The sequence below is a fragment of the Lactuca saligna genome, chromosome 8 (assembly GCF_052625555.1).
Source record: "Lactuca saligna cultivar CGN05327 chromosome 8, ASM5262555v1, whole genome shotgun sequence".
In the NCBI taxonomy this organism is placed as follows: domain Eukaryota; kingdom Viridiplantae; phylum Streptophyta; class Magnoliopsida; order Asterales; family Asteraceae; genus Lactuca; species Lactuca saligna.
In genome coordinates, this window is record NC_136424.1 from 746,584 (window position 1) to 818,672 (window position 72,089).

Here is a 72,089-nt window from a genome sequence, read left to right on the forward strand (position 1 = left end):
GAAGTAATCAACCCACCAGTCGCTCAACCTCCCGCAGTTAGGAGAAATTTAAGGGACCAACTCCCATCTCGGGAAGTCACCTTTACTATTGGAGCCAACAACAAGGGTTATGTCCTCCCTACAGTATGTGTCGGGACTTCTACGACGTCAGGGATGCAGGTTCAGCCGACCGAGCACTCCCCGTCATGGTGGGAAAACTAGCCAATAAGTCGTATCAATCTGGGGTTCAAGCTGACCAGATTTGTGAAGTCAACGTGGAGGTACAAGTTCACACTTCCGACATCCATCGACTGGACAGGGCACATGATAATTCCCAACTCCGAACCGACACATTTCAAGCACAACTGATTGCAGCCCTCTCTGAGATAAGGGAACAGCAAGCCGCCTTCAATAGGCGCCTTATGGAACCAAAGCAATCAGACACGGAGTCGAGCTCCAAGCGCAACCTACGTCGCAAGTAGTACTTGCCAAATCCCAAAAATTTTGTTATAGAATAGGAACTCGGCTAAAAGTCTTACTTTTCTTTAACTTCTGTATCGGAGATCCTTAGAATGGTCGAAATTTTCCTAACTTCAAATGTAACTCGGTATGTGTTTAATATATATGAAGAAATTCCTTTGTGTGTAAATTCTTTGACTACCACTCAGATTCATAAGTTTATCTATCACTATGCAAAATTTTATTATGAGTCAAGCTCTAAACCTTGGGTAGGTCAGTCGAATTTATATATTGATAAAAATAACAAATTTATTAACACACAACTTCAAATCATTAAAAAAAAACTTTTGTTCTTCATTCAATTTCCTTAGCAGCACGATGTTGCTCCGTAGATCTACATGCCATGTCAACAACACAACACCTCCACCACCACCACCTCCATCACGGATAATGTCGCCTTGATAGTTGCTGTAACAGCTGCAGTGACAGCAGCCAAGGAACAGATGAGTAATAATGGGTCCGGAAGTGGAGTAAATAGCTCTACGAATGGCCAACACCAGGGTCATTCAGGGGATTGCACTTTCAAGGACTTCACCAATAGCAAGCCCATAACTTTTAACGGATCCGAAGGGATAACGGCTCTATCACAATGGATAGAGAAAACAGAAGCGCTTTTCGAGATCTGTGCATGTCTGGAAGTGAGCAAGGTAAAATTTGCCGCTTGTACATGCTCTGAGAGAGCTTTGACATGGTGGAATGGCCACATCAAGTCACTAACTCTAGTAGTGGCAAATTCTATGGACAGGGAGAATCTAAAGCAAATGTTAATACAAGAGTACTGTCCAAGGGGCGAAGCACAAAAGTTAGAGCAGGAACTTTGGGGCCTTACTATGGTAGGCTCATACATCACAACCTATACCAATAGGTTTAGTGATTTGGCAATCCTTTGCCCAGGCATGGTTACTCTAGAGAGCAAGAAGATCGAAAGATACATCTAGGGACTGTCACCCCAGATTCGAGGAAGTGTACTAGCTTCCAAAGCAGTCACTTTCGATAGCGCCAAACAGTTGGCACAAGCTCTCGTTAACCATGGAATCTATCAAGGCTTCGCAACTGTTGTCCCGGAGCAAACCATAGGAAAAAACAACAACAACAACAACAACATCCGTACCAACAAGAACAAGAAGAAGAAGTTTTGGAACAAGAGGAAGAGTCAGTTTTCACAAGAACCTTCCAAAAAGAAACAAATAGTGGCAGTCCATGCCGCTACTACCCCCACTGCTGCTCCTGTTACCTCTACACCAGCAAGGCAATACGTTGGGAACCTACCGAAGTGCAGCAAATGCAATTTCCATCACAACGGAACTTATCGGGAGATGCACTGCAACAACTGCAACAAGAAAGGGCACACTGCCCGTTTCTGTAAGGCACCGGCATGACCAATCACCCAAGTCCCTGGAGTCGGTGTGGTTCAGGCGTGTTATGGTTTTGCGGAGGCTAGACACTACAAGCGGGGCTTCCCTAAGGAAGGAATGTTGGCGACATGAGAAGAGTGTTGGCAATAGGGCAGAACGAAGCAATAGTTGATCCCACAGTGGTTACAGATACGTTTCTCCTCAATAACGCTTATGCATGCATACTCTTTGATTGTGGTGCGGAGAGGAGTTTCGTGAGTCATAAATTCAAGCACATACTAAAACAGAATCCGTAAACACTCAATAACCCTAAACCCTAAACCTAAATCCTGAACCCTAAACCCTAAACCTAAACCCTAAACCCTATTGTGTCGATCTTGAATTTACATTTTGAAGTATTAATGGTGAATCCATTAACCATAATCTTTATATAGTAAAACAACGTATTTTCAAGAGGTTTAGTATCTAAGCTTAGGTGAGGCTGTAATGTGTATTCCCTTCATATATATATATATATATATATATATATATATATATATATATATATATATATATATATATATATATATATATATATATATATATAACAATAACTTATCTAAAAAAATAATCTGGGAACAACTCACTAACCCATCCTAGTTTGTCTCAATTTATTTTTTATTGGCAGATTGCAATTTTTCGGAAGCATTTTTAGATTGTTGTAAGAAGAAAGGGATCATAAGAATTCATGGGCGTAGATCAACCCTTTTTACTAGCAATTCATTAGCATCTGGAAATAAGTCTTGGGTGATAAGACCCTACCCTAGAAAAGGAACGGATGCAATGAAATCTGTTCGGGAATGGACCATAAAACCAAGTCACGGGCCTGAGTGCAAAAAAAACTCACACCGATCCAACCATCCTTTTCTGTATTGCTGGTTTTTCTAGGAACCATTTCCATGCTTTTTATGATATCATAATTGTAACACCCGATTTCTAGGACGCATTTAATTCAAGAAATTCATATATGTTTCTTTGGGACTCGACGAGTTGGGAGCCCAACTCGTCGAGTAGACTCGTCATCCGCAGATTGGATTATCTAAGCTTTGTTGCATGAAATTTTACTCAAGAAGTAGCTAGCTGACATTAGTAGGGGATCTTCAGAAGTTGATGGAAGGGTGGGTGAGGAACCTAGGAGATCCTAGCAAGTGTTTAGTGGGTTTGGATGTGTTTTTTAGCGACTATTTGGAGTACCAGTTTGAGAAGGTGTCTTAGAGGATTCAGGGCGATTATTGTCGAAATTATGGATAGGTGTGGAAGGAAGTATTGGGACCGTACTACTGAAAGCACATGATCCATACTCGACTATAGGAGAGTCACGTAGAATCTAGGAAGCATGTGGGATGAGGATACTTTAGGTATGTTTTGATCATGCGTATGATTTCTTTGCAGAATGGTGGGAGCACGTGTGGAGGATGTCACAAGAAGGCCTACTATCCAGAATTGATGAGGGGAGCAGTCACGGAACCTGCTCCAGCCACTCTGAGGATTTCTGATGGTCACGAGGGCATATTGGAGGTTCTTTTGGTAAGGAGTCGAGCATTGTAGTCACAGGTCGAGGGGATCCGAGTTCCATGAGTTGATATTGCAGGTATATGTTGTATTCACTTTTTTCATGCTCTTATTACTATGTGTGCTTATGATTATGTGATTATGTATGAGACGCTATGTGTGGTTTATTTAAGTCTCCATCTAGAAATCATAATTTTTCTTCATGATGGTCTAGACATTTTATTTTGAGAATCTTCATATGCCATTTTGCATACCAAGAGTCATGCTTAGTGGAAAATTGTGTATTATGCATGGGATACCGGCAGTCGGTCTGATTTGTAATGGTTTACGCAAGGATTCTAAGGAATCTTCATCATGAGTGTGATGCAATCAAATGCAAGGTTTGTAGGAATCTTTCATGGTTGTGATGCAATGAAGCATTAGTGTGATCGTGGGTGTAAGATTGGTAGTTGTTAAGCTCATACCTTTAAGTGTTGTTAGTTGTAGGTTCTGATGGGAATTACTCTAGAGCAAGTAGGTCGTTGAAATGGTTGGATACCCATTTCGATAGTTGACATTTTAGTCTTCTTCATCCCATAAAGTCGCCGAGATTTTGAAGTGGAGTCAGTTATGACAACCCGATATTTCGAATCAATGTAATGACCTAAAAAGCTAAGAATTGTAACCCCTTTTAATATAATGAAATTATTGTCGAAAATAAAATGTTCAAAAGTCGTATACTGGATTTCATAAATGATAGTTATCATGTCAAGGTTTTCAGAAATATAATGAACACTAAAATCCGAGTTATAACGAAAAAGTTATGACCAACCTAAGACTCACAACAAAACCATCAATACGATTAAACGTAAAATGCGAAGTTTTAATAAAATACTTTTTTAACCTTAAGTATCTAAATGAAAATCGTAGATATCATTAAACCGTGAACATACGTAAAAAGAAACGTCCAAATCTAACTTCGTATTGAAAAGTTATGATTTTTCGAAGTTTTGGATGTAGTAGTAGGCAGCTAAAAACTCGAAATAGAGATCGAGGGATTTTTAACCGAAACAATCTAAAAGACAATCTAATACCTCAACAATGGTAGTACAACGGTAAAGAGTCTGTCGAAAACAGACATCGGATTAAGAAGTTACGGATTTTTAACTAACCTTTCGTGTCCCAGCTTGTTAAAAATAATATAATTAAAATAAAGTCAAAATTTGCCAACGGAGTCTAAATGAAAGTTGTAGATTACATTCTCACCTACACGTGGATATAAAGAACGCGAAAAACGGAGCTCACACACAAAAGTTATGCAAATTAGAAGTTGGAAAAATCCATTTACGCCCCGCGTAAAGGTTTACACCCCGGGTACCAGAGGATAGGAGCCTCGTCCCATCGGCCAACAGGCTCTCCCATCGGACAGAATCCCTCCCATCCGAAGTACGTAAGTAATGACGTCCACTATGCCTCACCTAACCCCGTACGCCCTATAAAAGGGATGCGAGGGTTCCGTGAATAATTGCTCATTTTCTCTCCGTCTCTTGCGTTTTTACTACGTTTTTCATGCAAGAAATATCCCGAAGCCCCAGTTTTCATACCCAAGTCCCGAAGGAAGTTTTACGCTCCCGAGATTTTCAAGAATCCCGATAAATCAACATTCTCCTGTCGAAGTTCTGCTCCGTTTTCATCTCACCATCTTCACTCGATCAAGTGAGTTCATACCCCTATAACTACGTTTTCAAATGCTTTTATATACTTTTAAGGGGGGGGGAGGGGGGAATACAAGTAAACACACGATTATCCTCGTGTGAATAACATAAATCTTTTGCTATACTTGTTGTTATAATCAATCATATGTGTTTCATAACTATTATACGGAAACATTCTCATGCAACATATCATGATAACACTTTGTCCATTTTGAAATGAAACATGTTGTTATATAAATATCAAACAATTTATTTGTATTTTGAGTATAAATGTTCAATGATGTTATTACAAATGTTATACTTTACATACAAAGTTGACACTATACTAGGGTTTACCATACCAACGAAATACACTTTTGGAAAAACTATAATAGGTATAGTTTACGGGGAAATCCTGAGATTTTACATACTATAGGTACTAAATCAAGAAAATACTTTCATATACAAGAACAAATGGACTTTTCATACATAAATCTATTTGATACTAAGTTTTGTAAGACATTCCACTTCACGTACTTTCAAGTATGCCGTTAAAGTCCAGTATCATATACCATAATCTCTTGTATGGAGAGTGTGATACTTGTGTATAGATCTATACGGGATTGACAATCCCGCACCTAAATTGTTAGCTACAGTTAGACCGGCAGGTCTAGGGTGACAAACGTCATAACATTCCAACGCCTGAAGAACGTTGTTACAGGCAGCCTAAGTCAATAGCATGGGTATAAAACTCACATGGAGTATTAAAAACACAATGATTTACGGGGTTATCAAATGTCTTAGTGATTTTATACATACATAACTCTATTATTCTAGGCATGACAACTACTAATGCATTACAGTTTTGGAACTCTTAAGCTACCACACACTCATGGAAAAATATTGGATTTTTTAGAAGTAAACTCAGTGATTTATACCAAACTTAAAAATTTCATACATAAACGCTTATGAACTCACCAACTTTATTGCTGACACTCTTTCAAAACTACTTGTATTTCTCAGGGATTCAGTAATACAGGTAGACTTCAGCTTTTGGTAAAGTGACGCTAAGTCGTCAGTTAAAAACTCATTTTTGTCATCATATTGTAATTTGTTTTGAACAAGTATGATTCAACAATGTAACTTTTAAATTATATATATGATGGTTGTTTTACTTTCTTTACTATGTATTCAATTGTTACGATACTACATGAAGTCATCCGCCCTCGAACGATTCTGCCGTTCTGGTTTCGGGGTGTGACAGATTGGTATCAGAGCATTGTTTATAGTGACCTAAGTATATCGAACCACATAAGATATACAAACTATAAATGCATAGGGACTAAAACTCTCTGACCAAAATTTTTTTACACCTAAACCGCATTTCATTTAGCTTAAGTTATTTGGGTCGTAAAAGCACAAATACATGCATATAACAAGTCATTTTCATAGTTAGAACTATACAAGAAGTATTAAGACAGGTTGGACACTACGACTAGGCCTCGGAATATGTAATCGGATTTGGGAAGAATATAGCCTAATCAACTATATTTATCCGATATCGGACTAATGTATGTCGAGGGATGGTCGTAGTGAGCAACAAGTCAAAACTAACCAAAATAACACTAGTATCAAACATGCAAACTTAAATACTATAGGAGTATTTAGTGAATACAATAGTTTAACTTACGTGTCTAGATTTACATGTATAAAAATTCTAGACAATTCTCATATCTCTATTCTCGCACGGACGCAATGGTTGGATTCCACCCACCAGGGGATCCATACTACCCAAATCAGGGCAATGGAGGATGGGTAGAGGAGGACCCCGAAGAGGATGAAGAACCTATAGAGTTGGAGGAAGGGGATGACTCTGGGACAGACTTAGAACCAGAAGTAATCAACCCACCAGTCGCTCAACCTCCCGCAGTTAGGAGAAATTTAAGGGACCAACTCCCATCTCGGGAAGTCACCTTTACTATTGGAGCCAACAACAAGGGTTATGTCCTCCCTACAGTATGTGTCGGGACTTCTACGACGTCAGGGATGCAGGTTCAGCCGACCGAGCACTCCCCGTCATGGTGGGAAAACTAGCCAATAAGTCGTATCAATCTGGGGTTCAAGCTGACCGGATTTGTGAAGTCAACGTGGAGGTACAAGTTCACACTTCCGACATCCATCGACTGGACAGGGCACATGATAATTCCCAACTCCGAACCGACACATTTCAAGCACAACTGATTGCAGCCCTCTCTGAGATAAGGGAACAGCAAGCCGCCTTCAATAGGCGCCTTATGGAACCAAAGCAATCAGACACGGAGTCGAGCTCCAAGCGCAACCTACGTCGCAAGTAGTACTTGCCAAATCCCAAAAATTTTGTTATAGAATAGGAACTCGGCTAAAAGTCTTACTTTTCTTTAACTTCTGTATCTGAGATCCTTAGAATGGTCGAAATTTTCCTAACTTCAAATGTAACTCGGTATGTGTTTAATATATATGAAGAAATTCCTTTGTGTGTAAATTCTTTGACTACCACTCAGATTCATAAGTTTATCTATCACTATGCAAAATTTTATTATGAGTCAAGCTCTAAACCTTGGGTAGGTCAGTCGAATTTATATATTGATAAAAATAACAAATTTATTAACACACAACTTCAAATCATTAAAAAAAACTTATGTTCTTCATTCAATTTCCTTAGCAGCACGATGTTGCTCCGTAGATCTACATGCCATGTCAAAAACACAACACCTCCACCACCACCACCTCCATCACGGATAATGTCACCTTGATAGTTGCTGTAACAGCTGCAGTGACAGCAGCCAAGGAACAGATGAGTAATAATGGGTCCGGAAGTGGAGTAAATAGCTCTACGAATGGCCAACACCAGGGTCATTCAGGGGATTGCACTTTCAAGGACTTCACCAATAGCAAGCCCATAACTTTTAACGGATCCGAAGGGATAATGGCTCTATCACAATGGATAGAGAAAACAGAAGCGGTTTTCGAGATCTGTGCATGTCTAGAAGTGATCAAGGTAAAATTTGCCGCTTGTACATTCTCCGAGAGAGCTTTGACATGGTGGAATGGCCACATCAAGTCACTAACTCTAGTAGTGGCAAATTCTATGGACAGGGAGAATCTAAAGCAAATGTTAATGCAAGAGTACTGTCCAAGGGGCGAAGCACAAAAGTTATAGCAGGAACTTTGGGGCCTTACTATGGTAGGCTTAGACATCATAACCTATACCATTAGGTTTAGTGATTTGGCAATCCTTTTCCCAGGCATGGTTGATCTAGAGAGCAAGAAGATCGAAAGATACATCTAGGAACTGTCACCCCAGATTCGAGGAAGTGTACTAGCTTCCAAAGCAGTCACTTTTGATAGCGCCAAACAGTTGGCACAAGCTCTCGTTGACCATGGAATCTGTCAAGGCTTCGCAACTGTTGTCCCGGAGCAAACCATAGGAAAAAACAACAACAACAACATCCGTACCAACAAGAACAAGAAGAAGAAGTTTTGGAACAAGAGGAAGAGTCAGTTTTCACAAGAACCTTCCAAAAAGAAACAAATAGTGGCAGTCCATGCCGCTACTACCCCCACTGCTGCTCCTGTTACCTCTACACCAGCAAGGCAATACGTTGGGAACCTACCGAAGTGCAGCAAATGCAATTTCCATCACAACGGAACTTATCGGGAGATGCACTGCAACAACTGCAACAAGAAAGGGCACACTGCCCGTTTCTGTAAGGCACCGGCATGACCAATCACCCAAGTCCCTGGAGTCGGTGTGGTTCAGGCGTGTTATGGTTTTGCGGAGGCTAGACACTACAAGCGGGGCTTCCCTAAGGAAGGAATGTTGGCGACATGAGAAGAGTGTTGGCAATAGGGCAGAACGAAGCAATAGTTGATCCCACAGTGGTTACAGATACGTTTCTCCTCAATAACGCTTATGCATGCATACTCTTTGATTGTGGTGCGGAGAGGAGTTTCGTGAGTCATAAATTCAAGCACATACTAAAACAGAATCCGTAAACACTCAATAACCCTAAACCCTAAACCTAAATCCTGAACCCTAAACCCTAAACCTAAACCCTAAACCCTAAACCCTAAACCCTATTGTGTCGATCTTGAATTTACATTTTGAAGTATTAATTGTGAATCCATTAACCGTAATCTTTATATAGTAAAACAATGTATTTTCAAGAGGTTTAGTATCTAAGCTTAGGTGAGGCTGTAATGTGTATTCCCTTTATATATATATATATATATATATATATATATATATATATATATATATATATATATATATATATATATATATATATATATATATATATGTGTGTGTGTGTGTGTGTGTGTGTGTGTATATATATAATAATAACTTATCTAAAAAAATAATCTGGGAATAACTCACTAAACCATCTTAGTTTGTCTCAATTTATTTTTTATTGGCAGATTGCAATTTTTCGGAAGCATTTTCAGATTGTTGTAAGAAGAAAGGGATCATAAGAATTCATGGGCATAGATCAACCCTTTTTACTAGCAATTCATTAGCATCTGGAAATAAGTCTTGGGTGATAAGACCCTACCCTAGAAAAGGAACGGATGCAATGAAATCCGTTCGGGAATGGACCATAAAACTAAGTCACGGGCCTGAGTGCAAAAAAAACTCACACTGATCCAACCATCCTTTTCTCTATTGCTGGTTTTTCTAGGAACCATTTCCATGCTTTTTCTGATATCATAATTGTAACACCTGATTCCTGGTACGCATTTAATTCAAGAAATTCATATATGTTTCTTTGGGACTCAACGAGTTGGGAGCCCAACTCGTCGAGTAGACTCGTCATCCGCAGAAAGTTTAAGTGATCTACTCGACGAGCCGGGAGACCGACTCGGCGAGTAGATGTTATTTGAGTGAAACCCTAAATTTGAGGGTTTTCACCCTACTTAAACAATTTATCTCTCCCCATTTCAGCCTCTATCGTCCCTTATACTTCTAGAAGGCCTTAACCTGAAACCCTAGCCTTGTTGGAGTGTTCTAAAGCTATTTTGTACATTTTGGTGGATTGTGAAGCTTGAGAAGAGGAAAGGAGCTTGGGAATTCAAGTTGAAGCTAGAAGATACAGAGATTGTGTTCCATTTCCAGCTCATTTAAGGTAAAAAGATTCTATCTTGACCTCCCATGTGCTTAATCATCTTTAGGGTTTAGATTTTGGTATATTTGGGGCATTCTAAGCCATTTTTGGGTGGTCGGGTGTAAAGTGGAGTTATGGCTTCAGATCTTGGACTTTGGAGGGGTCTCATGGCATAAAGGTGCCAACTTTATGGTCATGAGAGCCCCATGCATCTTGTAGACATCATTTGTGGTCCTTTAAAGCTTAAAGACCCATGCATGGACGTAAAGTTCGTGACTTTACGTGCTATATCGACCCTAGGAGGTCAGCTCCATCCTTTGGATGAGATAAGCTTAAAAGAAATCGAGTTTATGGATATGGACTTTAGTGGACTCTGCGGGTTGTTCTTGAGACTCGGCGAGTCAGGTAGTGGTTCCCGACCTTAGTTGTTTGGGGGGATATGGTTGAGTCTAGAGAAGGACTCAACAAAGATGGACGAGACTATAGACCAAGAAATCACGGGGCTCCACGAGTCTATGAGCAAACTCGGCGAGTCCAAGGCAATCTCCCAACCCATGAAGATGGACTCGACGAGTTGCCCATACAACTTGGTGGGTCATAGACTGGACACATTCATATGAGGGAGATGAACTCAACGTGTTCAAGGATGAACTCTGCGAGTCAGTTGAAGATGGTCCTGATATTATGGTTGAAGGAGAACCTGTCGAGTTCTTGATAGACTCGACGAGTAGAGTTGGGGGTTGTATTATGAGGGAGGAGTGTGGACTCGAAGATTTGGTAGGCCAACTCAGGGAGTCAAGTCAACTGGAGGTTGACTTTGACCAAAGTTGACTTTGATCGGATTTGACTTGACCCTAGTAAGGGTTATAAGTGCAAATTGATAACTTAGAAGATTCATCGTGTAGGGATTGAAGAGTCGAGGAGAGTCAATTTTCACACCGAGGACAGCTCAGACACTACGCGACATTGAGGTGAGTTACCTTCCGATAGAAGTGGGTCTAAGGCCCAAGGTCGGCCCACTAGTAGTTGGTTAGTGAGATGATTGTCTTTGTGATAATTTTCAGGTTTGCTATTGTCTGATATGTTTATATGCTAGCTTGATGTCCTATAATTGATAGTATGACAGTATTGTTAGGAGGGGACTATATGACAACCCGAAATTTTCATTCCAACGAACTCTATGGTCAAACACTTCAAATAAAAGTCAAATACATTTCTAATAACTTTTAGCCATTTTAAAGTCTGTTTGAGTGTTTTTAGTATTTATTCTTCAAACGAACAAATGAAAGGAAGTATTTTCTCGGGTCTCGGAGTAGCAAACCCACAATTAACACCCTAATAAAGAGTTCATGGCCAAACTTTTGGAGTTTGGGCTGTGAACTCTCAAGTGGTCATGAACTCATGCCTTAGGCATGAGTTTACTCCCCATTTCCTTCATTTCTCACTTCCACCCTCAAGAATACTCCCCATGCTCTCTCAAGTAGCATCCCGTTCTTCACCTAATCTTCCGAAAACGTAAGTGTTTCTCGACTTGATTTGTTGTTATAACCTAACATCTAGTTTTTATACATCATTTCATCCATTCATTATTGATTTTCACTTAGATCTTCAAGTGTTCTTCAAAACACCAAGAACACACACTAGTGTTCTTGGACCTTAAACACCCAATCAAGCTTCTATCTTGTAAGTACACTTGCCCTAGCTTCTTGTGTGCTTAATATGAACTTGTTTACACTTTACAACCACCAAGAAACATAATATCAAAGGATTTTATGGCCAAGGGATGTTGTTGGGCCGTAAACCCTTCTTGGGGTTAAATGGACCCTAGTCCCTTCCTAAGCCTTGGATGTTATTCCTAGAAGTGTTTAAGACCTTAAACAACAATCAAAACATGTCCCCATAAGATTTTACAGCCATAAACACATAAGGATATGGTCCTTAGGCCGTAAAATCTACAAAGTAGTGATATTGTGCCCCTAATGCTTTCCTAAGGCTTGGACTTGATCATTGGATGCTCAATCATGACTTATAAGACCTCAAAACACAAAATGGCACTTAGTACCATGAATTTATGGCCATAAAATCATGGGGTAATCACCATGGGCCGTAAACTCCATAAGGAGTTGTTCTTGGGCCATAAACTCCAATGTCATGCCATACAACCCTTAGATGCAACCCTTTGATACCTATAACACTTGAATCAAAGTGTTTCCATGTCCTCGGGTGTCTTAACTTTATTAATTAGTTGTTAAATGTCTAATTAGATACATATATGTTTATTATATGTTAACTAGGATCATTGTGTGTTTTCAAGTCTTCAATTGACACCTAGCACCTTGTCCAAAACTTCCGTACAATCCACTCACTACAGGTGAGTTCATACCCCTTAATTAACCTTTGAAATGTTTTTAAATGTTTATAAATGCTTTTATGGGGGGGATACAAGTTGAACAATGTTAGTTATTAGATCAATCACATGTGATTAATAACTAGCATACAAATGGATTTTCCATACTTTAAACTGTTTTACCAAACAAATGAATTCAAACTGTTTATCAAACTATTTTACATGTCAAACTCTTTATCAAATTCACTTTACCAAACCTTTCTTTTATCGTTTTCAAACTTATATGTTGTTAAAACCATGTCTACTACATATATAGGTATATAAATAAGGTTTGAAGGACTTAGGACTAATAACTCACTTTACTTCCTATTTGTGGACTTAAACAATAAAATTCGTATTTTATAGGTTTAAAATGAATATGGTAATTATCTTCAAGCAAAATAGCTATAAAATCCGAAAATCCCTCTGTCTGACGCTCCGACTCGCCGAGTCACACTCTGGAACTCGCCGAGTCCAGGTAGTGACTAGCCGAGTCAGGTCGAACAGAAAGCCAGAAAACAATTTTCAGCTACATAATGCATCAATACAATAGAAACCAATCTAGGCTTTGATACCACTGATGGGTTTTAGTCATAAGAACATCCTATGTGCTCATACAAACCCTAATGCTTAGATCTAGGTTTCTCTATTGTACATGCAATTCATCCAAGGCTATAAACCCTAATTCTAGCATATGATAATCGATATTAACATAATAATGGGTTTAAGATATTACCTTGATTGTTATGTAGCAATAACAATCATAATTCCTTCTTGTAATGACTTTAGAAAGCTTAGAGTCACATATGTCACTCCTCTAATGGTTCACAAACACCAAGAGCAAGAGGATGAAGAAGAGAAGAGAAGGAGGCTACCCAAAACCGTCCAAAACCCTAGAAGGAAGCTTTTCCACGTTTTTGGGGCTTAAGGGTGCTATATATACATGTAGGCTATTAGGGATTTAAACTAGGAAACCCTAATCTAACTGCTTAAGCCCTAAGCAGCCCGATTGCAATTATCTTATAATTACAATTCCAATCCCTTAAATTTAATTAATCTCTTTTAGTCACAAACTTAATTCTTATTAATTATTGACTTATATTAATTAAACAATATGATTTCTCCTTTAATATATTATTCCCATAATATGTTAATAAATCATATTTAATCCTTTCTCTCCATAATTCATCCTATCAAGTTGCTTTGGCGAAGGCAACCCAAAAGGACCATGCACCATCGGGTCAAGTACATACCAAAATAGTTATGGACTTAGACACTAATCCAACAGTCTCCCACTTGGATAAGTCTAATAACAATTATGCGTATGACTTTAGATCCTGATCTGCAATCGTAGCTTTCCAAAGTCGTTGTCAACTCTGATCCTATCAGATACGCGTGTCTTTTAGATAAGGGATCATATATTCCTCCATTCTAGATATCGTATGAGACATGATTTCTAATCATTCTCTATGTACTATTTCCCGACTTCCGATTTATGACGACTGACTAATTGAACAAATCAAATTAGCCCTATCCCGGCCGAGCATTTACGTTTTTCATCACTAAACCATCGAGGGGCCCAAAGATATCGCTTTTATCCTACTTTGGATAAAAGGAACGGATAAACTTCGATTCAATGCTCGCTTGCACTCACTTACCGAATCACACACAACAATATGTTTTATAACACCAAGTTACTGGTGCGTTTACATATCATCAATATGCAACCGACTCGCAAGATACAACTCACACATCTCAGTTTCAAGAATATAAGATGTTATCGTCTCACCAATCACTCGTGATAAAATCCATGAAGTGATCCAAGTGAGTGTGGGTTTAATCCAATGCTCAAATCATATTCTTAAGCTCTCATGAAAGTTGCAGAAAACATTTGCTTCTGTCTAATACTCTTTAGACAATCCACACACCAATTCACGACAGTCTTCATTCATACCTACTTCCAACATATGAACGACTGTGGCCCGTTCGAATAATTTGATTGCTCTTAACCAATTAAATTATTCAGGAAGTCAAAACATGCAAAGTGAAACACAAGAATAATATTAATCCCATATGGCCTCAAACCTTTGAGTATAAATAAAACACCTTTTATTTATCACCATATCGATTACTCATTATTTGTTGTTTCGGGTAATCAACTTCTTACTTGAATTATTACAGTTGTCCCATGCTCTTATCATGCACACAATGTTTACCTATGGTTCTTACTTTGTGAAATAGATCAAATGAACACATTTCCAATCATACTCATTTCACAACTCCTAATCCTTTCCACAAGTGATAGAATATTAAATTCTTGCCACTTATAGAATATGTTAGATTCTAATATTTTATGCAGTTATCCTTTTGTAATGTCGTTGCACTAAAATCACGATGACTATTGCCAATGAAATTACAAAGTCCTCTATTGGGGGTTGTTACAATACAATTCCTTAGATATGATGTTTCTCACTCGAAGTATATTTCTTTGAACATCCATTTGCATAAAGTTTCTAATCTAGACATAGACTTTCAACATTCAATTCCCAATATGGACACGTTTCCATATTTTCCATATGACAACTCATTCTTAATAGAATCTTATCTATTCATAATAATGTCGATGTACTCCATCCAATACCATACTTCCAACTACTCACAAGCGACCAATCCTCGGCGAACTTTGGATTGTCCTTTGATAGTTGTTTAATTATCTTAGTCAAAACCAATTCTAGTCCCTTTTCCCTCTAAATGCGCTAGACATTTAGAAAATTTTAGAATGTTCAAATATTATAGTATTTGCAATCGATCATGTACCCGAAGCGTATAGGATACGATTCATAATGTCTTACATAAAGATTTGATACTTTATCAATCTTCTGCCATAATATTCTATGTACTATGTTCTCACAATTCGAATTATGAAGAGGAATCCCGTAAAAATAATCAAAATTTAAGAACACACTATGTATCCTTGAATAAATTTATTAACATTCCACAACCTAAGCCTCTAGTTTTGAAATGAAGCATAATATTCTCTCCCTTAATTATAGCAAAATAACTATTCAACCCTTACAACTTTGCAAAGTATGACTATTGTTTTCTATAATTAATATTGCTAACTTACAATACTTGCCTTAATAATCATACAATCATAACGTTTATGCTCCCACTATCATTATGATTATTATAAACATAACACTTATGCTCCCACTAGCTTTGACATGTATTCATAAACAGCTTAACTTTCGGAAAAAACAATGCCTATTGAATTTCTTAAGTTCATGTTTCTAATACTTAATGCTTTGATGATCCTTTATTAAGGTTTCTTAATCTCATACACCTTTATCCAAGATAGATCATATGTGTCTTAAACAATTAAGACTAATTGCCAAATCTCACAATTCGAATCATGGAGAGGGATACCGTAACCAAAATCAAATTTGAGAATGCAATTTTACAATTGCTATCTTCTTAAAATCTCTCTTAGTGAAAGCATTTTCTCACAGTCATTTTCATGAAGAAAAAATCTTATGACACTTAGATTTTAACGGTGTATGTGTTCCTATCCATGTGAATTTGTCAAAACCAAAGTTTGCAACAAATACAAACTTATATGGACCGAACATTCTCAATCTTGATTTCTTGCCTTATGGTAACACAGCTTCCCACCATGTCTTCCAAGTAGTTAAGCAGCTCACCCTTTCATGTCAATGTACTTTTCATTGATTAAGGTCCTTGCCTTTTATGCATTCAAATAAGAACTCATAAAACTCAGATGCATAATTAACTCAATTGGAATGGCACAGAAACAAAATAATGTCAACACAATAGGTTATAAACCTCAAGTCGTGTGTTAGTGATGTTAGATAAGGTTTATTTTGATTTGTTCTTGAAACCTTTCAAGACAATTAAGATTCCCAATGACTCCTTGGCATATAAGATTCTCTTGTCAATAAACATTTTTTGACAAACAAATATTCAAGAGTTATTGTAGCTTTTATCAAAACACTTCATAAATTGGTCCTAGTTGGTCTTTGTCTTATCCAAGACATCACAACTTTCCACATTTTATGAATGTTATAAACCTTCTTAATACTTATCACTCAATGTCACAATCTTAACTCTAAGACTTGTTTTGGAACGAAGTATGATTGACTTGGTAATTTAATCATTTTCTTCAATTCTTGATTCCTCTTCTTAGACATACAATTGTACTAAGTCTCACTTAGAGGATCAATTGAGATATGGTTCTTAATCATTAAGACCTATCATAAAGCATAAAAGTTACTCTCCCTTCTTCTTAGAATAGAGAAACTTTTATCTTTCTGCCTACTTGATTCTTCTTTATTCGTTCTGCTTATTGATTTAAACTTTTACAATCAATTCAAAATTACACTTAATCTTATAAGTATAATCATATTTACTAAACCTTTAGTAAATCATGACTAATATCTTTATTACTCTTGTGGTGGACTTGATCAACACATAACCTTGTGTACTTGATCTCCTAGTCCTTCATTTGACACTTTGTCAACGAATTAGTCTAATTTCCCAATGTAAAAGTTTATTCATTCATCATACAATTCTTGTTGTATGATTCCAAATCTTTATCCAATAGAAACTTGGGCGATGAGAACCTTTCACTATTTGGTAAATTCTCGACATTTCCACAAACAACATAATTAAGAATCACATCTATTTGTTGTAAATATACGAACATCAATTTTTTCATAACGATTTCATTGCAAGGAAATAAATAAATAAACACGTCAAACAAAATTTATTTTATTCATAAAAGCAGCGGAAAACATTTTTCCTTACAATGCAAAATCAACTGAAAAACTATGTAATAAATATTCTCTAAGCTCAAAATCTAATCTTCGAATTCATGTCTTTGTGATTAGATTCATCTTGCTATTTCATCAAGCTTCCTCTCTTTTCATCGATCCTGCAAAACATTCAAATGCAATCCTATCACATTATGTATTAAGAATCAACGAATAGGAACTTAATCGAATTAGATAGTGGATTTTACCTGAAGCACAGTCATACTCTTTGACTCTCCCATCTTCTAGACTCTTCAGGCTCTTAGGGCAGACTTGTATCCAACGCCCTTTCTCTTGGTAGCAAACGCAGGTCGGTTCTCCTAGAACATCCTCGGAAGCATGGTTGGTTGACTCTCTCAACAAATATGCTCCATTGCTTTGCCAAATCATTTCTGATTCAACAGCAATAAGCATGTAAGTTAGGTCGATGAGGCTTTCGTCATGATCCATCATATAATACTTTCTTTTGAACTCATTATATGATTATTATATGATTCGGGAAGTGACTACAGAACCCAGTTCACAACAACTTATCCGGGAATGACACACCCAACATTCTCAACCTATCAATGTGTGATTTCATTCCTAGAACGTGGGCACACACGGGTTTACCATCTTCATGTTTCATTTCCAATAGGGCTTTAGTGATGTTGAACCTTTCAATTCTTCGATCTTGTGGGTTAGGGAGAACAATTGGAGGTGGTGGAGGAAGTGAAGCATGATATCTTGTTCCTCGATCGAATCGTGGAATACCATCTTCATGTGGAATGCTTGTTCCACGGGATTTGGGAAGACCATAGTTGTCGAACTTTGACATCTACAAAACGGGAGAAAACGAATTCAAGTTAGTCGATCGATTGAGTCCTTAATAAATCACCCAAATGAGATATTAAGGCTAGGACCCAACACAATGCGCTACAACTTAGAAAACGGATGTCATAATCTAGTTGTAGAATATTTGAAGGTAAGTGAATGACGATTCACTAATTTTCACCATGAAAAACGAAAAAGAAATTTAAGTTTTAAATCTATGAAAACTCCTAGATCCTTTGAGATTCATCGAACATTTCAATGGCATGTTTAAATCTCGATATGCCCCTCTAGTTTGTGACTGGGATGCCGAGGATCACAAAGCGGGTGTGAATAACCATGCAAACTTACATGGTGCCCTCACATGTTACGATCACCTATTCGATGTGCCGGTAAACCACACACGCTCCACCAAACTATGACAAACATTGAGTCACCCTTTGCTACCTTTGCTTAGAACCATTTAGTGTATTGGTAAACCACACACGCTCCACTAACATCTTCGCAAGGGTACAAAGTGTAATTTCATGAAATTGCATCAATTCACTTTTTCCTAAGTAACTAAGATTGGGAATTTGTAAAAACATTTAGTTACTTTTGTACTTCATTATACTTATAATGGAAGGTTTTGTCCTATCCTACCCGTTCGGCTAACGACCCTCCACTAGTCAAGAGTGTGGTGGGTAAGAGTGGATACCCATTCAATCGCCATTTTATAGGCAATTTCCTTAAACACCCCTTATAGACCAGCTTCGTGAATGAGGCCTACTAATGGTAAGACTGACTTTTACTCATACATATATATATAATGTTAGACTTTTAATGTTATATATAGTATAGGGTGTATTTTACACTTTTAAAATTCTATGTGGTCAAATTTAACAATTATACTTTTAATTCAATTAAATTGTAAACCAAAACTTTATGGATTTATTAAACCTCTTTTAATTATACACCTTAATTAATTAATAAAACCATAAGGGTGTGATTTGAACTTTTCAAAACAATACTAGGGTTTTAGAATTTAACATTTCTAAATTAAACCTTTAATCAACCTTTAAATTCCAAAAACTTGAGGGCAAGTTTTGAAACTATTCAAAACATTTGGGTTTTAACTATTTAAATTTCAAAAACAAAACTTTTAAGTTCAAATTTAAATTATAAAACCTAAAGGGGAAAATCGAAATTTTTCATAACACAAGGATCAAATAACAAATAATATGAATTAAACAATTAATTTTATCATTATCTATATTTGACCTAATTTCAATTACTTGCAAAATAAGTTACCTAATTAATACAAATAATTCAATCTTTATCATATAAGGAAGTTATTATCTTATCAATTGGTAATTATCGTGTGTTTTGGCAAGGATATTCATTAACAAACAATAAAATTCGTATTTTATAGGTTTCAAATGAATATGGTAATTATCTTTAAGCAAAACAGCTATAAAATCCGAAAATCCCTCTGTCTGACGCTCCGACTCGCCGAGTCACACTCTGGAACTCGCCGAGTAGGGCTGACTCGCCGAGTCCAGGTAGTGACTAGCCGATTCAGGTCGAACAGAAGGCCAAAAAATGATTTTCAGCTACATAATGCATCAATACAATAGAAACCAATCTAGGCTCTGATACCACTGATGGGTTTTAGTCATAAGAACATCCTATGTGCTCATACAAACCCTAATGCTTAGATCTAGGTTTCTCTATTGTACATGCAATTCATCCAAGGCTATAAACCCTAATTCTAGCATATGATAATCGATATTAACATAATAATGGGTTTAAGATATTACCTTGATTGTTATGTAGCAATAACAATCATAATTCCTTCTTGTAATGACTTTAGAAAGCTTAGAGTCACATATGTCACTCCTCTAATGGTTCACAAACACCAAGAGCAAGAGGATGAAGAAGAGAAGAGAAGGAGGCTGCCCAAAACCGTCCAAAACCCTATAAGGAAGCTTGTCCACGTTTTTGGGGCTTAAGGGTGCTATATATACATGTAGGCTATTAGGGATTTAAACTAGGAAACCCTAATCTGACTGCTTAAGCCCTAAGCAGCCCATGGATTCCTTTCCTAAAGGCCTTGGACGATTTCTAATGGGTTTCCCCATAGAATTCGTCCAACCTTATAATATAAGGTAATCCATAGCCCAATTGCAATTATCTTATAATTACAATTCCAGTCCCTTAAGTTTAATTAATCTCTTTTAGTCACAAATTTAATTCTTATTAATTCTTGACTAATATTAATTAAACAATATGATTTCTCCTTTAATATATTATTCCCATAATATGTTAATAAATCATATTTAATCCTTTCTCTCCATAATTCATCCTATCAAGTTGCTTTGGTGAAGGCAACCCAAAATGACCATGCACCATCGGGTCAAGTACATACCAAAATAGTTATGGACTTAGACACTAATCCCACAAAAAGATATACTAACTATAAACCCAATGGGATTAAAACACTCATACCAAGAGTATATACCTTTAAATAATAAAATATATAACTAAGTATACAAGCATGCATTCATACTAAAATCAGTGTCATAATGACAAATACAAAAGTATTATGATTGTTGAATATCACAAGTAAGCTCGGGGATGTATGATCAGTCCTGGGAGTGGCATAGCCTGATCAACTATGCTTGTCAGAGGAGTGATTAGCATATGCCCAAGAATGGTTTTGATATGGCAACAAGTCTAAAACTTACCAACACTACTACAACGAAAACACTAGAACATAACATAAATCTAAAATATTATAGGAGTATTTTGTGTTACTATAATTACTTATCTAAGAAATAAAAAGGTCTTCATCAAGTAGGTCAATAGTCGTTAAGTGGATACACTAAGGTTATATGAAATTTAGGTGTTATAGACTCAGAATTTGTGATCTTTTCTTTACTTCTGGTTCCTTGTTTGGTTGTGGATTTGGAGTTAGGGTCACTTATTCGAAGGTCTATCCTGCTTTAATTTCATATAACTAGTACACACTATACAAGTATTGACATAACTGATATAGATCATCTTATAATTATCTTAGGTAGTACGTCTATTTATATAAGATTCTTATACCCTTTTTCTCGCATAGATATCATGGATGGATTCCATCATCATGGCGACTCGTACTTCCCACCCCACGGCAATGCAGGATGGCTTGAAGAAGAGCCTGAAGATGAGTATCAAATCCCTTTTGGATGATCATCACATAGAAGGATTCTTGGATGGATCTGACTCCGAGCCCGAAGTCAACAACCTACCTCAAGTAGGTCAAGCCCCAATTAACAACCCCCGACCAACGTGTCAGGGTCCCACACCCTTGTGGGCAACAAACTTGAATCGCTGGAGCAACGAACAAGGTCAACCCTTACCCTACAACGGGGACCAAAGCTTCTACAACATAAGTGAGGGTGGCTCGGCTGACCGAGCCCTACCCATCATGGTCTGTAGGATTGCTCAGAATATTGAGCAAGGTCGGGCAGCCATCGGCCGAGTAGTGGAGATTGATGCCAACACTGGTGTCAACAGTGTCCGCATTCGCCATCTCGAAGAGGCAATGAAAGAAACAGAAGGACTAACGAGACTCTGCAACAACAACTAGCTGCCTCCCGAGCTTAAGTCATAGAACTTCGAGTTCTCCAAAGGGCTCATGAACGACACCTCCAAGAAGTGGTTCGTCAGATGGAAGACCTTAGGGTTCGCCCGAGGAATTCCCATCGTCGTTAGAAGATGTCTAGCACATCTTTTATTTTGATTAAGGAATATCCTTTCTTATTCGTGCTCTATAAAGCACTTGTCTGTAAAATATTCCTATCTTTCAGTACATTATCTAGTCTACTAAGTTGTCAAACATTTTCCCTTATATGGTTTGATGTAAGGCCTACTGTTAAGTCGTTTTTCCCAAACATATTTACATCAGTAATACCAGTAATATTGATAGTTATCTAATCTGTTGGAAAAATTTGTACTCTTCTGTTTCCCTACTCTTCTACTATACTGCTATTTCAAAACATACACTCATTCAACTGTTGGACTATGGCGATTTAGCCCATGGAACACTCTCATTATACTTACAATTGAATCTAACTATTCCATTCATCTTTATAAACTTATAGTTGAAAGATTCCTCCTCGCATATCAAAAAGGCGTAATCCTCCACTACCTCCACCACCATCTCCTTCAGCAATCGATATGGCAGCTTTGAATGTTGCAGTAGCTGCGTCAGTGGAAACTGCCATGGCTCAGTATCACTCCACCAGTGCCAGCGGAGGTGGAACGCCGGTTCATTCTACCCAAGGTGAAATCCTTGTGCGCTCGAGAGAGTGCTCCAACAAGGACTTCACTAACTGCAAGCCAAAGTCCTTCAAAGGGACTGACATAGTCATTGCCCTCTCGCAATGGTTCGAAAAGACGAAATCAATCTTCGAGATTTGCTCCGGCCCTGCCGCGAGCAAAGTTAAATTTGTTGTGTGTACCTTCGAAGAGAAAGGCCTAACATGGTGGAATATCCATGTGAAGTCACTAACTCTCGTAGTGGCAAACGACATGGGTTGGGATTTGAAACACCTCATGACTGAGGAGTACTGCTCGAGGGGCAAGATCCAGAAGTTGGAACAAGAGTTGTGGAGCCTAACCATGAGGGGCTCCAACATAGTCGCGTATACCGCCAGGTTCAGTGAACGGGTGGCCCTCTGTCCCAGCATGGTTCCCACTGAGGGAAAGAAAATCGAAAGGTACATCTGGAGGTTGGTGCCTCCATATCAGGGAAATGTCTTATCTTCACACCCTGCTACCTTCAACAGTGCCAAATGATTGGCACAGCGACTCATCGATCATGGAGTCTAATCCCCGTCAACAACAACAACCCTGGCCATCTCAAAACCCTCCAAACCCACTAACAATAAGCAGAAGTTCTGGGATGACAAGAAGAAACAATGAGCTGCTAAAAAGCAGAGAGTCGTGGCGGTTCATGTTGCGATAGTACCTACCGCTGCTACTCCAATAAGTCAATACGCTGGAAGTTTGCCAAAGTGTAACAAATGTAACTTCCACCACAACGGACCCTGCCGGGAAATGCAGTGCTCTAACTGAAACAAGAAAGGACACACTGTCTGTTTCTGCAAATCTCCAGCAAGGCCGATCACCCAAGTTCCTGGTGCTGGTGTGGGCTAGGCTTGCTACGGTTGTGGCAAAGTGGGCCACTACAAAAGGAACTGCCAAAAGGCAGGGAATGCCTATGGAATGGCAAGAGTGTTGGCTATAGGCCACGAGGAAGTGGTTGCCGACCCTACAGTGGGCACTGGTACGTTTCTCCTCAATAACTCTTATGCATGCATACTATTTGATAGTGGAGCGGAGAGAAGCTTCGTGAATCATAAATTTGCTCGCCTACTTAAACAAAAACCACACACACTTAAGGAATCATTCATTGTAGAAATTGCTAATGGGAAAACTGAGAGCACTAATAGCATATACATAGGATGTACCCTAACTCTAGATAGCCATTCATTTCCAATCGACCTCATGTTGGTCTCGATTAAAAGCTTCGACGTTATCATCGGCAAGGATTGGTTGAGTCTTCATCACGCCGGTATCATGTGCTACGAGAAAGTAGTCCGTCTTAACCTCCCGGCTAACGAAACTCTCATCATCTACGGCGACAAACCCGGCACGAGTCTTCGTATCATCTCAAATATTCAAGCACAGAAGTATCTACGTAAGGAATATTGTGCATTCCTTACTCACGTTGTCGATACGAGCCTAGAAACGAAAGAACTAAAGAACATTATGGTAGTGAGCGACTTTCCCGACATATTTCCAGAAGAACTACCAGGATTACCTCCGCAATGACAAGTCGAGTTCAGAATCGACTTAGTCCCAGGAGCTACCCCAGTAGCCAAATCGCCCTACCGATTAGCACCAGCTGAGATCCAGGAACTATCTGGTCAAATTAACGAACTACTCAGCAAGGGCTTTATTAGACCAAGCTTCTCACCCTGAGCAGCACCGGTCTTGTTCGTTAAGAAGAAAGACGGATCATTTCGTATGTGTATCGACTACAGAGAACTCAACAAACTGAATATCAAAAATCGTTACCATCTGCCTCGCATAGACGATTTATTTGACCAACTGCAAGGGGCGAGTTACTTTTCCAAAATTGATCTAAGATCCGGATATCACCAATTATGAGTGCTATAGGAGGATGTTCCAAATACAACCTTCCGAACTCGTTACGGATACTACGAGTTTGTGGTGATGCCATTCGGATTGACCAATGTGCCCGCAGTATTCATGGACTTAATGAATAGAGTATGTTGTCCTTAGGTGGATCAGTTCGTCATCGTCTTCATTGATGATATCCTGATCTACTCTCGAAGTAAGGAGGAGCATGGTGATCACCTACAACAAATTCTAGGAACTTTACGAACGGAAAAGCTCTATGCAAAGTTATCTAAATGTGAATTTTGGATCCGAAGAGTCGAATTTTGAGGACACGGGGTTAGCAAAGAGGGAATCCACGTGGACCCTTCAAAAATTAAAGCCATTGAGAATTGATCAGCACCGAAGACGCCTACAGAAATTCATCAATTTCTAGGTCTCGCTGGCTACTACCGCAGATTCATACAGAACCTCTCCCGGATTGCAAAACCTCTTACTACACTGACCCAGAAAGGAGTGGCCTTTCACTGGGAAGAGAAACAAGAAAAAGCGTTTCAAACGCTAAAGCGAGCCTTATGCGCCACACCGATACTATCCCTCCCCAAAGGGATAGAAGACTTCGTTGTATACTACGATGCATCCAACCAAGGGCTCGGTTGTGTTCTGATGAAACGAGGTAGGGTCATCGCTTATGCCTCAAGACACTTGTAGACACACGAAGTCAACTACACCACACACGATCTTGAGTTGGGGGTAGTTGTGTTTACCCTGAAGATCTGGAGACACTATCTGTATGGTACGAAAAGCACTATCTTTATAGACCACAAGAGTTTACAACACATATTCAATAAGAAGGAGCTCAACATGAGACAACGACGGTGGGTCGAGCTACTCAATGACTATGAATGCGAAATTCTTTATCATCCAGGTAAAGCCAACGTAGTAGCAGACGCCCTAAGTCGAAAAGAATATTCTTGTCGAAGGGTCAAATCGTTGACAATTACTATCCATTCACACTTGTCTACACAAATTCAGGAGGCTCAACTTGAAGCCATGAAACTTGAAAACGTGGCGGGTGAATCCCTTAGAGGAATGGATAAGAACTTAGAAGCCAAGGGTGGCGGAGCCTTATATTTCATGGACCGAATCTGGACACCGAAACACGGTGGCTTCCGAGACTTGGTCATGACCGAGGCACACAACACTTGGTATTCCGTTCACCCAGGTTCAGATAAGATGTATCGGGACCTTAAAAAGTTATATTGGTGGCTAACATGAAAGCAGAAATTGCTACCTTCGTGAGTAAATGCCTTACTTGCGCAAAGGTTAAGGTCAAATACCAGAAACCCTCTGGTTTATTACAGTAACCAGAGATATAATAATGGAAGTGGGAGCGGATCACTATGGATTTCATAACCAAGTTGCCCAAGACAAAGGGTGGACTTGATACCATATGGGTCATCATCGATAGATTGACCAAGTCTGCACACTTCCTGCCTATCAAAGAAACTAACAAGATGGAGAAGCTTACGAGAACATACATTAGGGAAATCGTACGAATGCATGGTGTTCCTATATCCATTATCTCCGATAGAGATAGTTGATTAACTTCGAGGTTCTGGGAGTCACTACAAAGTTCCCTAGGAACGAGGCTAAACATAAGCACAGCCTACCATCCTCAGACCGATGGACAAAGTGACAGAACCATCCAAACACTGGAAGATATGTTGAGAGCCTGTGTGATCGACTTTGGAAATGCATGGGATACTCACTTACCCCTTTTCGAATTTTCCTACAATAACAGTTATCAAACGAGCATCAAGGCTGCTCCATTTGAAGCCCTCTATGCCCGAAAGTGCAGATCCCCTCTGTGTTGGGCTGAGGTGGGTGACACCCAGTTAGTTAAAGGACAAGTACCTGACAGCACTCTCACAGGTCCGGAAATCATTCGGGAAACGACGGAGAAGATCGTTCAGATTCGTGAACGACTGAAAGCCTCTAGAGACTGACAGAAAAGCTACGCAGACAAGCGAAGGAAACCTTTGGAATTCCAGGTGGGATACCGCGTCCTTTTGAAAGTCTCACCCTGGAAGGGCTTGATACGCTTTAGAAAGCGTGGGAAGCTCAATCCAAGATACATAGGGCCTTTCGATATTCTCGCTAGAATCGACCTTGTAGCTTACAAACTCAATCTACCCAACGAACTCAGTAACGTCCATTCTATATTCCACATCTCTAACTTGAAAAAGTCTCTGTCCGACGAGACTCTTGTAATCCCGCTAGAAGAAATCGAGATCAACGAGAGCCTCAACTTTGTGGAAGAACCTGTAGAGATCATGGACTATGAGGTCAAGCAGATAAAGAAAAGTTGCATCCCAATAGTGAAGGTTCGCTGGAACGCAAGCGAAAACCCGAATTAACATGGGAGCGCGAGGATCAAATGAAATTGAAATATCCTCATCTATTCGCTTAGCTATTTGTAATTACTTTATTTTATTAAACTCTAATTTCGGGACGAAATTCCCTTTAACGGGGGGATGATGTGACAACCTGAATTTTTCATTCGTACAAACTCTATGGTCAAACACTTCAAATAAAAGTCAAATACATTTCTAATAATTTTTAGCCAGTTTAAAGTCTGTTTGAGTGTTTTTAGTATTTATTCTTCAAACGAACGAATGAAAGGAAGTACTTTCTCGGGTCTTAGAGTAGCAAACCCACAATTAACACCCTAATATAGAGTTCACGGACAAAATTTTGGAGTTTGGGCTGTAAACTCTCAAGTGGTCATGAACTCATGCCTTAGGCATGAGTTTACTCCCTATTTCCTTCATTTCTCACTTCCACCGTCAATAACACTACCCATTCTCTCTCAAGTAACATCCCGTTCTTCACCCGATCTTCCAAAAATGTAAGTGTTTCTCGACTTGATTTGTTGTTATAACCTAACATCTAGTTTTTATACATCATTTCATCCATTCATTATTGATTTTCACTTAGATCTTCAAGTGTTCTTCAAAACACCAAGAACACACACTAGTGTTCTTGGACCTTAAACACCCAATCAAGCTTCTATCTTGTAATTACACCTTCCCTAGCTTCTTGTGTGCTTAATATGAACTTGTTCACACTTGAAAATCAGCAAGAAACATAATATCAAAGGATTTTATGGCCAAGGGATGTTGTTGGGTCGTAAACCCTTCTAAATGGGGTTAAATGGACCCTAGTCCCTTCCTAAGCTTTGGATGCTAGCCTTGATCCTTCCTAAAAGTGTTTAAGACCTTAAACAACAATCAAAACATGTCCCCATAATAGTTTATGGTCTTAAACACATAAGGATATGGTGCTTAGGCGGTAAACTCTACAAAGTAGTGATATTGTGCCCCTAATGCTTTCCTAAGGCTTGGACTTGGTCATTGGATGCTCAATCATGACTTATAAGACCTCAAAACACAAAATGGCACTTAGTACCATGAGTTTACGGCCACAAACTCATGGGGAAATGACCATGGGCCGTAAACTCCATAAGGAGTGGTTCTTGGGCCATAAACTCCAATGTCATGCCATACAACCCTTAGATGCAACCCTTTGATATCTATAACACTTGAATCAAAGTGTTTCCATGTCCTTGGGTGTCTTAACTTGATTAATTAGTTGTTAAATGACTAATTAGATACATATATGTTTATTATATGTTAACTAGGATCATTATGTGTGTTCAAGCCTTCACTTGACACCTAGCACCTTGTCCAACACTTCCGTACAATCCACTCACTACAGGAGAGTTAATACCCCTTAATTAACCTTTGAAATGTTTTTAAATGTTTTTAAATGCTTTTATGGGGGGAATACAAGTTGAACAATGTTAGTTATTAGATCAATCACATGTAATTAATAACTAGCATACAAATGGATTTTCCATACTTTAAACTGTTTTACCAAACAAATGACTTCAAACTGTTTATCAAACTATTTTACATGTCAAACTCTTTATCAAATTAACTTTTGTATACCAAACCTTTCTTTTATAGTTTTCAAACTTATATATTGTTAAAACCATGTCTACTACATACATAGGTATATAAATAAGGTTTAAAGGACTTAGGACTGATAACTCACTTTACTTCCTATTCATCGTTTGGTTGTGGACTTAAAGTACCCGGTTGTTTGTCCGAGTGTCGTTGAATCCTTAGTTATATATTATGTATATATGTATAGATATAAAGACTTTTATCTCAGTTCAGTACATTCAGTCATACAAACAAGTCTACTAATAAACTATAATAGGTATAGTTTAGGGTTATACTACTTACTATTTCTAGTCCAATAAAGCATACAATAGTCAGTTCATTCATGAGTAACTACTTACTACTATGAGAACGTATACAACTATACTATGATAAGAACTTATACAACTATACTATGAAGAGAACTTATACAACTATACTATGGTGAGAACATATACAACGATACTATGATGAGAAACAATACATTCATTACACAAGTACCTACATTACATATCTATTTTGATTGCAGATCAGGATCTGAAGTCATATGCAGAATAGTTGTTAGACTTATCCAAGTGGGAGACTGTTGGATTAGTGTCTAAGTCCATAACTATTTTGGTATGTACTTGACCCGATGGTGCATGGTCCTTTTGGGTTGCCTTCACCAAAGCAACTTGATAGGATGAATTATGGAGAGTAAGGATTAAATCTGATTTATTAATGTATTATGAGAATAATATATTAAAGGAGAAATCATATTGTTTAATTAATATTAGTCAATAATTAATTGGTAATTAGTTTTGTGACTAAAAGAGATTAATTAAACTTAAGGGACTGGAATTGTAATTATAGGATAATTGCAATTTGGGCCATGGATTGCCTTGTATTTAAGGGATGGACGAATTCTAATGGGAAACCCATAAGGAAATCGTCCATGGGCTTAATAAAAGGAGTCTATGGGTTGCTTAGGGCTTAAGCATCCAAATTAGGGTTTCCTTGTTAGATAACCCTAATAGCCCAAGTATATAAAGACCCCTTAAGGCTCAAAAACGTGGCTAATGTTCTTGTAAGGGTTTACACACGTTTTTGGCAGCCTCCATCCTCTCTCCTCTTCATCCTCTTGCTTATGGTGTTTGTGAACCATTAGAGGAGTGACACTTGTGACACTAAGCATTCCAAAGTCAATACAAGGGGAATTGGGATTGTTATTGCTACATAACAATCAAGGTATGATCTTAAACCTAATTACATGTTAATATGATTACTTGCATGCTAGAATTAGGGTTTATAGTCTTGGATTCAAAGCATGTACAATAGAGAAACCTAGATCCAAGCATTAGGGTTTGTATGAGCACATAGGATGTCTTATGACCAAAACCCATCAGTGGTATCAAAGCCTTGATTGGTTTCTATTGTATTGATGCATATTTGATCGTAATAAGCACTGAAAATCGATTTTTTTGAGTTTTGAAGGTTTGACTCGCCGAGTCACTTGTGAACTCGCCGAGTCAGCTGATCTCGACGAGTCCAAGCCCGACTCGACGAGTCAAAGTGTCTGACAGCTCGTTTTCGCGATTTTCTTCCTGTTTTGGTTTTGGATAATTACCATAAACTCGTTTTTGTGATAAAATCCGAATTTTTTCATTATTATATGATTATCCTTACCTAAATAGAAGATAATTTTCAAAATTTAGATAATCACTTGTTTTATTAGATAAAGTTTGATTATTTGTAATTTAGATTTGAATTATCTTGTGAAATAGTTTCAATTTTCCCCTTTAGGTTTTATAGTTTAAATTTGAACCCAAAAGTTTTGAAGTTTTGAAATTTAAATAGTTAAAACCCTAATGTTTTGAAAAAGGTTTCAAAACTTGCCCTCAAGTTTTGGAATTTAAAAGTTGATTAAAAGTTTAATTAGAAATGTTAAATTCTAAAACTCTAGTAATGTTTTGAAAAGTTCAAATCACACCCTTATGGTTTTATTAATTAATTAAGGAGTATAATTAAAAGAGATTTAATAAATCCATAAAGGTTTAGGTTAACCATTTAATTGAATTAAAAGTGTAATTGTTAAAGTTAACCATATAGTATTTTAAAAGTATAAAATACACCCTATACTATATATAAGATTAAAAGTCTAACATTATATATATGTATGAGTAAAAGTCAGTCTTACCGTTAGTAGGCCTCATTCACGAAGCTGGTCCATAAGGGGTGTTTAAGGAAATTGCCTATAAAATGGCGATTGAATGGGTATCCACTCTTACCCACCGCACTCTTGACTAGTGGAGGGTCGTTAGCCGAACGGGTAGGATAGGACGAAGCCTTCCATTATAAGTATAATGAAATACAAAGTAACTAAATGTTTTTCAAATTCCCAATCTTAGTTACTTAGGCAAAAGTGAATTGATGCAATTCCATGAAATTACACTTTGTGCCCTTGCGAAGACGTTAGTGGAGCGTGTGTGGTTTACCGGCACACTAAATGGTTCTGAGCAAAGGTAGCAAAGGGTGACTCAATGTTTGTCATAGTTCGGTGGAGCGTGTGTGGTTTACCGGCACATCGAATAGGTGATTGTAACATGTGAGGGCACCATGTAGTTTGCATGGTTATTCACACCCGCTTTGTGATCCTCGGCATCCCAGTCACAAACTAGAGGGGCATATCGAGATTTAAACATGCCATTGAAATGTTCAGTGAATCTCAAAGGATCTAGGAGTTTTCATAGATTTAAAACTTAAATTTCTTTTTCGTTTTTCATGGTGGAAATTAGTGAATCGTCATTCACTTACCTTCAAATGTTCTGCAATTTGGGTTACGGCATCCCTCTCCCAAGTTGTAGGATATTGTGTTGGGTCCTAGCCTTGGAATTTCATTTGGGTGATTTACCAAGGACTCAATCAATCAACTAAATTGAATTCGTTTTTCTCCCGATGTCAAAGTTCGCAAACTATGGTCTTCTTAAATCCCGTGGAACAAGCATTCCACATGAAGATGATATTCCACGATTCGATCGAGGAACAAAAAATCATGCTTCACTTCCTCCTCCTCCTCCAATTATTCTCCCTAACCCACAAGATTGTAAAATTGAAAGGTTCAATATCACTCAAGCCCTTTTGGCAAGTAAACATAAAGAGGGCAAGTCGGTGTGTGCACACGTCTTAGGGATGAAGTCACACATTGATAGATTAAGAATGATGGGATCCGTTGTCGGTGAAGCGATGGCTGTTGATTGGGTTCTTCGGTCACTTCCTAACTCATATAGTGAGTTCGTAAGAGAGTACTATATGATGAACCGCGACGTGACCCTTATAGATCTCACCTATATGCTTATTGCTGCTGAATCAGCAATGGTTTGGCGCAATAGAAAAGCAAAGTTGATTGGTGAATCTACCTTCAAGACCTCTATGGATATAGACAATGGCAATGAAAGACATGCAATGATCAAAAAGTTTGATCATAAGAGAAAGGCGATGTCTGAGGTAGTTCCATGTGTTGTTCCAAAGGAGTCAATTTGCTTTTATTGCCAAGAGAAGGGGCATTGGAGACAAAGTTGCCCTATTTACCTAAGAGATCTAAGAGATGGGAGAGTCAAAAGTATGACTACGCTTTAGGTAAGAATCCACTATCTAACTCCATTAAGTTCCTATTCATTGATTCTTAATACATGATGTGATAAGATTGCATTTGAATGTTTTGAAGGATCGGTGAAAAGAAAGGAAGCTTGATAAGAGAGCAAGATGAATCTAATCACAAGTGATGGATCTCGATCTCATGGACTTGAAGATTGGATTTTGAGCTTAGATAGTTATGATAGAGTTGTTAGAAATTTTCTTTTACATAGTTTTCAATAGATTTTGCATTGTAAGGACAAATGTTTTTCCGCTGCTTTTAATAAATAAAATAAATTTTGGTTTGACTTATTTATTTGTTTACTTCCTTGCAATGAAATCGTTATGAAAATTGATGTTTGCATATTTCTACAACGAATGGATATGATTCTTAGTTATGTTATTTATGGAAATGTCAAGAATTTACCAAATAGGGAGAGTTTCTCATCGCCCAAGTTTCAATTGGACAGAAACTTGGAATCACGCAACTTGGTTGCATGATGACTGAGAAATTTCATATTTGGAAATTAGACTAATTCGTTGACAAAGTGTCAAGTGAAGGACTAAGAGATCGAGTACACAAAGTTGTGTATTGATCGTGTTCACCATAAGAGTAACAAAGATATTCGTCATGATTTACTAAGGCTTAGTAAATATGATTACACTTACAAGATTAAGTGTAATTTTGAATTGATTAAAGGGTTTAGATCGATAGCAAAACGAATAAGAAGAATCAAGTAGGCAGAAAGATAAGAGTTTCTCCATTCTAAGAAGAAGGGAGAGTAGCTTTTATGCTTTATGATAGGTCTTAATGATTAAGAACCATATCTCAATTGATCCTCTAAGTGAGTCTTGGTATAATTGTATGTCCAAGAAGAGGAATCAAAGATTGAAGAAATGGTCAAATCAAGAAGTCAATCATACTTCGTTCCAAAACAAGTCTTAAAGTCAAGATTGTGACATTGAGTGAATAGTATTAAGAAGGTTTATAACATTCATCAATTGTGGAAAATTGTGATGTCTTGGATAAGACAAAGACCAACTAGGACCAATTTATGAAGTGTTTTGATAAAAGCTACACTAACTCTTGAATATTTGGTTGTCAACAAATGTTTATTGACAAGAGAATCTTATATGTCAAGGAGTCAGTGGGAGTCTTAATGGTCTTGAAAGGTTTCAAGAACAAATCAAATAAACCTTATTGATCATCACTAGCACACGAGTTGAGGTTTACAACCTATCGTGAAGACATTATTTTGTTTCTGTGCCAATCCAATCGAGTTAATTATGCATGTGAGTCCTATGAGTTCTCATTTGAATGCATAAAAGGCAAGGACCTTGATCAATGGAAAGTACATTGATAGGAAAAGGTGAGCTGCTTAACTACTTGGAAGACGTGGTGGGCAGCTGTGCTACCATAAGGCAAGAAATCAAGATTAAGGAAGTTCGATCCATATGAGTTTGAATTTGTCGTAAACTTTAGTTTTAACAAATTCACATGGATAGGAACACATACACCGTTTAAATCTAAGTGTCATAAGATTTCCTCCTTCATGAAAATGATTGTGAGGAAATGCTTTCACTAAGAAAGATTTTAAGAAGATAGTGATTGTAAAATTGCATTCTCGAATTTGATCATGGTTACGGCATCCCTTTCCATAATTTGAATTGTGAGGTTTGGCAATCAGTCTTAATTGTTAAGACACACATATGAACTATCTAAGGCAAAGGTGTATAATTTCAAGAAGCCTTGATAAAAGATTATCAAAGCACTAAGTATTAGAAACATGGACTTAAGAAATTCAATAGGTATTGTTTTTCTGAAAGTTAAGATGTTTATGAATACATGTCGAAGCTAGTGGGAGCATAAGTGTTATGTTTTATAATAATCATCATGATAGTGGGAGCATAAATGTTATGATTGTATGATTATTAAGGCACGTATTGCATAGTTGGCAATATTAATTATAGAAAACAAGAGTCATACTTTGCAAAGTTGTAAGAGTTGAAAGGTTGTTTTGCTATAATTAAGGGAGAGAATATTATGCTTCATTTCAAATCTAAAGGATTAGGTTGTGGAATGTTAATAAATTTAGTCAAAGGTACATAGTGTGCTCTTAAAATTTCGATTATGATTACGGCATTCCTCTTCACAATTCGAATTTTGAGAACATAGAAAAATAAAACATTGTGCGTCGTGTCCCATACGCTTCGAGTATAGGATCGATTGCAAATGATTTAATGTTTGACCATTCTAAAATTTTCCAAGTGTCTAGTGCATTTAGAGGGAAAAGGGACTAGAATTGGTTTTGACTAAAATAATTAAACAACTATCAAAGGACAATCCAAAGTTCGACGAGGATTGGTCGCTTGTGAGTAGTTGTAAGTATAGTATTGGAAATTATGGAAATGTTTCCATATTGGATGGACAATATCGACATCATTACGAATAGATAAGATTCTATTAAGAAATTAGTTGTCATATGGAAAATATGGAAGCGTGTCCATATTGGGAAGTAAATATTGAAAATCTATGTCTAGATTAGAAACTTTTATGCAAAAGGATGTTCAAAGGAATGTACTTTGAGTGAGAGACATCATATCTAAGGAATTGTCTTGTAACAATCTCCGATAGAGGAATTTGTAATATCATTGGCAATAGTCTTTGAGACTTTAGTGCAGTGACATTACAAAAGGATCGTTGCATAAAGTGTTAGAATCTAGTGTATTCTATAAGTAACAAGAATTTGATATTCTTACACTTAAGAAAATGGATTTGGAGTTGTAAAATGAGAATGATTGGAAATGTGTTCAATTTGTCTATTTCACAAAAGTAAGAACCATAGGTAAACATTGTGTGCATGCTAGGAGCATGGGACAAGTGTTGGAATTCAAGTAAGAAGTTGATTACCCGAAACGACAAATAATGAGTAATCGATATGGTGATAAATAAAACGTGTTTTGTTTATACTCAAAGGTTTGAGGCCATATGGGATTAGTATTATTCTTGTGTTTCACCTTGCATGTTTTGACTTCCAGAATAATTGAGTTTATTAAGAATAATCGAATTATTCAAACGGGCCACAGTCGTTCATATGTTGGAAGTAGATATGAATGAAGACTGTCGTGAATTGGTGTGTGGATTGTCTAGAAGAGTATTAGACATAAGCAAATGTTTGTTGCAACGTTCATGAGTGCTTATGAATATGATTTGAGCATTGGATTAAACCCACGCTCACTTGGATCACTATCTCGAGTGATTAGTGAGACGATAACATCTTATATTCTTCAAACCAAGATGTGTGAGTTGTATCTTGCTAATCGGTTGCACATTGATAATATGTAAACGCACTAGTAACTTGGTGTTATAAAACATATTATTGTGTGTGATTTGGTTAGTGAGTGCAAGCAAGCATTGTATCAAAGTTAATCCGTTCCTTTTATTCAAAGAATAAAAGCGATATCTTTGGGCCCCTCGATGGTTTAGTGATGACATACGTAAATGCTCGGCCGGGCTAGGACTAATTTGATTTGTTCAGTTAGTCTGTCGTCATAAATCGGAAATCGAGAAGTAGTACAAAGAGAATGATTTGAAATCATATCTCATACGATATCTAGAATGGAGGAATATATGATCCCTTATCTAAGGACACGCGTATCTAATATGATCAGAGTTGACAGCAGCTTTGGAAAGCTACGATTGCAGATCAGGATCTGAAGTCATACGCAGAATAGTTGTTAGACTTATCCAAGTGGGAGACTATTGGATTAGTGTCTAAGTCCATAACTATTTTGGTATGTACTTGACCCGATGGTGCATGGTCCTTTTGGGTTGCCTTCACCAAAGCAACTTGATAGGATGAATTATGGAGAGTAAGGATTAAATCTGATTTATTAATGTATTATGAGAATAATATATTAAAGGAGAAATCATATTGTTTAATTAATATTAGTCAATAATTAATTGGTAATTAGTTTTGTGACTAAAAGAGATTAATTAAACTTAAGGGACTGGAATTGTAATTATAGGATAATTGCAATTTGGGCCATGGATTGCCTTGTATTTAAGGGATGGACGAATTCTAATGGGAAACCCATAAGGAAATCGTCCATGGGCTTAATAAAAGGAGTCTATGGGTTGCTTAGGGCTTAAGCATCCAAATTAGGGTTTCCTTGTTAGATAACCCTAATAGCCCAAGTATATAAAGACCCCTTAAGGCTCAAAAACGTGGCTAATGTTCTTGTAAGGGTTTACACACGTTTTTGGCAGCCTCCATCCTCTCTCCTCTTCATCCTCTTGCTTATGGTGTTTGTGAACCATTAGAGGAGTGACACTTGTGACTCTAAGCATTCCAAAGTCAATACAAGGGGAATTGGGATTGTTATTGCTACATAACAATCAAGGTATGATCTTAAACCTAATTACATGTTAATATGATTACTTGCATGCTAGAATTAGGGTTTATAGTCTTGGATTCAAAGCATGTACAATAAAGAAACCTAGATCCAAGCATTAGGGTTTGTATGAGCACATAGGATGTCTTATGACCAAAACCCATCAACTTTTACTACAAACGTTTACAAACTCGTACTTCAAACACTATTTCAAATATTTTGATACAAACATAGATACTAAATACTTATGAACTCACCAGCTTTAATGTTGATAAACTCTTTCAAAATAATTTGTATTCTCGGGTCATCAATAGACAGGTACCGATGCCAACTTTTGAGAAGATGGAGCGCATACAAGACTCATCTTTTATTTTGATTCATATTTTGGTGTCTTATATACTACAGAACACATTTGTATTAAAATTATATATTTAATGCAATGGATGATGTTGTTTACTTGTTTACTATTATACTATGTTGTGATACTTTAAATGACGTCCTTCCCCCCAGAACGTTTCCGTCGTTCTTGGTTTTGGGGTTTGACAGACTAGTCCCCGATTCGGTCGCTAGGACCGAAGGGTAGGTCGGGCGCCCCAGATATGTCTCACAGCATGATTGTGATATGATATTATATGCTAGTAGTATGGGTGAAATAGTCCCCGTGTCCGATTGAAATAGGTCGGAAGGTAGGTCGGCACCCCAGAATAGTCTGACATGGGTAGGTCAGCACCCCAGAACGGCTTGACATGGGTAGGTCAACACCCAGAATGGTTTGACATGGATAGGTCGGGCACCCCAGAACTGTCCGGCAATATGAATGTTCTTCGGTATGTGGTATGATTGGGGAACTCACTAAGCTTTGTGCTTACAGTTTCAGTTTTGGTTTCAAGTACCTCTTCATCCAAGGGGAAGGAGTCGGTGGTGTAGCAGCGCATCACACACACATGATTTCCGCATTGAGTTTTATGGGATTGTACTCTGATTTGTTATTACTATTGATGATATGGTTTGAGACACATTGTTATGGTTTTTATAAATTGATATGACATTGACAGTGTTTTTGGTAAACTATTTGATAGGTTAATTAAAAATGAAATTTTTGGCCTTGAAAATTGAAATGTTACAATAATTCCACTGTTCACAAATTCACGAATTTTTAATCGAAAAGTTCATCTCCTTGCGACGAATTACAAAGGTTGGTGGATAACAAAATTCCAAGTATTACTCAACCTAACTTTCTTATCATCAAGTTGTCGATATTGACAATGATGATCAAGTCCATTGCTTCCAAGACGTTGTCATTGGACTCAGACCACATAAATAGCTAGGCATAGACACATGATGGTCTCTCAACGGGTAACTCCATTAAAAACTTTCGGGACTTTTTGAGGTTTGCTTACTCCTTTGAAAGACAAGTAGCCATAAAGCTAAACTCCAATGATCATATTCATAATCGAAGGCCTCGTTTGCTGATAATATCAAGAAAAACTACCAGGAGACTAACAAACGAATGAAATATTGTGAAAATGGCTCAAAAGCTAGGTTACCAGGTAGTTCATGGAGCAGGACTAACAAACACAGTGTTCCTGCCTGACAATGCGGTGGTGATGCAAAGTGGTGTTACTTGGTGGGATCGAGGGGTTTGCAAAAACAGACTTTGGGGACCCATCAAAGGAGATGAAGCTGAGGTATTTGAAGTATAGTATATGAGTGAAAGAGAGGTCATTGGCAAGACGATACGCAGCTGATGATGTCGTTTTAAGAGATCCAATGGTGAGACACAGGCAAGGATGGGATGCAATTAGTACTACTCATCTGGTTCAACAGAATGTAAAGCTTGATGTTCGAATGTTTAGATCCACTTTGCTAAAAGCTTTGGAGCTTTTACACAACTAACACCATGCATCTTCTTATTTGGTTTTATAGATTAAGATATTATCGGAATATTTCAAGTCGTGAATTTTCGAATTGCCAATATCATACTAACAATTAAGAACAAATAAAACGATAGTTTTGTTTACATAAATTTGTTAACTAACTGTAATGGCACACACTATTTTTCCCTCCAAAAGGAATAAATGAATAAATAAAAATGGAAGCAAATTTGTCGGTATTGTATCACCTGGCACAACACTTTAAAGTATCATTGATTTTAGGGTTAAATTGCACTTTTCGTCCTTGGTTTGTTAATTTTTACAGATATGGTCCCGGAAGATAAAATTTAGCCCTTTTGGGGAACAGCTCAGACGTTAAATTCGTAGAAATGACCATTTTGCACGCGCCTATCTCCTTCATCTTGGATACAATTCCAAAGCCTAAAATTAAACAAAGCAAAAGCCCATGAGCAAAGAAGATAGAGCAGTAAAAAACAACAAAGCAAAGCACAGGGACGAAATGTGTAATTTAGTACTTACCTTGGTTGGTAAAGGTGTTGCGATGGAGATGGGGATGGGGATCAGCGCCTCTTTTTGTTTGTTTGTAGTAAGGAAGAAATATGGTCGATAGCCTTTTTTGATGAATGGGTCTCACCAGTTAACCAGTGGAGAGCCTCAGAGGCAGCGCTTTTTTCAGCAAGTTTTTTACTCCCACATGGCTGCCCGACAAAATCCAACCCATTGAAAACCACAGTGGACCGGAACTTATTGTTTTTCAACTGTGATGTCTTGTAGCTTGGTGGCTGATGACCCGCTCTTAAAAGCATCGTCTGTAAGTGATTCTTGGAGTTATCATGCTCTGCTACACTCCCACTCCCACTTGTTGAAGATATGGATGCGGCTTTTTTATTTTTTGTTTCTTTCTTTAAAACAACTGGTGATACTTTTCGACCGTGGACAAATCTACCCTCACATCTGTCCCCGGATACTAGCAGTTTTAGAGCCTCCACTAGTCCCTTTTCGTTTTCATTGCCAATGTCTATTTTCGGATTCAAAAGCTGCAATTCGTATTATTCATTTAGCATTAAAGGAAATGTTTTCATGTCTGGTTAGATGCTTTGTTTACCTTCATCTGGATGAGTTCATCAAGCTCTCTTTTTAAGGTGAGATAAGTGGCTGCTAACCCAGGCTTCATGAAGAACTCCAAGTAACCCCCCAACATTTTCAAGTGTCCATCCTATCCAAAAACATAAATAAATAAATAAAAACATATGAAAAAAAAAAAAGGAAAAGGAACATACCATGGCCCCTTTGGAAACGGTGCCTCCAAATAAGAGAACCACAGAATCGGATACAGCTGTTGAATCCCTTAGAAAGACAGTATTCACTTTCACCTTTTCATTGAATACAAGCCATGGATATGGAATTCTTGGTTCCTGAGCATTAACTGAATTCTACGTTCGAGAATTTACACATTAATTAATTTGAAGTCGGAAAGCTTTTAAACACTGAGATGAGCTTAACTTACTAAATAAAGCAATACAGGACCATCTTCCATTGTTTTCAACGATACTGATTTCTCTTTATTCTGCCAAAAAAATAATTAATAATAATAAACATCATATACATAGAGCCATTAATTAGTTTGGGACTTGAGTGTCACTGACCACAACAGAGCAAATTCCGGGGAAGAGGCCTGAGCATATGATGGCTCGGATGAGATGTTGATCATGGCTCCATGTGTTGCATTTCTCCATATTTTCAACCAAACCACAGTCTCTAAGCAGATGATAAAACTGCTTCCTAAGAGAATCAATAGCTCTCAAAGTTTGTGAGGAAAGGAAATTTCTCCAACAATACTCTGCACCCGATTGCTGTCTTTCAGCAGCTTTCCAACCATCATAAGCACGAAGAAGAGCAAGGTGGTCGCTGTTATCACCTCCAGAAAACTGAGCTTTTGCAGACTCAGCTAACTAAAAGTTCAATCAAAATCAAATTTTATATATTTAAAATTTAAATTTTAATTAATAATCAAATCTTAGACAGTTGGTTTGCTACTTACATCCCTCTTCTCAAACGGCATCAAAAATGGATCTCTCACACTTAAACCAGCAACAACAGTCATTATTGGATCCAGGCAGTTGAAGATAGCCCCTAATATTAACATCTTCCCAAGCTTTGGCTCAACTGGAAGCACTGACAGCTTACGTCCTGAATGTTCCAAATCCAAATTATGAAAACAAAAAGGAAATCAATCAATTGAATCCAATTCCAAGGTGTTCTGTTCGTTACCTAATACTGTAAGATTCTCCTTGTCATCCAGAGCTCCAATTATTTTCAAGTATTCAATAGCATTTTGAACCTGTAATATGATGACAGAATATATTTAGCATTTTAATGTAATGCGTATGACCAAAGTTAATGAATGTTGAAACTTACTGATAAAGGTTCGGGTGGCTGCAAGGCCTTTGATAAAAAGTCTGAAATACTACCAAGTTGCAAGCTTTTAATTTGGAGGCATAAAGACTGTAAGGGTGTCCTCAAAAGTTCTGGAAGTTGATATTCAGCAAAAGCATCATACACAGATCTGGGATACAAGTGGTAGCATTCCCCTGGTTGCACACGTCCAGCTCTTCCTCTCCTCTACCATAATAATTAAGAACATAACAGATGAGATGAATACAAAACAATTTTTTTTTTTTTTTTTTTTTAAAAAAAAGAGATGGAGCAAGTTGATGAGTCTTACTTGGCGAGCAGAAGCCTTTGAGATCCAGGCTGGAAGCAAACACGGGGTGTTGTTGAGTGCGTCGTAGGAAGTCTCTTTAGCTTTTCCACAGTCAACCACGTAAACTACATCATTGATGGTGATGCTTGTCTCGGCCATGTTAGTGGCTAGAACTATTTTCCTGATGCCATCTTCAGGTTTATTGAATATCAATTTCTGTTGATGAAAAAAAAAAAAAAAAAACATCACCACCTGAGGGCTGAGGCTGAATTCCTTAAAGGTGATAATAAGGAAAGGCATTACCTACCTGTTCTGAGCTGTCCATCGAACCATGGCATGCAAGCAGCAAAACTTTGGTTGGATCTCCAAGTAACGGATGAGATTGGAGTTGATCCTTGAGAGAATTTATATCATCCCAACCAGTCATAAACACCAAAATAGCACCTGGCCTTTCTTTTTTACATATATGACAAACAACATTCTCAATAAGATTGAACCCAATTGAATCCGGGTTCCAACATGACAGGGAATCCCTAGTCCACGGGTTTAACTCTCTCAAATCAGCAGCTCCAAGCGCATCCTGTTCCAAACCACAAATTTTTTTTATATTTTTTTTTAAAACAAACAAACAAACAAACAAACAAACAAGTGAATACTCCTATACTACCTCCGCAGCTGAAGCAATTTGGGTCTTCCTTTTACGAAGAGTTTGTTTCTGCATTTTCCATGATTTCTCTTGGCCATAATTATCAATTTGATTATATGTTGACAGCCTATATCCAGTCATTTCTAAGATATTCTCCAGAAAATAGCTCCGAACTGGATAAGTGAAACCCTGCCAATAAAGGCATAGTAATAGTATTATTATTAAACGCCTTCATTTTTCGTTAACATGATGAGAAACTTACAGGAATATGCATCATTGGAGCTCCACCAAAGTAGGAGGAGAAAAGCTCAGCATTTAGGGTTGCACTCATCAAAATTAACTTCAGTTCTGGTCTGCGAGGAAGAAGCTCCTTCAACACGATAAGAAGAAAATCTGCCATGAAATGAAAATTAATAAATATACTTAACAAAAATAATAATAATAAATAAATTACTCACCCTCATTCATCCCTCGTTCGTGGATCTCATCAACAATGACATGAGTTACACCTTGCAAGCTCCTGTCGAGTAGTAATCTCCTAAGCAAAATGCCGGTAGTGCAAAACAGCAGGCGAGTATCTCTTCCTTTTATTCCCTCAAGCCGAACTTTATACCCAACCTTCAAAAAGAAAAAAGAAAAAAAAAATGTTATTACAAATATTGAGACTTCATAAAAGTGTGTGTGTGTGTGTGTGTGAGAGAGAGAGAGAGAGAGAGAGAGAGAGAGAGAGAGAGAGAGAGAAAAGTTATTTACAGAATCTCCAAGCTTCTCCCCTCGTTCTGCAGCAACCCTCTCAGCAACTGACATAGCAGATATTCGTCTGGGTTGGGTGCAGATAATACTGCAAACTGCTCCACGAGCAGCTTCAATTTCAGACTCTAAGATGTATTGAGGTAGTTGTGTGGTTTTACCACACCCCGTTTCACCAGACACCACAATCACCTGCCAAAACAATTTCAATTTCACTACTTTCTATTGCTTCTTAGACTCCTTTTGGAAAATGGTATTACTAACCAAAAAATTTAAAACATAAACAGCACTCGAAATTAACCATAAAAAACTCCTATTGCTAACTAAAATTTGCATGAGTCTATTTTAGGGTTTTAATCTGAATCTTCGGTTGAATTTGGTCAAATTCACAGGCAGAAGCCAGGGTTTTAAACTTTGAATTGAAGAAGATGAAGAGGATGGATAGGAAGACAATAAAATAGTTATTTTACTTTGAGTCTTGACACCCGTTTTTTAACATTGTTACTGCACACGATCCGATGATCTCAAACTCTTCCTTTAGGAGGGGGATTACCTTTCAGTGAGAAGGGAGAACTACATTATTACATCTTCATGCCAAACCAAGACCTTACAACACGCAGGGCAGGCATTGCAGGATGTTCCCAGGAGAGGCCTCATCACAGCTCATATTCATATTGTTGTGTACTCATGAGAAGAACTCAAGTAGGCAAGGATGTTGTGGAAAAACTTGCTTTTAGGGCCAAGGAAGGTTGTAATAGAAACACATATTGTTACTTGTTACTCATCGGCCCAACCAACCCTTGCATTGGGCTTAAGTGAGAATCAGGTCTTTCCATAGAATATTAGGAGTGTGAATTAAGAATTTCATAATCAACTATGCCATTTTAGGTCCAGCAATATCAAGTCAAGCACTTCACACTAACATTTTCCCTGACCAAAGCTGCACATGCTAGTGACCATATTGATGCTATTGGGTGGTGGGGTCAAATCAATACGCTCTAAGAAGAAATATTTGAATATCAATCTCATAAGTATCATACCAAATCCCATCAATCGAATCACTTTTTCGAGAAATACGAGACATCTAAGTCATACAAATCAAGAGATCTATTCATTGATAAGAAAAAGAAAAAACATGAAGTCGTGAACAGAGACTGGATTGATGATAAAATAGAATCCTGGGTTGCAAACAGCTATTCGATTGATTTGATGATGAAAAAAGAGAATTCTTGGTTCAGTTCTCCACCTTAACAACAGAAAAAATGATTGATCAAATTTTATTGAGTCTGACTCATAGTGATCATTTCTCAAAGAATGACTCTGTTTATCAAATGATTGAACAACCGGGAGCAATTTACTTAATGTCAATATTATATTAAACACTTGCTATTATCCCAAAATTCCCTATATTTATACCACTAGCACTGCAATAAACAGACTATGTCAGTAGTTCAATTTTTATACCACAATTTTGAAATTCAAAACTAAATATCACAAAAAATTGAAAGTTGAAACATGAATCCAAAACACACCTGATTTCTGGAAATAGCATTTAACAATGCTTCTTTCTCTTTATATGCAGGTAGGCTTCTCCTTAGTTCTTGCATTTTTTGGCCTTCAACAGATTCCTACAGAACAAATTGATTTGTCATCAGCATCTACCGGTAAATGATACATATACATACATATATATATATATATATTAAGAATAAGAGCATATATATGATATATGATATATCCATCCGTGGAATGTAAGAATTACAATAATATACTTTTGCAAATAAGACTAAGATAAACCTGCCAATCTTGTTGTTTATTTCGCAGCTGAAAACTCTTCCTCCGGAGAATTCCCTCTGCAACAGGACTTTGTCTGAGAGGCTCATCAGCCTCACCAACAAGACTCTCGGATGTTCTTGATGTAGGTAAGGTGTTATTTGGATAACCATCTCTGGTAGCAGACTTTTGTGAAAGGTATGATTTTAGATGATAATCAACCCGGCTGTGTAGTTCTGAAGGAAGAACCACCTGCAATATTCATGGATGCTCATAAACACATGCATTAAGTTTCAACAAAGCAAGCGACATACATGAGTACTTACCTCTCTTTGCGGCCGTTTATCATCTAAATCTGATCTGTAATTTGGCAACGCAACTTTACTGAAGACAACTACTTTTGAATATTGGTGGCTGCAAAGATTATCAACAAGACAAGTCAATAGTTTATATTAGTGTTTCACGTGTTGTCATATTTTTTGAACATCATTCATCCAGAAACTACTTTATCTAGACAGCAGTTAATGGGACTGCGCCAGGTGATACTCATACCTATGTAAACCCATCCGAGTAGCTAGTGCTGAGAGTTGCTCAAAATCTCTTCTGTCTTTTCTCTCTCGTGAAACTACCTCTTGCTCATCTTTATTTCGGATTAGTGTAGTTAGCTTCCACTGCCATTCTTCAATGTTATCAAGAGTGGAAGCCCCCTGATCAACAACACGACAAGTAGGGCGACATTTTAGCTGAATAGAGATAAGGCGTGAAAATATTCATGCCAATTCCCAATTGCTGTTTTTTTTTAAGATGTTGTCTTTTCAGTTTAAGACTACCGGAAGGATTTGCGATACTTGTTGCAGAAACCTCACGGTAAGCACTTCTAATAACGGAAAGCAAAGTGCAAGAATCAAAACAGTCGAACAAAACATAAATAAAACTAACCAAACTTTGGGGCAATTGCAAATTTTCACGGTCAGACTCCTCCTCGGAAGCATATTCGTCGTAGGCGTAGCGGCCGTAGGGCAAACTTTGCTGGTAAAAGTAAGGTAACGAGTAGGAATCTTTATTTCTCGTTCTCTTAATTAGGTGTTTGGAAGAAGAAACATGAGAAGAAGACGAGGAGCAAATTAACACCAGCGCAGGCCTCGATGATGGAGGAAGAGGTCGGATGAGTCTAGGGCTTAAATGTAGGCGACGGCGGAGCTGAAATGAACTAGTCCTGAGTGGGTTCAGAGATACTCTGAGGTAATTCTGGATGAAAACTGCGGGGTAAGGCATGATGAAAATCTTGGGGTTTCTTCAGTTCATCGTTTTCGAGGGAAAACCACAGTTTCGTGGAGGGTTTTAGATGGGGTTATGGCGTTGTCCGTTGAAGGGCCAAGAAGCTCTCGACAGTCTTGCGTGGAGGTGGAACGGGCACATGAGTATTTATACATTTACTATAAAAATAAAATTTAAGACCTATTGGTTAATCATGGCACATGTGATGATGATAGGAAAGTTTAGGCTCCATTGCGGTTTCGGACCGCGGTTCGCGCCAGCTGGACCGCGCACACCGCCCCCAGACCGCGGTCTTGCGCGGTTTTGGCCGCAGTGTGGTCTTTCAAAACCGCGTTTTGTGATTGATTGAGAAGAATTGGGAAGAATTGTCGGTTGTTGGTTGTTTGATTATTTATTTATTTATTTCTTTTGTTTTTTCTTTCTTATATATATACATATCAACTTCACTTTTTTCACAACACAATCTCTCCTCTCTCAAAAAAAAAGAATCACCACTCTCTCAAAAACATGGGTGGATTTAGGGGGGTCACCGGTGGCACCAGCAACCTCTAACTTTTCAGGTTGCAGTGTAAAATTTTTATTTTTTTCTACTATCGTGCAACCCCTAACTTTCCTATACACCCCCTACAGTGAAATCATGCGTCTGCCCCTGCTCAAAAATGTCATCTTTTTCATCTTCTGAAGAACTTCAGACTATTTTTGATACCGCTATTGCGTGTGTTCAAATGGTGGAACAAACATACAACGTTGTATGTAACAACGCAGCTGCAAGTTCTCAACGGAGAACACGAATATATATTTGCAGAAATCGTGAAGAAGCCAACCAACGTTTGGTGCAAGACTATTTTGCAGAAAATGTCACTTACCAAGGGTATTATTTTCGTAGGCGCTTCAGAATGCTCAAAGGTTTATTCGAACGTATAGTTGAACATGTAATGAGGGAGTGCAGTTTTTTCAAACAACGTTACGATGCTATAGGTATACCCGGTTTCACTCCCTTACAAAAATGTATGATCGCACTTCATCGGTTAGCATATGGCATTCTGCCTGATGCGATAAACGAAATTTTTAGGATGTCTGCTAGGATCGCACGTGATAGTCTCCATTTTTTCTGCAAAATTGTGATTCAGTTTTATGGTCCAAAATATTTACGTAAGCCTACACGTAATGACATCTTGCAATTGCAAGCTCATAATGCTAGTGTGCATGGGTTTCCTGGAATGCTAAGAAGCTTAGATTGTCTCCATTGGGCATGGGAAAATTGTCCTACAACATATCATGGGCAATATACTCGAGGTGATCATGGTCACTTAACGGCCATACTTGAAGCAGTTGCATCACAAGATATGTGGATTTGGCATGCTTTTTCTGTTTCTCCTGGTTCGATTAACGACATCAACGTTCTTAATCGTTCACCAATATTTAACAACCTATACGATGGATCTGCACCAGATTCTTCTTTTCAAGTACGCGGAACGCCATATAAGTATGGTTATTATCTGGTCGATGGAATCTATTCTGAGTATGCTGTGTTTGTTAAATCGTTTACAGGTCCACATGGTTCTAAACGAAAGAAATGCAAGAGAGCTCAAGAAAGAGCTAGGAATGATGTTGAGCGTGCTTTTGGAGCTCTGAAGAAACGATGGTTCATATTGAAAAAACCAGCAACTTATTTAGGCGAAAAAAAACTTCAAGAAATCATGTATACATGTCTTATATTGCATAACATGATTATTGAAGATGAAGGAAGAGTGATATGTGCGTTAGACGAGGAAGAAACCATACCAGAGACACAACCGATAGAAATTGGTGGCGAAGAGTATATAAACAAGAGAACAGAGATACGTTGTACTGAAACATTTCACAATCTTCGCAATGACTTTGTGGAACACATTTACGGGGTTCAAAACATTAACCTTAATTTGGATCCACCGGATGACCCCGAATACGAGTTTTCGGAGAACGACTTTATGTAGTTTGCTTTAATTATTTTATTTGTGTTTTTTAAGTTTCTAGGATTATTTAAATGTCATGTGTGTGTGTTTTGTGTTTTATTTTTATTTTTTTTATTTTTTTTGGTAATGCAATGTAATGTTTTTATTTTTTTTTATTTTCAAGTAATGAAAATTTATTTTTTTTATTAAAATAGAAGTTTTATTAAATTGAAATAGTTAAAAAAAAAGTTTTATTAAATTAAAATAGTTAAAAAAAAAAGAAGAAGAAGAAGTTTTATTAAATTAAAATAGTTAAAAAACACAAAAAAATAAATAAATAAAATAAATAAATGTGTGGCACCACTCCCTTGGTGTGACAAGAAACCACACTTGAGTGGTAAAAAATGACATGGCGCTTATGTGGCAAGGGAGGGAGTGCGGTTTCGATGGCACCACACTTGAGTGGTAAAAAATAACATGGCGCTTATTCGTTCTGGTCTAGGGTATACTATAAGAACTGACCGGGCAGGTGGGCAATAGTTTAAGTTATGGACAAAATATGTGAATTTAAGAATAATATAATGTGTATGTATGTAAATTTAAGAATAATATAGTATTTACGTGTGGACGTTGTTCTAAAAAAATATAACGAGTCAACATTGCTCCTCTACTATCGAATTAATGTGGTGTGAATATAGTGATGATCAATGACGAATCTTGGATTCAAACTCAAGTATGGTCATCTTAATTGATGTGGCAAATTATATCGGTGCGTATAAAGAAGGGACGAGGCATCTCTATCCTTTTTTGGGGGAGAAGAGTGTAACAACCCAAATTTTCAAATAAATTTAAACTTTTCAAAAACAACCCAATTCATTAAGTTATTACAAAAAGGTTTTCATTATTTATTATCAGAGTATTCCCAGGTCCATTTCATAAAACATAAACACGAGGAGCGGTACGATCACGCATTTGCCTTGCCACAGTCTCCTGAAGAACCTGAAAAACATTAAACCACAACTGTAAGCCCGAAAGCTTGGTGAGATACCCCCAAAATACCAACCACATATACCATACACATAACATGCTATCTCATAACGAATCACAAAACAACCATGCATATCGGTCTACTGTGAGACTGGTCCGCCACGTCGGGCCTTCAGTCCACCTGGTCTACCCTCCGAGTCCAGTCATGTCCTTCGAGTCTGCAGTGTGGTTGGTTCGCCCGCACCGGGCCTTCAACCCACCTGGTCCACTCTCTGAGTCTACAGTATGACTGGTCCGCCCGTACCCGGGCCTTCAGTCGGCCTGGTCCACTCTCCGAGCTTCGGCACGTCTGGTCCACCCTCGTGGGGCCTACAGCCTATCCGCACCGCTCGTTGGGCCTTCGGAACAACCGATCCGCCCTGGGTATCTTGGCCTACAACACAAAGCAGGACCCGCCTCAACCCATCTCTAGTCCAAACAACCATGTGCACATAAACATACAGTCATATAATAGTTCATATCCAATCAAACTGATCTAGCAGATCACATAGCATAACACACTCTAAGCAGGATACCGACCTAACCGATCACTAGCATAGCCTTACCCTACATACCAGGATACCGACCTTAACTAGGTCTCTAACGAATACCATCCTAACTACCAGGATGCAAACATATCAAAGCAATAACATAACAACAGATACCCGGATCTCAATCCGATAAAGGGTCGGCCTTGGTGCCTTAGACCCTGTTGATATAGTGAGGATAACTCACCTCGCAACTGCTGACCGAAAGGATAATATCACGCTGCTGCAGCCTACGACCCGAACTCCAACACTGTCAATACCCAAAAGACTGAATCCAATAAATACCAATAATTACCAAATTACCCCTGGAAATCAACTGGTCAACCCTTGGTCAAAGTCAAAGTCAAAGTCTACCCCTGACTAACTCTACTCGCCGAGTCAACCCGATGACTCGCCGAGTCCTCATACACAGAACCTCCTTCAATTTGCGTCCCAACTCGCCGAGTCACCCCGAGACTCGCCGAGTCCAACAATTCTAAGCCAACTCGCACATAACTCACCGAGTCATAGCACAACCAGAAGAAAGGTTAGGACCTCACGCCCAGACTCGTCGAGTCCAAGAACAAACTCGTCGAGTCCAAGGCTATCTGCAACCAACTCGCCGAGTTGTTCTTCCAACTCGCCGAGTTCGAACCTATCTTCAAGCTACTCGCCGAGTACACCCTTGTGACTCGCCGAGTACTCCTAAATCTGAATCCATACAGAGGCTTTCCAAGCCATGCAGAAGCTCTAAACCATAGATCTACTATTTAACAAGCCATCCATCACGTAAAGTGGCAAACTTTACGTGAATCCAAAGAGATCTAGGTATTTACTTTCTAGGGCTAGGGTTTGGGACAAGGTAGCTTCACCAATCACTCATCAACAGGGACTTTACCACATATAAGACCATTCTAAATCTAGATCTGAAGTAGCATCCTCAGATCTAAGCTTTTATCTCAATTTAGATGTCATATCAACCACCACACATGAACCCATGAAGAAAATAGCTTATGGAAATGGTTCCTTACCCCAAGAATGAGCCCAACCAACTGTAGATTCCTGATCTCCCCCAAGCTTCCTGATATAAGCCTCCAATCTTCAAGCTTAAAGCACCAAATATCTTTCTCCAAGCTCTAATTCACTTAATAATGGGGTCTCCTCACGGATTTAGGGCTTCTGGAACTCAAGGAATGATAAGGAGGCTGGGAAGAAGATATGATGTTCTTTATATAGGGCTCAACCCTCGAAATCAGGGTTTTCCATACACAACGCCTACTTGCCGAGTCCATCCTTGGACTCGCCGAGTTGGCCACTTAACACGCGACCTGAGTCGCGACCCTACTCGTCGAGTCCACCCATGGATTCACCGAGTTGACCTTCAATTTTACACTTTTAGCCCTTCAACTCTACTCTTGATATTTCGGGATGTTACAATTCTCCCCCACTTAAATTAGGCTTCGTCCTCGAAGCCTACAGCAACTCAACTCCAAAAATACTCCCACAACACGCCACATGGCCTTAACCGGACCAGGTCCCTCAAGGCATACCCATCGAAACTCGAACTCACTTTCTCTTTCCTTGCGGTGTCCTGACCACCGTCTCAAACCGGGCACCGACTGTACCCTCTGACAACCACACACAACAACTGAGTACCACTCATGATGCAACACGGCTCCAAATTACAACCATTACTCGACCCATATGAGCTATAAATAAATATGCACCACCCGATTCCCGATCCAAGACCAACCCTATCCATTCCTTGCTGACAGAAAGACACACTCTTCAGAGCAACTTCCATGAGTTCTCTTCTTGCAATCGCATGCACATCTTGAACTAGCTCCAGCACCCTCGGGTTAGGAAAACCCACCAAACTGACGACCCTCAAAACATCCCTCAGGATGAACCACTGCTACACAATTCCTTCACCGAAATCAAGCTGGGAATCCAAAACTCCATACCTGCATCCCTTACGAGCTTCTTGACTTTACAACCTCGGAATTTCCTCCTGCGACCTCAGCAGACATCCCCACATGATGTTATCCCATACCGCTGCCGCACACGTGCTGCTTAATGACTACAATTAGACCACTCCGATCATAACCCTGCACTACCGCTTTCACTCCCGTGAATTTTTACTCCCCTTCGGAATTACATTCCTCCCTCTTTCCTTACTAAGGAAAACCACTTGACCGCCTTGTCACCACGACAAGTGCCACAGTGCTCACCTAATGCTACACCACCCCTTCATAGCATAACCGCTATCCCATGCACCATACATACTCTGAATCCACCCATGAAGACTCTCAAGTCCATGCACTACCTTCACTGATTGCGATCAATACGGCCAAACCTTGCAATGCTAACATATCGCGACATACTCAATCCATTACCTCGCTCCGTTCTAACAACACATACAGAGTCTTCAGCATGACTGGACCGCCTTACCAGGCCTTCAGCCAAACTGGACCACTCTCATAACCTTCAGCAGACCTGGACCGCTCTCTGGGGCCTTCAGTCTAGCTGGACCGTTCACCGAGCCTTTGGCCTGACTGGTACGCCTCTTGGCCTTCAGTTTATTCGGACCGCTCAACTATCAATCAACATACCGAGTTACCTCTCCGGGAAATCCTCCCATGCATATTGTTCTAGCCCCCTAGGGGTTCCAAACTCTATCTCCATCATGCTTACTCAATCCCGGCCTGATCCCAGGCCTTTCACAATCAATATCAAGTCTGTATTCCGCCCCGCACGCCTGCTACTCACCCATACCAGCCTGCTCTCGGTTGAAAGAAATACCGCTGAAACCCAAGCAGCTAAACAACCTCTCAAGTCTATCGATCATCCGGAGAATTTCCAATTCTCCCCCACTTAGGGCACTGACTATCAACCACTGGTCGCTATCACCGACCTCCCAGAATAACCTTGCACGAAACCCAACACTTACACGCAGACTGATTCCCACTAGCACTAGCAACCTTCGCAAAAACACATTTCCACACCTCAAACCAGCACCGCATCCACTAATAATCCTCACAAAAGATAACCAGCGAAAACCCGAAACACTAACCCATAACCATACCAAACCCTCACGGAACAACGGATACCAAAACGAAAACCACCCAACGAGACTAGCAGATAAACGATACTCCACAATAATCATAAATAAACAAGACAACAAGAAAGAAACATACCCGCAGCTGCATCCGACACTGCACTAACCTCCTCCGCTGCAAGCTAAAAAGCACGACCCTAAGCCCTTGGGGGCTCCGCTCCACCCTGACCTCCACCTGTGATCCTCAACGTGGCCGGTGATGGAGCCTGCACCGGTCCTATAGCAAGCTGTGGACAGTTGACCCTCAAGTGCCCAACCTGATGACAATGATAACATATCCTCAAATCCCGAACCGGCACTGACTGCCGATAATCCCTCGCATAGTGCCCCTCCTTTCCGCACTTGCGGCATGCACCACCGGACCGACAAACTCCGGCGTGACCCCTCCCACACTTTCCATAAATGTGGCTGTCCTGATCTCCCATCCTGGAATCAACGGTCTTAGACCGTTTTATCGCCGGCTGCGACTGAACCGGAGCTTGCCTCAGCTCACGCAACTGCAACTCAATCTCTAACTCACGCCGCCTGGCGGCCTCCTGCAACTCCAACAAGGTCTCGCACCTCTGCGCGGACACAAACTGTCTGATGTCTCTCTTTAGCATACTCAGATATCGGGACATCTGAGCCTGCTCCGAAGCGAACTTAGGGCAAAACATCTCCCTCTCAGTAAACATCCTGGTGATTTCCATCACCGACTCCGAATCCTGCTTCAGCTCAAGGAACTACTGAGCCAACCTCTCCCTCTCGACCTGCGGAACATAATGAGTGTTGAACATCTCTCTGAATTGATCCCATGAAATCGTAGCCCTCTGTGCATCCGAGTATGACCCCGTGGTCAATCTCCACCAATCCTTTGCCCCGAGCCTTAACAGGTTCAGAGCACACCTCACCCTCTGATCAGCAGGGCATGAACACGTGAAAAAACACCCCTCCACATCTAATAACCATCTCATAGCAATGATCGGATCCTGAACTCCATCAAATGTGGGAGGCGTAGTATCATCGAAGTCCCGATACTGAAAACCTCTACTCGCTCCTCCCCCCTGCCGCTGCTACAGCCGATGTAGCTGCCACGCCAGCCGTCTCCGTGAGAGTCGCATAGCGCTCATCAAAATACTCCACCATGGCGGTCTTGATCGACCCAAACAGTTCCGGCAGCTCGGCCCGGAACAATGCAGCAACCTCATCGTGCAGGATCTCACGAATCCTCGCATCCAACTCGCGCATACTCATCTGACCGATAACCTCAGGCGGAACTGACCCGTCCGTAACTCCCTCTCCTGCACCCGATCCTGACCCGGATCCACTCCCAGCATGCCTCGAAATCTCCATACTGAAATAAACCACAAAACCTCAGACACTTCCCACTATCCCGGGAACCGATTCTCAACCCAACCCTAGAGGTCATGGTTTCCCTGATACGCGTATGGGTCCTGTGCTTTCAGTAGTACGGGCCCATACTACCTTCCACACCTACCCATATTTGTATGAAGTACTACCACAACACCCTAGAGAAAATACACATAACAATGCTCTATCCTCACTACTAGAGGAACACTAGAAATCTCTCACAAGGAAACCCTAGGCTAGCAGGCATCATAAATCAGGCAACACATCATGAAATCCTGAAGATCCCTAGCCTAACTCTAGCATGTTGTTCTATCAAAGCTCAATAAAACAAATATCATATATGGTATTTTGGGGTTACTTACTGGCTTCGGCTGATCGTACATCCGCATCCTCCTTTACTTATGTTGAAAACCATTTTAAATTCTCTTTTGAAAACCTTCCTCGATTTGAGACTGGAGTCACACGAGTGTTCCTCCAATTCACTCAAACCAAGGCTTTGATACCAACTTGTAACGACCCAAATTTTCAAATAAATTTAAACTTTTCAAAAACAACCCAATTCATTAAGTTATTACAAAAAGGTTTTCAATACATTTATTATCAGAGTATTCCCAGGTCCATTTCATAAAACATAAACACGAGGAGCGTTACGATCACGCATTTGCCTTGCCACAATCTCCTGAAGAACCTGAAAAACATTAAACCACAATTGTAAGCCCGAAAGCTTAGTGAGATACCCCCAAAATACCAACCACATATACCATACACATAACATGCTATCTCATAACGAATCACAAAATAACCATGCATATCGGGTCTACCGTGAGACTGGTCCGCCACGTCGGGCCTTCAGTCCACCTGGTCCACCCTCCAAGTCCAATCATGTCCTTCGAGTCTGCAGTGTGGTTGGTCCGCCGGCACCGGGCCTTCAACCCACCTGGTGCACTCTCTGAGTCTACAATATGACTGGTCCGCCCGCACCTGGGCCTTCAGTCGGCCTGGTCCACTCTCCGAGCCTCGACACGTCTGGTCTACCCTCGTGGGGCCTACAGCCTATCCGGATCGCTCGTTGGGCTTTCGGAACAACCGGTCCGCCCTGGGTATCTTGGCCTACAGCACAAAGCAGGACCCGCCTCAACCCATCTCCAGTCCAAACAACCATGTGCACATAAACATACAGTCATATAACAGTTCATATCCAATCAAACCGATCTAGCAGATCACATAGCATAACATACTCTAAGCAAAATACCGACCTAATCAGTCACTAGCATAGCCTTACCCTACATACCAGGATACCGACCTTAACTAGGTCTTTAACGAATACCATCCTAACTACCAGGATGCAAACATATCAAAGCAATAACATAACAACAGATACCCGGATCTCAATCCGATAAAGGGGCGGCCTTGGTGCCTTAGACCCTGTTGATATAGTGAGGATAACTCACCTCGCAACTGCTGACCGAAAGGATAATATCACGCTGCTGCAGCCTCCGACCCGAACTCCAACACTATCAATACCTAAAAGACTGAATCCAATAAATACCAATAATTACCAAATTACCCCTGGAAATCAACTGGTCAACCCTTGGTCAAAGTCAAAGTCAAAGTCTACCCATGACTAACTCTACTCGCCGAGTCAACCCGATGAGTCGTCGAGTCCTCATACATAGAACCTCCTTCAATTTGCGTCCCAACTCGCCGAGTCACCCCGAGACTCGCCGAGTCCAACAATTCTAAGCCAACTCGCACATAACTCACTGGGTCACAGCACAAACCAGAAGAAAGGTTAGGACCTCACGCCTAGACTCGCCGAGTCCAATAACAGACTGGCCGAGTCCAAGGCTATCTGCAACCAACTCGTCGAGTTGTTCTTCCAACTCGCCGAGTTCCAGCCTATCTTCAAGCTACTCGCCGAGTACACCCTTGTGACTCGCCGAGTACTCCTAAATCTGAATCCATACAGAGGCTTTCCAAGCCATGCAGAAGCTCTAAACCATAGATCTACTATTTAACAAGCCATCCATCACGTAAAGTGGCAAACTTTACGTGAATCCAAAGAGATCTAGGCATTTACTTTCTAGGGCTAGGGTTTGGGACAAGGTAGCTTCACCAATCACTCATCAACAGGGACCTTACCACATATAAGACCATTCCAAATCTAGATCTGAAGTAGCATCCTCATATCCAAGCTTCTATCTCAATTTAGATGTCATATCAACCACCACACATGAACCCATGAAGAAAATAGCTTAAGGAAATGGTTCCTTACCCCAAGAATGAGCCCAACCAACTGTAGATTCCTGATCTCCCCCAAGCTTCCTGATACAAGCCTCCAATCGTCAAGCTTAAAGCACCAAATATCTTTCTCCAAGCTCTAATTCACTTGATAATGGGGTCTCCTCACGGATTTATGGCTTCTGGAACTCAAGGAATGATAAGGAGGCTGGGAAGAAGATATGATGTTCTTTATATAGGGCTCAACCCTCGAAATCAGGGTTTTCCATACACAGCGCCTACTCGCTGAGTCCATCCTTGGACTCGTCGAGTTGGCCACTTAACATGCGACCTGAGTAGCGACCCTACTCGCCGAGTCCACCCATGGACTCGCCGAGTTGACCTTCAATTTTACACTTTTAGCCCTTCAACTATACTCTTGATATTTCGAGATGTTACAGAGAGAGCTTAAAGAATTGTACCATAGATTCTTAACACCTACTATTTGTAGAGCTTCTATAGCTTCGAGCCCTTTAGTTCGTTATCAAACAACTTAGAGGATACTCAAAGAGGCTAACTCATTTCCAATACTTGTTTGCCCTTGCGTTAGAGCCGACAACACAAGAAATAATGATTTATGTTCAGGAATAACCGAAGGATAAGTAGAGACGGAAGGACTTTCTAACTGAAACTGACTTACCCATAGAAGGAATGACTTAAAGGGTTCAGGTTTCAAGTCGAATACCTTTCATTGTCTTCTTGCATTCATGCCTAATCTTTTAGATTAATCTAGCATTTCATACCAGATTTCTGATATCTCTATCTTTTTTATCCGGGGTTTGCATCTATCTTTATCATATGTAATTGAATATACTGAATGCTTGTTTGTTTCAAACGTCTACTATCGAATTAATGTGGTGTGAATATAGTGATGATCAATGACGAATCTTAGATTCAAACTCAAGTATGGTCATCTTAATTGATGTGGCAAATTATATCAGTGTGCATAAAAAAGGGACGAGGCATCTTTATCCTTTTTTGGGGGAGGAGAAAGCTTAAAGAATTGTACCATAAATTCTTAAGTACTATTTGTAGAGCTTCCATAGCTTCAAGCCCTTTAGTTCGTTATCAAACAGCTTAGAGGATTGTCAAAGAGGCTAACTCATTTCCAATACTTGTTTTCCCTTGCTTTAGAGCCGACAACACAATAAATAATGATTTATGTTCAGGAATAACCGAAGGATAAGTAGAAAGGGAAGGAGTTTCTAACTGAAACTGACTTACCCATAGAAGGAACGAATTAAAGGGTTCAGGTTTCTGGTCGAATATCTATCATTGTCTTCTTGCATTCACGCCTAATCTTTTAGATTGATCTAGCATTTCATACTAGATTTCTGATATCTCTATCTTTTTTATCCGGGTTTTGCATTTATCTTTCTCATATGTAATTGAATATATTGAATGCTTGTTTGTTTCAAACGTCATCTTTGTCAAGTTTAAATTCATATTCAAGTTGTTCGGTCTTGCATCTCCACAAAGTTAACCAATCTTTTCTTAAATTTAGAGTTTGCTTCCTTAAATATGACTTATTGGATTAATCTCAAACAAAATGTGATACGGGGCATATCGAGGACTTACAGAGGCCTTCATGGACAAATAGGATATGGTAAAATGGGTGGAAAGAGTCTCTAGTTTAAACGTGTTAGGGATTTCAAAGCTCATCATGTATGGACATAAAGCTCTCAACATGTCAGAGCTCCTGAAAAAGGTTTTCTTAAACTAGGGATGCCCATGGACACCCTTTATTTACATGTAAATTCACCCTTAAGTGATAAGATTGCCAGTTTCACTCTTGTGACCATAGTGGTGTCTATAACATTAGCTCCACAAGAGTGAGGGTGACATTCACTCATGTGAATAAGTGAACAAAGAAGAAGAATAAAGTAAATGTGTAGTTGATGGTGAAGAAGGTCTTGGGGCTCCACTTCGCATCAGTTCCATGAATGAGGAGGATAATGTCCACTCTCGTGAATGACTCTGTATCAGCACAACACATGTGTCGTAATGAATATACCTTATAGCCAATCATTTTTGTATGTCTATAAAATTTATTTTTTGTTATTTTTCTCATACGACTTTTGTCTTCCCCAAACATATAATTTATGTACTTTATTAATTAATAAAATCGAAAAATAACATATATTTGTATATTAAGTTATAGTTTTGGTCCATATAGTTTGTACCCTCTTGCACTTTTAGTTTGAGTTTTAACAATTTGTAACAACCCAAAAACCAGGAGAATTTTTTTTCATTTTTAATTAAGGTTTACAATCATAAGTTTGATTCCAAAATCCATCACATAAACATCATGACATAAAATCATCAAAGTGACAATAACAGTAAATGCGGAAAATGGTGGGGAGCGAATGTTGTATCGTCAAGTCGGGCCCTTCCCCTTAGTACCAGAAGTACCTGAAACCACAATTCAAACTTTAAGCAAAAGCTTAGTGAGTTTTCCCAAAATATCACATACTAAACATACAACTAGGTCAAATCCTCGGGTATATTCCAAGCTAAAAAACAAGTATAGATCCCACCCTAAAGCCTTGTCATGGGGTATATTTCAACCCGATCATATCATAATGGGCCCCACTCTGGGGTATATTTCAACCCAAACATATCATAATGGGCCCCCCCTAGGGTATATTTTGTAACGCCCGTAGATCCGGGCTAGTCAATTTAGAGGCAATAGGGGTCGAAAATGACTTTTCGACAAAAGATTATTAAGAATAAATAATCTCAACCAAGTTTTAGTATATGTTACAAGGTTTCCGTACATATAAAGAGCGTCGAAATTCGAGTTATAACGAAGAAGTTATGGTCCGTCGAAGTTTTACGGCAAAACCGGCACGGCACCGGGAGACGTAAATAGTGAATTTATGATAGAGCTTCTTTTAGCATTAGTAATCTAAATGAATGTCGTAGAATATGTTAACCTGAGAGCGTCCATAAAAAGAACGCCCAAATCTGACTTCTTATGAGGAAGTTATGATTTTTCGAAGTTTCGGCTTAGCGGTGTACAACCCGAAGTTCGAGTATTAGATCGAGCGGTTTTTAGCCGACACAACCTAAACGAGAATCGAAGATCTCATTATTAGTAGCGTAACGATAAAAAGACAGATGAAAATGGACATCGGATAAAGAAGTTATGAGATTTTAACGGACCAATCATGTCCAGGCCTGTTAAAAATATAACTTTAAAAATAAAGTCAAAATTAGCCGACGGAATCTAAACGAAAGTTGTAGAGTACGTCTCCACCTACGTGTGGATATAAATAACATCAAAAACGGAATTTGTATGAACGAGTTACAAATTATAATAGCATATTGACGTATTAAAATAAAGTATGAATCATATATCCGTACACATATATATACATATGTATATACCATTAGAAAGGTATCGACGATGCGGTCATTATAAGACTAATGTTGAGTTCTTTTGACATTAGTTTAGTGCAAATATCGTTAAATCTATTTAAAATAGTATTATAAAGGGGTGTTTAGTTGTTTATATAACTATAAGGTCATTAAGTAATTACGGAGGGTAGTTTTTGTAAATTCAATTACTATAAATAAGAGGCTTGGGCTCTCATATTTCTTGCACCATTCTCTTGATTCAAGAGTCTTTCTCTCCTTATCCCCCGATCATTTCGGTTCCTCGTGATTCAACTTCTCTTTCTGTAGTTTTAGTATAGTAAGGTGAGCGTTGCACAAATCTTTCTTAGAAAGATTCAGCGATGAAGTTCTGCCTCTGCAGACCCCGACTCCTAGCTAAAATCCCCTTGTAAGTAAGTTATGCTTACCCTGTTTTAAATATAGTTTATATTTAAAATTAATATTGTTATTATAAATTTATAACAAATATTTGAGCTATTATTATGACTTATACAAGTATCGTTATCATATCTTTTTAACTACTCGCGGTACGGGGAATCTGGTTTAAAGGGTCGTATAGGGTTGTTGGATTTCAGAAGTGCTATACGCCAAAATGGTCCTATCATCCGGTGTTTTATGTCTGGCCCCTATCTGTACATAGTGGTTGGAAAGTATTGTTTAAACGATTATATAATAATAATAATAATAATAATAATAATAATAATAATAAGACTAATAATTAATCACGGTAATATTAGACTAAAATCTAATGGTGATAATACTAGGTTTCGTAGAAGGAAATTATTTTAAAGTAAACGAAGCGCTGTTCGAGTACCGAGTCACCACCTTCTCAGGTGAGTGCATAGTTACTTTCATCTTACACATAGATATGAAGTATTTAATATAAATTACGTGTTGTGAGTGCATAGTTACTTTCAGCTTACACATAGATATGAAGTATTTTATATAAATTACCTGCTATGTGTGCATATTATCTGAATACTTGCTATCTATGCTGGATGAACGTTTTATACATGTTTTCAGTGATTTAAACTGTATATGTATTTTATATCTACAAAATGTGTTGGGTAAAACATGGGTATATGTAATAGTTTTTGTGTGACAAAATAAAATAATGAGAGTCCTCGTTATAGATGTTAATGATGATCCAGTCATCTAGCGGAGTATAGATGACGACCACAGATTATTCTAGACAGTCCAATGGAACACTAGCAGGCTCGCAACCTGTAGGTGTTTATTCGAACTGTGTGTTTATTTGAACTGTGTGCTCACCAGATGTACTCCATCCCCCACATGGTTGCCTTAAGGAAATTTACGGCTGAAGAATCCCCTTAGCAGTAGTGTCCATCCCGATGATAGTCCTTAGACTAGGTCCCTTGTGTTAGATGTCTTAGGGACGTAAAGTGAGGATAACGGGAATCGGTAATCGGGTTTATTTGGTTTGATAAAGTTAATAAACTTATTTATTGTGGGTTGAAAACCCTATGTGCTCACCAGGCTCCCAAGCCTGACCCACTTAGTTTCTTGTATTACAGGTAGTGGCGCATGCGCATAGATGTGATGTCTTGGGATAAGAGATTAATGGATTTTAGGCCTGTAAATACGGAATAATGTAGTAAGGCCTATGTTGTATTGTTTATACTTATGTATTGTATCGAACATGACATCCTGATTCTTTTTAATGAAATACATTTCTATGGAAATGCTTTTGATAAATCTTTATCATAATATTGTTTTGGGACGAATTTAGCAACTCTTTATTAAAAGATTACTCTGCTTTTGAAATAAAATATAAACAAAACCAGTCTTTTCTGGCCGTGATTTTGGGGATGTCACAGTTGGTATCAGAGCATTAGTTTAAGCGAACTAGGAATATGGATTTATTTCTAGACTTAAACTTAGAATGTTAAGAAATGATTGTGAGGAGTGTGTCTAATAAAATTTAGGTAATACACCTGAATAGACACAAACACTAGCTTATTTAGAGAAAATTCCTAACATGCTTTTATGTGCTAAATGATTTATGATATGCATTATATGATCGGATCTATGGTCTGTTGACGACCGGATCTGGAAATTTTATGTGCTCAGGTTTCTAAACGTTTAATTACGATATTAGAACTGGCATGTAACTTTTTGGAGTAATAAGGAGGAATACGCATCTAATTCTTCATCTATCTATATTCTCGTCTCGATACACCAAACGCCTGTTTTGGGGAATAGAATGTCATGATAAGGACTCATAGAGAATTGAGTAAATAGAGGAAATGAAAAGGCTTATGATTGTGAATGACACCTATCGGAAGATATCATAAGAGTGGTATCTTGCCTTTAGAACATGTCATGCAGTACATTTAAAGGAGTACAGTACGTCCGAAGTACACCTTCGATTGGCACGATGATGGAATGATTGGCGTAATTCATGAAGTTGACCCATCGTATGGCATTTCCACCGAGCTGAAGCAGAATTCATGATTGAAGATACACATAGAAGAAGTCCTAGTAGAGTCTAGGGAAAATTTTTATGATTGTTTGGACACATTTACATGTGTTAAAAATTGTTTTTTTATGTGATAATGACTTGGAAAACTGCGAGACAATACTTGGGATGAGTATGAGTAGGTGTGAATGGTAGTAGAGGCCTATACTACCGGAAGCACATGACTCACACTTGGATCAGGGAAAGTCACAAGGTTACCAAGAAACTAGTAATTGATTTTGTTTTATTCAAGTATGTCATTACCATTGTTTCGGTAATGACTAAGAAGATTGTTGTTATCCCAACCCTAGTGGTCATATCACATTGAGTTTGACTACGATGAGTAGGCTACGTGGTTCAGAGAACCAAGTTTGATGTAGCGTCTGACTTAAACCAAACGATTGAAATCAAAGCGATCAATAGAAGTATCACGCTCGTTGTTAAAGAAGTTGGTAGCTAGAAATGCTACATGTTAAAATGTGATTATATCACATTAGACAATGAAGGAAGGCATATTCCATTCCGGAATTTGACTCTAAGATACATGAGTCTAAGCATTGCTACATACGATGATAGGTCATTAGAATATGACACATCGGTTAATTGTAGTAATCAAATTAACTTATCCTAAGTTTGTTAAGAAGAAGAAGGAGTCTCTGATAAAGAATGAGGTTGTGACACGAAGGTCATGATTGAAAGTCCAACGAGCAGGTGCAAGACCGAGCACCGCCTGCAGTCAAGGAGTCCAAGAGTTAGATACTCGTTCGAAGCGACATAGAAGTTACAGTTATTACCGAGGATGAAGAGATAACATATGGAGTCATTATACAATCCTGTTTCGTTGATGATTCCGGGACGAATCATCCTAAGGGGGAGATAATTGTAACGCCCGTAGATCCGAGCTAGTCAATTTAGAGGCAATAGGGGTCGAAAACGACTTTTCGACAAAAGATTATTAAGAATAAATAATCTCAACCAAGTTTTAGTATATATTACTAGGTTTCCGTACATATAAAGAGCGTCGAAATTCGAGTTATAACGAAGAAGTTATGGCTCATCGAAGTTTTACGGCAAAATCGGCACGGCACCGGGAGACGTGAATAGTGAATTTATGATAGAGATTCTTTTAGCCTTAGTAATCTAAATGAAAGTCGTAGAATATGTTAACCTGAGAGCGTCCATAAAAAGAACGCCCAAATCTGACTTCTTCTGAGGAAGTTATGATTTTTCGAAGTTTCGGCTTAGCGGTGTACAACCCGAAGTTCGAGTATTAGATCGAGCGGTTTTTAGCCAACACAACCTAAACGAGAATCGAAGATCTCGTTATTAGTAGCGTAACGATAAAAAAGACAGATGAAAATGGACATCGGATAAAGAAGTTATGAGATTTTAACGGACCAATCCTGTCCCGGCCTGTTAAAAATATAACTTTAAAAATAAAGTCAAAATTAGCCGACGGAATCTAAACGAAAGTTGTAGAGTACGTCTCCACCTACGCGTGGATATAAATAACATCAAAAATGGAATTCGTATGAACGAGTTACAAATTATAATAGCATATTGACGTATTAAAATAAATTATGAATCATATATCCGTACACATATATATACATATGTATATACCATTAGAAAGGTATCGACGATGCGGTCATTATAAGACTAATGTTGAGTTCTTTCGACATTAGTTTAGTGCAAATATCGTTAAATCTATTTAAAATAGTATTATAAATGGGTGTTTAGTTGTTTATATAACTATAAGGTCATTAAGTAATTATGGAGGGTAGTTTTTGTAAATTCAATTACTATAAATAAGAGGCTTGGGCTCTCATATTTCTTGCACCATTCTCTTGATTCAAGAGTCTTTCTCTCCTTATCCCCCGAGATTTTCGGTCCCTCGTGATTCGACTTCTCTTTCTGTAGTTTTAGTATAGTAAGGTGAGCGCTGAAGCGCTGCACAAATCTTTCTTAGAAAGATTCAGCGATGAAGTTCTGCCTCTGCAGAGCCCGACTCCTAGCTAAAATCCCCTTGTAAGTAAGTTATGCTTACCCTGTTTTAAATATAGTTTATATTTAAAATTAATATTGTTATTATAAATTTATAACAAATATTTGAGCTATTATTATGACTTATACAAGTGTCGTTATCATATCTTTTTAACTACTCGCGGTACGGGGAATCTGGTTTAAAGGGCCGCATAGGGTTGTTGGATTTCAGAAGTGCTATACGCCAAAATGGTCCTGTCCTCCGGTGTTTTATGTCTGACCCCTGTCTGTACATATTGGTTTGAAAGTATTGTTTAAACGATTATATAATAATAATAATAATAATAATAATAATAATAATAATAATAATAATAAGACTAATAATTAGTCACGGTAATATTAGACTAAAATCTAGTGGTGATAATAGTAGGTTTCGTCGAAGGAAATTATTTTAAAGTAAACGAAGCGCTGTCCGAATACCGAGTCACCACCTTCTCAGGTGAGTGCATAGTTACTTTCATCTTACACATAGATATGAAGTATTTAATATAAATTACGTGTTGTGAGTGCATAGTTACTTTCAGCTTACACATAGATATGAAGTATTTTATATAAATTACATGCTATGTGTGCATATTATCTGAATACTTGTTATCTATGCTCGATGAACGTTTTATACATGTTTTCAATGATTTAAACAGTATATGTATTTTATATCTACAAATGTGTTTGGTAAAACATGGGTAGATGTAATAGTTGTTGTGTGACAAAATCAAATAATGAGAGGCCTCGTTATAGATGTTAATGATGATCCAGTCATCCAACTGAGTATAGATGACGACCACGGACTATTCTAGACAGTCCAGTGGAACACTAGCAGGCTCGCAACATGTGGGTGTTTATTCGAACTGTGTGTTTATTTGAACTGTGTGCTCACCAGATGTACTCCATCCCCCACATGGTTGCCTTAAGGACATTTACAACTGAGGAATCCCCTTAGCAGTAGTGTCCATACCGATGATAGTCCTTAGACTAGGTCCCTTGTGTTAGATGTCTTAGGGACGTAAAGTGAGGATAACGGGAATGGGTAATCGGGTTTATTTGGTTTGATAAAGTTAATAAACTTATTTATTGTGGGTTGAAATCCCTATGTGCTCACCAGGCTTCTAAGCCTGACCCACTCAGTTTCTTGTATTACATGTAGTGGCGCATGCGCATAGATGTGATGTCTTGGTATAAGAGATTAATGGATTTTAGGCTTGTAAATACGGAATAATGTAGTAAGGCCTATGTTGTATTGTTTATACTTATGTACTGTATCGAACATGACATCCCGACTCTTTTTAATGAAATACATTTCTATGGAAATGCTTTTGATAAATCTTTATCATAATATTGTTTTGGGACGAATTTCGCAACTCTTTATTAAAAGATTACTCTGATTTTAAAATAAAGTATAAACAAAACCGGTCTTTTCTGATCATTATTTTGGGGATGTCACATATTTCAACCCATCTTGCCATATTGGGCCCCGTCTTGGGGTATATTTCAACCTGATCTTGCAAACACAACATATATGTAACACCCGTTTCCTGGTACGTATTGTGAATTTGAGTAATTGCATGTTTTACGCTGGGACTCGACAAGTTGGAGGCCCAACTCGACAAGTAGACTGGATTATGGACGCGGGTTTTAAGTAACCTACTCGGCGATTCGGGAGCCCGACTCGACGAGTAGGGTTGCCTAGATGAAACCCTAATATTTATGGTTGCCTCCTATTTAAACACATTATCCCGTCTGCAACGCCCGCATTTCGGGGCTAAGCATTTAGATGATGTAATAGTCTAGGTCAACTATTGTAACTTTTTTTGTAGTAATAAATATGAATTATTTGAATATTAGTGAATTTATATGCTTATTACTTATTTATAAATGTGTAATAAATAAAGAATAAAAATAAGCATCAAAATTAGAGGGTGAGATAAGCCCAATGCCTTTACATAAATTTGTAGTGGTCAAAACAAGGAGTCCATGGATATAAAGAATGCCGAAATCCGAGTTATAACGAAGAAGTTATGGCCCGTCGAAGTTTTACGGCAAAACCGGCACGACACCGGGAAGAGTAAATAGTGAATTTATGATAGAGGGCTTTTTATCCTTACTCATCTAAACAAAATTTGTAGTATATTTTAAACCGTGAACATACAAAAAAAGAACGCCCAAATCTGACTTCGTATGAGGAAGTTATGAATTTTTTAAGATTTGGCTTAGCAGTGCACGACCCGAAACTCGAATTTTAGATCGAGCGGTTTTTAGCCTACGCAACCTAAATGAGAATTGAAGATCTCATTGATAGGACCTCCCACCCTCATTTTCTTCACACCTTTCCCATTCTCTCTTCTCTTTACTCTCTCTCTCTCTCTAGAACCTCTCTCTATCCCCGAAACCCCCCGAAAAGCCTAGGGAACCTCCCTAGCACGAGGCGGAAGCCGCGGAGTGCTCGACAGCTCCGAGAAGAAGAGATTTTTGGCTTGGGAACGCTGCTCCAAGCAAAGCCCAGTTTTCTATAAAACTCGTTGTAAGTGAGCTACGCATACGTTATTTTTAATATAGTTTTTATTTAATTATAGTAATGTTATTATGAACTTATAATAAGTACTTGGGCTATTATTATGAGTTATATACGTATTGTTTATATAATAGTAATAATAGTTAGACTATTAATTAGTCTAAGCGAATAATAGACTAAACTCTAGTGGTAATAATACTAGGTTTCGTCAAAGGAAATTATTTTTTTAGAAGCGAAGCGCTGTCTGAGTTCGGAATCACCACCTTACCATGTGAGTGCATAGTTACTTTCAGCTTACACATAGATATAAAGTATTTTATATAAATTACTTGCTATGTGTGCATATTATCTGAATACTTGCTATCTATGCTGGATTAACAATTTTATACATGTTTTAAATGATTTAAACTGTATATGTATCTTATATCTACAAAATGTGTTGGGTAAAACATGGTTAGATGTAATAGTTGTTGTGTGACAAAATAAAATAATGAGAGGCTTCGTTATAGATGTTATTGATGATCCAGTCATCTAGCGGAGTGTAGATGATAACCACGGACTATTCTAGACAATCCAGTGGAACACTAGCAGGCTCGCAACCTGTAGGTGTTTATTTGAACTGTGTGCTCACCAGGTGTACTCCATCACCTACATGGTTGACTTAAGAACATTTATTGATGAGGAATCCCCGTAGCAGTAGTGTCCATCCCGATGATGATCCTTAGGCTAGGTCCCTTATGATAGGTGTTTAGGGACGTAATGAGAGGATAACGGGAATGAGTAATCGGGTTATTGTTGATTGATGAAATTAATAAACTTATTTATTGTGGGTTGAAAACCCTATGTGCTCACCAGGCTCTCAAGCCTGACCCACTCAGTTTCTTGTATTACAGGTAGTGGCGCATAAGCATAGATGTGATGTCTTGGGATGAGAGATTAAGGGATTTTAGGCCTGTAAATACGGAATAATGTAGTAAGGCCTATGTTGTCTTGTTTATGCTTATGATCTATATCGAACATGACATCCCGAGTCTTTTTAATGAAATACATTTCTATGGAAATGCTTTTTATAAATCTTTATCATATTTTGTTTTGGGACAAATTCCGCAACACTTTTATTTAAAATGTTACTCTGATTTTCAAACAAAGCATAAACTGTTGAATATTTTAAGTGTTGCGTCTTAGGTTATTTGTTTTGTAAACGGATTGGGCTTATCCATCCATAGTTATCTAGAATAGTTTCCTTTATCTAGATAAGTTGTTAGGGTTTTATTATAAATATATGCATGCATGTATGCGTATATAAGAGATTAGTTATTCACGTTGATTCTTGTAACCCTAATTTTACCTCTACAGATTGAAGTTCTTAATCGAGCTCTTCTGGGGTATTTTGCATTAATCATTCGACATCTTCATCGCAATACTTGTGTTCTTATTTACGTTCTTATTAATATTTTGCTTAGAATCATACGATCCTGAAAGAACTTTGTTCTAACAATTGGTATCAGAGCAGGAGATTGTGTTCGTCGATACACTTTTCTTCTGTATTCACAAATCGTTAGGGTTTCCGCTTTTATCGAAGCCATCGTCTTCTTAATGACGATTACTCCGCTTTTGATAAAACCCTAATCTTAAGTTTACAGGTAAGACTCTAGCAGCTCACCATGTCTCATGAAGATACGCATTCAAACCCTATTAACATCTCAAACAGCATCGGTTCTACAACCAGAGTACCCATACTCTACACTCAAGACTACGAAGTATGGGCTCATCACTTTGAAGATTACGTGGTTGGATCCAAGGATAATGGCTATCTCATCTGGGAAGCTATTGTCCTTGGACCGTTTGTGCACTCAGAAACAAACACCATTGTCAAGACACAGAAAGATTACAACAAGTTGGTAACAGATGTTCAAAAGATGCCGCAAGATGAGAAGGACAAGATTCTGTGTAATGTCAAAGCCATGCGAATGATAAGATTCGCCTTACAATCTGACACCTTTCGGCTTGTAGGCTCTTGCACAACTGCTAAGGAAATCTGGGATAGGTTGAAGGAACTCTACTCAACTGATGAGGATCTGGAACATTCTATTCAAACTATGTTGCTCTCAGAATTCGGAGCATTTGAACAGAAACCTGAAGAGAAGCTCATTCAGACCTTTGATCGGTTCAATCATCTTTTAAGTAAGATGATCAAGCAGGTAATTGAAAGGAAGGTGATCGAACATAAAGTTACATTCATGAACGGGCTCATACCAGAATGGATGGCTGTGGTTTCCACTGTGAAGGCGCATGAACAGTTTAAATCCTAATCTCTAGCGAAACTAGTTGGCATACTGAAGTCACATGAAAGTGTTGTAACTAAGGAGGCGAAAGTGGTCTCTGGCATGGGATCACTGGCTCTTGTCTCTAAAGGAAAAAGTATTGTTGAAGAAGAGGAAGAGTCAGACATGTCAGAATGTGATCTTACAAGTGAGGAGTATGCTCTGATGATAACCAATCCAAAGAAGTTTTCTAGAAGAAAATTTCCTACCAATAAGAACCGAAATTGGCAAGGAAGTTACAGTTCCGAGAAGGTAAAAGAAGAACTGAAAGGCTCATCCCAAAAGGTGGAAGAAAACAAACCTGCGGGAGACTCTGGATACGACTGCAATTACTGTCACGGCAAGAACCACTTTGGCAAAGATTGCATGTTAAGAAAGATGGCTGAGAAGAAAGAGGGTGAAGACGATGAAGCGTATTATATGCGAAAACTTGAAGAAGTCAAAAAGAAGAAGGCTTCCAACAGCTCCATGAATGCTCTAATTGTACAAGAAGATGCAGGGGAAGACGAGTTTGGCGGCGTAGAAGTCTGGTCAACTGATTCTGAAGATGAAGAGGTTAGAAGACCCACGCACGGAAACGCTGGAGGTTCTGGTGGAAAATGCCTGATAGTCACTGCTGGACCATCAACTGAAAGTGCAGACACAGAACCGAACATGACTGAGAACAAGTGTTTTGCAGCCAAGCTAGTGAGTGAGAAGATCAACGACTGCGATCGATTGATCAAAAAGGTACATTCTCTCCTTGAATCTCTTAAAATTTCCAAAACTGAATATCTAGAAGAATTAAATGAACTAAACTTTAAATTTAACAACCTAAGTAGCAGCCTCATGCAAACCCGCTTAGCAAACTCTAACCTAACTGACCAACTCGGCAGGGTGTCTTCAAAAAGTGAGGAGAGAAGGATCTGGATTGAGCAGAAGGAAGCGGAGTTAGTTAGGGCTAAGGATGAGAGTTTTATTTGCAAAGAGACAATTTAAAATTATTAAAACAAAGAAATGTTTTCTGTTTAATTGCTAAGCGTCTTTATACTAATATTGCTCAATTACATCTTAATTGTGAAATTGGAAAGAAAATACATAAAATGATTTTGCCCTTTCTTGAATTTAAGGAAGATGATGTTATAGCAGAATGTGAATCAGAAGTTTCCTCTGAAGAAACATCCATGTCATATAGGCTAGGTTTAGATAAAATAGAAACTTTCATCGATTCTAAGGAACATAAAAGTATGTTAAGAGATATCTTAGATGAAAATGATAGGATGAATATTAAAACCGAAACTATACAAACATTCGATGAATCAAATGCCAAAATCGTCAAGGAAAATAAAATTATAACAGATAATACTTATGAATTTGAAACAGAGAGTGAGATGAGTGAAATCTCAGTAGAGGATATTGTTGATTGTTCTGAGTTTATGAAAGATGAAGCCAAGAGTGAAAAACCTCTTATTTTAGAAAACTCAGTTGAGTTTGCTCGTCTGTCAAAGGAACAGAAACCGAAACTCAAAGAAAAGGCTGTGGTTTATCAGAAGGTACAGACCGTACCAAACCAAGTTTATGTTGTGACTGGAGTCACTCACAGACAAACAACTAAATTAAGGATGATTGTTGAAGAGGATAATGATGAAGGATGCAAAGACTATTTCTGGTCTGCTCCAATTGACAATGCAGATGAGACTGTGGGTCTGTCTGAGAAAACCACTTGGAGAGTCAAAGGGCGATACATACCAGAACCCATCAATAAACCTTCAAGTTTCGATATTCCCAACACAAGCGGAACGAAAGATGTTCCAGCAGAACCATCAATGCAACCTGACGCTCCAATCGAATGAAAAGAACCGAAAGGTCCACTCAAGAGACAGGAAGCATCGGCAGTTCAAACTAAGGAACGCACCGAAACCAGAGTGGAAGACACGAGAATGAAGGAGAAATCAAAGTCAAGTTTCAATGTTCACAAATCTCAGAAGGAGCTAGCTGAACAGAAAAGACTCAGAAATCAGCGATATGCCTCGAATCTAAATGAACGGAGAAGGCATTGGAATTCTCAAAATCCTAACTATGAATCTCCTAGGAAAGAATCCAAGGATAAAGGGAAACAAAAGTTAAAGGAAGATTTTGATTCTAACTCCTATTATTCCAAATTTCAAAACCAAAAGCCGAGTGTCGGTTCTAAACCAAGATTCGGTTCTCAACCGAGTTTCGGTTCTAAACCGACTTTCGGTTCTCAACCGAGTTTCGGTTCTAAACCAAATTTCGGTTCTCAACCGACTTTCGGTTCTCAATCGACTTTCGGTTCTCAACCCAGTTTCGATTCTAGACCAGATTTCGGTCAACGTCCCAAGTTCAGCCCTAACACAAGATTCAGTTCTAACACCGGTTTCACTTCCAATTCTAGATATGGATCCTCCAAGTTCCAATATCAACATAAGCGATCCTCCCCTAAACCTAAGAATCAAACGAAAAACACTAAACTAACTAATAAAAATACCTTCAACTTTAAAGAAGATAAGACGAAAATCAAGGTATTTACTATCAAAAGAAAAGATCAAACAAATCTCATCAAAAGAACTTATTTTGTTGATGCTTCTACTGTAATTCCTTTCTCTGTGAAAAACTCACCAGGACCCAAGAAACTCTGGGTTCCTAAATCTGCTTGAAATTACAGGTAATCAGTGACGAGCAGTTCGATGACGAATGGTATATAGACAGTGGCTGCTCGCGTCACATGACAGGAAGAAAGGAGGAATTAAGGGAGTTTCGGTCTCTAAAGGATGGCGGTTCGGTGAAATTTGGAAACAACTCCTATGGAACAATCAAAGGATACGGAATGATAACTAATGGAGACTTTTCCATCAGAAAGGTGGCTTATGTGGAGGGATTGCAGCACAATCTCATAAGTGTCTCGCAATTAGTTGTGGGCACAGGCTTGAAGGTATCATTCGATAATACAGGATCTGAGATTATTGAAAAACAAACTAAGAAAGTTATGCTAAAATCGGCAAGAAAAGGAGAAATGTATCCTTTAAATCTTAATCTGATTCGAGGGACACCAGCTATCTGTCTGCTATCAAAGGCAAACACTGATGAAAGTTGGCTTTGGCATCGACGTCTATCTCACCTGAACTTCAAAGATATCAACAAACTGGTAATTGGTGATCACGTTCGAGGTCTTCCTCTTCTAAAGGTCGAAAAGGAGCATTTGTGTGCAGCATGTGAAATGGGAAAGCAAAGCAGAAAAAGCCACCCAACACGCATTAATACCAAGATCGTGGAAGCACTTGAATTATTACATATCGATTTGTGTGGACCATCTGCTATAGAGAGCATCGGAGGAAGTAAGTATATTCTAGTAATTGTAGATGATTTTTCACGTTTCACGTGGGTTTTCTTTCTTAGACAGAAATCAGATGCAACTCCCAAGCTGAAGATGTTCATCAAGCAAGTGGAAGTTCAACTAAAGAAGACGGTGAGAAACATCAGAAGTGACAATGGGCTGGAATTCAAAAACAAGGATTTCGAAGACTTTCTAGCCGATAAGGGGATCACACATAACTTTTCGGCTCCTTATACTCCACAGCAAAACGGAATCGTTGAAAGACGAAACCGATCGTTGTGTGAAGCAG

General features: G+C 38.6%; 2 protein-coding genes and 1 pseudogene across 2 annotated transcripts; 2 read left to right on the top strand and 1 right to left on the bottom strand.

Annotated features, from left to right (window-relative positions):
• The first annotated feature begins 836 nt into the window (after positions 1 to 836).
• Positions 837 to 38,327, top strand: LOC145008593 (alpha-1,3-arabinosyltransferase XAT3-like; annotated as a pseudogene).
• A 64-nt stretch (positions 38,328 to 38,391) lies between these two features.
• LOC145008617 (DEA(D/H)-box RNA helicase family protein) lies at positions 38,392 to 45,608 on the bottom strand. The gene is made up of 20 exons (XM_078967197.1): positions 45,139 to 45,608; positions 44,752 to 44,906; positions 44,526 to 44,613; positions 44,224 to 44,451; positions 43,959 to 44,054; positions 42,430 to 42,618; positions 42,135 to 42,294; positions 41,939 to 42,069; positions 41,698 to 41,865; positions 41,338 to 41,610; positions 41,052 to 41,246; positions 40,745 to 40,948; positions 40,598 to 40,667; positions 40,368 to 40,516; positions 39,973 to 40,278; positions 39,834 to 39,893; positions 39,607 to 39,759; positions 39,432 to 39,542; positions 38,846 to 39,363; positions 38,392 to 38,746 (listed from the first exon to the last, which is right to left on the bottom strand). The coding sequence occupies exons 1-19, from the start codon at positions 45,472 to 45,474 to the stop codon at positions 38,887 to 38,889; spliced, it is 3,549 nt and encodes a 1,182-aa protein (XP_078823323.1). The 5' UTR covers positions 45,475 to 45,608; the 3' UTR covers positions 38,392 to 38,746; positions 38,846 to 38,886.
• A 528-nt stretch (positions 45,609 to 46,136) lies between these two features.
• LOC145008594 (protein ANTAGONIST OF LIKE HETEROCHROMATIN PROTEIN 1-like) lies at positions 46,137 to 47,453 on the top strand. The gene has a single exon (XM_078967182.1). It carries the CDS (start codon positions 46,137 to 46,139, stop codon positions 47,451 to 47,453), a length of 1,317 nt encoding a protein of 438 aa, XP_078823308.1.
• The last annotated feature ends 24,636 nt before the right edge of the window (positions 47,454 to 72,089 follow it).

Excerpts from the sequence above, each read along its gene's own strand:
- LOC145008617 (XM_078967197.1), bottom strand. The coding sequence starts at position 45,474 with ATGCCTTACCCCGCAGTTTTCATCCAGAATTACCTCAGAGTATCTCTG. Across the intron at positions 44,055-44,223 it reads ATAAACAACAAGATTGGCAG|GAATCTGTTGAAGGCCAAAA; the intron begins GTTTATCTTAGT and ends TTTGTTCTGTAG. Across the intron at positions 41,247-41,337 it reads CGATGGACAGCTCAGAACAG|AAATTGATATTCAATAAACC; the intron begins GTAGGTAATGCC and ends TTTCATCAACAG.
- LOC145008594 (XM_078967182.1), top strand. The coding sequence starts at position 46,137 with ATGTCATCTTTTTCATCTTCTGAAGAACTTCAGACTATTTTTGATACC.